General features: G+C 43.6%; 6 protein-coding genes and 1 pseudogene across 11 annotated transcripts in view; 5 read left to right on the top strand and 2 right to left on the bottom strand.

The window, feature by feature from the left end:
* LOC121551111 (serine/arginine-rich splicing factor 2-like) overlaps window positions 1-3,084 on the bottom strand; it is a 3,247-nt gene extending 163 nt beyond the window's left edge. The window contains exons 1-5 of one of the 5 annotated variants that reach the window (XR_005997027.2): window positions 2,450-3,084; window positions 1,814-2,114; window positions 1,154-1,320; window positions 607-670; window positions 1-185 (exon numbers count right to left, since the gene is read on the bottom strand). The exon at window positions 1-185 is cut by the window's left edge and continues 163 nt beyond it. Coding sequence is in view for 2 of the 5 variants with exons in the window: in XM_041863660.2 (XP_041719594.1) it covers window positions 1,829-2,114; window positions 2,450-2,838 (675 nt within the window). In the remaining 3 variants the exon portion in view is untranslated. Of the gene's footprint in view, window positions 671-1,153; window positions 1,321-1,813; window positions 2,115-2,449 lie in introns of all 5 variants that reach the window. The other 4 variants (XR_005997025.2, XR_005997026.2, XM_041863660.2 and 1 more) reach the window with 4 other exon arrangements.
* Window positions 3,085-3,363: 279 nt separating this feature from the next.
* Window positions 3,364-8,911, top strand: LOC121585158 (UNC93-like protein MFSD11). The gene is made up of 14 exons (XM_045217604.1): window positions 3,364-3,531; window positions 3,718-3,892; window positions 4,006-4,061; window positions 4,503-4,610; window positions 4,734-4,813; window positions 4,909-5,005; window positions 5,125-5,183; window positions 5,397-5,538; window positions 5,861-5,901; window positions 6,005-6,070; window positions 6,266-6,391; window positions 6,556-6,730; window positions 7,008-7,143; window positions 7,333-8,911. Exons 2-14 carry the CDS (start codon window positions 3,797-3,799, stop codon window positions 7,492-7,494), a joined length of 1,344 nt encoding a protein of 447 aa, XP_045073539.1. The 5' UTR covers window positions 3,364-3,531; window positions 3,718-3,796; the 3' UTR covers window positions 7,495-8,911.
* A 530-nt stretch (window positions 8,912-9,441) lies between these two features.
* LOC123486322 (uncharacterized protein C16orf96-like) lies at window positions 9,442-15,053 on the top strand. The gene is made up of 5 exons (XM_045217597.1): window positions 9,442-9,863; window positions 14,086-14,190; window positions 14,594-14,674; window positions 14,830-14,943; window positions 15,039-15,053. The coding sequence occupies exons 1-5, from the start codon at window positions 9,477-9,479 to the stop codon at window positions 15,051-15,053; spliced, it is 702 nt and encodes a 233-aa protein (XP_045073532.1). The 5' UTR covers window positions 9,442-9,476.
* On the top strand, window positions 15,050-23,468 carry LOC123486323 (glutamine-rich protein 2-like). Of its 2 annotated transcripts, none has more exons than XM_045217598.1 (12): window positions 15,050-15,513; window positions 15,619-15,704; window positions 16,976-17,098; window positions 17,220-17,294; window positions 17,731-17,895; window positions 18,173-18,291; window positions 18,849-18,914; window positions 19,058-19,159; window positions 19,829-20,003; window positions 20,212-20,323; window positions 21,601-21,720; window positions 21,912-23,468. In XM_045217598.1, exons 1-12 carry the CDS (start codon window positions 15,099-15,101, stop codon window positions 22,088-22,090), a joined length of 1,737 nt encoding a protein of 578 aa, XP_045073533.1. In that variant the 5' UTR covers window positions 15,050-15,098; the 3' UTR covers window positions 22,091-23,468. The 2 variants fall into 2 exon arrangements, with proteins under 2 accessions (XP_045073533.1, XP_045073534.1); XM_045217599.1 differs by lacking the exons at window positions 15,050-15,513; window positions 15,619-15,704 and adding exons at window positions 16,187-16,281; window positions 16,472-16,723.
* A 4,121-nt stretch (window positions 23,469-27,589) lies between these two features.
* LOC121585162 lies at window positions 27,590-41,679 on the bottom strand (annotated as a pseudogene).
* Window positions 41,680-47,876: 6,197 nt separating this feature from the next.
* LOC121585163 (forkhead box protein J1-A) lies at window positions 47,877-53,799 on the top strand. Its single transcript, XM_041901549.2, has 3 exons — window positions 47,877-48,070; window positions 48,909-49,554; window positions 50,486-53,799. Exons 2-3 carry the CDS (start codon window positions 48,964-48,966, stop codon window positions 51,347-51,349), a joined length of 1,455 nt encoding a protein of 484 aa, XP_041757483.1. The 5' UTR covers window positions 47,877-48,070; window positions 48,909-48,963; the 3' UTR covers window positions 51,350-53,799.
* Window positions 53,800-68,460: 14,661 nt separating this feature from the next.
* The window catches only part of LOC121584239 (tRNA-splicing endonuclease subunit Sen54-like), a 6,820-nt gene continuing 5,995 nt past the window's right edge, over window positions 68,461-69,285 (top strand). Inside the window, exons 1-2 of the mRNA XM_041900072.2 lie at window positions 68,461-68,706; window positions 69,100-69,258. Coding sequence (XP_041756006.2) covers window positions 68,651-68,706; window positions 69,100-69,258 — 215 coding nt within the window. The 5' untranslated portion in view covers window positions 68,461-68,650. The remainder of the gene's footprint in view (window positions 68,707-69,099; window positions 69,259-69,285) is intronic.

Raw genomic sequence — 69,285 nt, 5'->3', positions numbered from 1 at the left:
TAAACTTGTGTTGAAAGCAAGACAGGCATTCTACCGATGGTGAATTTGTAGCAGCCATTTAAGTTGGCCACCATCACAGCATTGTAGCCACAGGGGCATTCCCGGAGAACACTGGAAACAGCCAAGCACTGCAACACGCCACCTTAACAGCTAACCAGCAATACTCAACTGCTACACAACTGCGCCTAGTGCACAAAAAATACAGGAGAGAAGATTAGAGTCACAATTAAATTAAAGATAAACCTACATCGCAAAGTTCACTTGCAAGTAAATCTGTGCTTGGTTCTTTCCGTACTTATCCTAAAAGCTTTTGGAAGCCCTATCCATTTAAACTTCTGTAATGGCCTTTCACTAACCCCATATCTCCCTGAACAGTTCTCATGAAACCCAAAATAACAGTTGTAAAAGCTAGGCCAGCAAATCTTCACTATGACAGTTTTAGATACTGAAAATAGCCATGCAGTCCAACTAATTCAAATCCCAGCAGTATTGCCCACCTACCTCAAAAGCACAGTAAGTATTTATTTATTAAAACATTGCACACTGAAAGACAAGTCTGGGCAAACAAAAAAAAAAAACACCTTCCGGTCAAGATACAATAATAACCTTTTACACCAGAAATCATTGTATGGACAGGGTCCGCAGTCTGACGTCCTCATTGGCGTCTCATCTGAAAAAGGTTTGAAAGACAAGCTGTAAGAAACAGGTGTTGGAAAACAAATCGCTACATTTTGTCTTAAACCTCTAGTAATGAAGTGGCGACGACTTGTTAACTTGACCACCCCTCCCTCCAGATAGACGTGGAGACACCTCCAGGCCATTTGCATGGCATAATCAGCTGCCAATGTAATGCCAACTTCATGTGAATAGCACATTTCCCCCATATTAGTAGGTAACTAGTCTACATTTGAAAAAAATTTGCCAAATCAAAAGCTATGCCAATACCCATTTCTGATGGTTGAAATTGTTTGGTTCAAGGAAGGAACCAACGTCAAGAGACGCCCAGGCTTCACAAAATGAGAAATCTTGTCATGAGAAACCAGAGTCAGACAAACCTTGGTTCCCTCCTGAGCACAAGTATTTGCCCCCAAAAGGCCGAGAGCATGACCTGGAGGACAATGCAAGGCTTCTGTCCATTGTCCTGCAGACGTACCTCAACACCACCCCAACACTGACTGCAACCTGCAACCGGCCTGCAACCTGCAACCGGCCTGCTCCATAGCAACCCCCACAGCAGCAGGTGCCCGGACAGCTCACACACCCAGCTCACTAACTGCTCATACTGCCTCAAACTCCTCTTTTGCAAACAGGATTCCGCAGCTTGGAGGAAAGAATTCCAGATTTTTTTTGAACATTTTATTTTGATGGTAAAAAATTATTTTCAAATACCACAGATGTACATGTCAAGAACGGACCTCTACACTGATAACGAACTGGAACATTGGGCAGGACAGAGTAAAATTGTGACAAAGGAATAGTCCCAAAAATCCATCAAATGTGAGTTTAAGGCAACGACCATATGGGACAGTTTTCCATTCTGCTTTGCCATGCCCAGTGTTACAGTAATATGCATAACCATTTTGAGGTGGAAAAAGACAGTGTTAAAGCAGCTCACATTTGGTCAAGACATCCCACAACCAACCCCCTTCTATTCAACCACAGATAACCATTGAAAAGGGAGAGAGTGCAAATCCATCCCACACATGACCCTCCCCATGCTATTCATACAATTTAGTGTAACGCTAGACTTCACCTCAAACAATTTACAAAAAGGTAGTGTTAAGGTGTTCCCATCTCCTTGCCCAACACTTACCATTTTGTCACTCATCTATGGGGTTTCAGCGCCATTCGCCCCAGGTGACTTGGGCTGGCTCTTGGATCTTGACCGTGAGCCTCTTTCTGCAGGGGTGTGGCTCCTGGAACGGGACTTTGACTTAGGGGTCTTGGATTTGGATCTGGAGCGGGACCTGGATGGGGACTTGGCCTTGTCTCTCTTAGGGGAGCGGGACTTGGAGCGAGAGTAGGAACGGGACCTTGATCGGCTGTTGCGGGAACGGCTGCGGGAACGAGATCGGCTTCTGCTCCGGGATCTGCTGCGTCTCCGACGCCTGGGACTGGGGGGAAAACTACAGTAAGTTCGGTGTGTTGAGTTATCGCCCATCTAAAACAGTGGTAAACGTAAGGCCACAACACCCTCAAAACGCTGCTAAATTATCAGGTCAATGAACCATGCATGTAATGGTGGCTGTTTGACGCTACATAATCGATACAAGGGCCATAAGGTAGCGTTACAACATTCAAGTTCCTACACAAACATTATGCGTCATAGCTAACGTTAGCCAAGTAAACGTAAATTTCACTGTAAATAATTACTACATATCTAACAATGAAAAACGACCCAATCGAAGGAGAGCTAGAGCAACTACTTAACCATGTGCTCAGCTCTTACCTCCTACTTCGTCGGCCATCACCCCCGTACCTCCGGGGAGCACCTCCACGCCGACGGTCACCACGCTCTCCACGGTCACCACCACCTCCATGGTGAGAATCTGGGGGACGTCCGTAGCGTGCCATCTGGACTCTCAGCTCGCGCCCGTCCAGCACGGCACCATCCATTGCGTCCATCGCATCCTCTGCATCCCGCTTGTCATGGAATCGCACAAAGGAGAACCCTCTGCTCTCTTTCGTATAACGATCTCGGGGGATGTAAACATCTCCTACCCTACCATACTTTTCGAAGACACGGCGAAGGGTCTCAGGTGAAGTTCGGTACGTCAGATTATCCACTTTAAGAGAAGTCATGCCCTCAACATCGGGCGGGGGCCTACCATAACTCATGTTGCAGATAGCTTAGCTAGCCTAGCTAACAAACACGCAACGGTACTATCAGAAAATGAGGGTGAAAGGTCAACACCCGCGTAAAGTTTTTGATTAAAAGTATCGTACTTAAACACCCTGCTCGCTATATGTCGAGTTTTTCTTAAAAAACTGAAATATAGCTTTCCAAATTTATGACGATTTCCTTAGCACATACCATTTGTTCGCACGAGCTGTTGTACCTTGCTCCTCCTCGTTGAATGAGGTTGATGAGGAACGCTGCTGCGTATTTATTTGGAGGGAAAAGCAACACAAATCTTCAAATTACACATTTTCAATCACAATTCAATACCCCAAAACATATGATATTATATACAAATAACTTGGATGGGACACAAATGGAAAATAATTTCAATTCAGTAATGTTTTCAAATGTTTGACCCGGAAACGAGAGTGACGTCAGACTAGCAAATAAACTCAGTTTCCCAGTGGGCTTTGGGTTATACGGTGGTGCAATGTCAGCTGATTTATCTCACATGACGAACAGTTTCGGTCACTCACTGAGAATTATTCAAAGTCCGTTTTAAACTAGACGGGGGGAAAGTATTGTAGTCTAGTACATTATTGTTGGATTCTTTCTAGGATTTGAGTCCATCTGCTAACTCCACAAGTCGTTATTGGTTTGCTAACTATGTAGCTTGCACAAACAAGTCGGTAAGTTGTTTTCTTCTTAAATGGCTAAACAGACAAAAGCAAGGAAGTACTGTAGTGATTATTTGGTAGCAGATCTAGCTAGATATGTATTGTTTGGACAATAGTTCATATTCATAGCATTGTTTGTATTTCCCAACCTTTCTACAAATTTCTCAACAAGGTTGTTTTGATTCTGTTCTTTTTCAGATGAGCTGTGGGCCCCTTCAGAGGTTTTTTAACTAACCCATTTCGTCAAGTAATATTACAGTGACACCCTGCAGCAAGCATGGGTCCAGAGGGAAAGACACTCTTGAACATCATAATCCTGGGTTTTGGATTTATGTTCATGTTCACTGCTTTCCAAACATGCGGCAATATAGAGGTATGGTTGAACTGACAAATGATACATAGAAATTCTAACCACACAACTGTAGGGAACCTACAGGGGAAATTGATATTGATGGTGTCATTTGTTTATGTCTCGTGCTTTTTCAGCAAACTGTGATCAAGAGTTTCAACAGCACTGAATTCCATGGGAGTGGATACACAAGGTAATTCATTGTGATGCTGAAATACTGTGACTTTGTCCTATGATAAACATTAGAACTGTTGGAAGATCGTAATCCTGTCTCTCTCTCAAATAGGTCTCCAAAGGTAAGTAATTGAATCTGCCCAGTTTAGACAACAAAGTTGACTTTCAGTTCTCTACAATATCCCAGTTTGCCGAGGTATTACGTAAATAACATGCATATGACTGTGCTGTTGTAGGGCCTCGTTTGTGATTTCATTGCTGCTGTTGGCCTTTATGGACATCTTAATGACACCACCCGTGGCAGGCAAACACCTGGCTTTTAAAAAATTCAAACACATCCTTAGTGACTTAGAATAAAATGCCTGCAGTTGTAGCCATGTTGCTAACATTTCCTATGAATAGCGGTATTACATTGGCGCAATATCATCTAATTCGTTTTTACACATGTCTTTACATGTAGCATGGCCATCATCTATGGAGTTTTCTCTGCATCCAACCTGATTGCTCCCTCAGTAGTGGCTGTTATAGGACCCCAATTGTCCATGTTCTTTAGTGGATTAGTATACAGGTGAGCACACTCTTTTGACCTTTCTTTAAATCAACCCACTGTAGCCTATACCTGTTTATAGAACTGTTTCTTTACCAATTCTCTCTGAGATGTTAAAGCTGTTCAATGTTTTGTTTCCATCAGTGGATACATTGCCATGTTCATCCACCCCTTCACTTGGAGCTTCTACACAGCCTCTGTAGTAGTTGGAATAGCAGCTGCAAGTAAGAAGACTATGTGCTATTCTTACTTGAGAATTAGACTCGTATCTCTATCACCACATAACCCTCTTTCTTTTCTCTTTCCATCTGTGGCCTAGTATTGTGGACAGCTCAGGGGAACCTACTCACCATCAACTCTACAGATGCCACCATTGGCAGGAACAGTGGTATTTTCTGGGCCTTGCTACAGTTCAGGTACTTCTTCTTATCAGCATAACTGTATTGATTGCAGCACTGTTTAGCATAGCTTTTTACACCCTAGTACTGAATCCATGGTGTTGCACTGCCTAACATGTATTTATCTCATTTTGCAGCTTATTCTTTGGAAACATGTATATTTATTTTGCCTGGCATGGCCATGTTCACATATCAGGTATGTCATCAGTTTTGGTTAACTTTTTACTATAACGATGTAAATATGTTTTGAACGTATTCTACCTAGATTCATGAGTCTTTTCCCCTTTCCTTTTTATAGTATCTAGCATTCCCTAAGTTCCCTTGACATAATGAGGAAATCTCATTTTGGCCATAAGTTACTGACACATGCTGGTTGTGTGTGTGTGTGTGTGTGTGTGTGTGTGTCTAGACAAGGATCGCCAGACAGTGTTCATCTCTCTCACGGTCATCAGCCTGGTGGGCAGCTTCCTGTTCTTCCTGATCCAGAAGCCAGAGCCTGAGGCCACACCCTCCGAGGCGTCTGAGTCCACAGAGAGCGCCTCTATCGTTGTGTGAGTGCAGTCTGCAGACAGGCTGGGCTGGAAAACATGGTCTAGGTCTAATGTTAGAGTAAACTAGCACAAGAAAGATTGTCCTTATCTACCCTTTTATTGACCAGAATCACACATGTTGTCATGCATACATACACACATCAAATATTGATATACTAATAGATATGCCATACAAATGGTGTTTGTGCATTCTGTACCTGCCGTTGTATGTAAGGTACAGCGTATTCCTCCATAGGCCTGGGTTGAATCTGGATAATTCTGTATTTCTCTATGTTTGAATAGGCTGTACTTAAGTTTATTTATGGATTTCTCTTCCTTGCAGAGCGACTCCAGGTCTCGGTTCCCAGGCTCTGGACGCTTTCAGTGAGTCAGAGTTAATTGGTTGCAACTTACTTCAATCTGTCTTATCAGCAATATCCACAAAGGCCCAGAGCTCAGCTGACTGATATGTGCCCTCTTCTTACAGAGAAAGCGTTGCAGTTGTCTGTCACTAAAGAGATGCTACTGCTAAGTATCTCCATAGCATACACAGGTGAGCAAATTAATTCAAATTCCTTCAGCAAAAAGCTGGTTTGGGCTATTTCCAATATGAGGAAACTTCTTTCAGTGGATGCTAGTATACAATTATAAAAATATAAACGGATGCATATTCAATTGACATTGAGTATGTTTGAATGCGTAACCATAGATTCTATGTGTGTAACTCTTGCTCCGTCTCCACCTTCAGGCCTAGAGCTGACATTTTACAGCGGGGTATACGGGACATGTATAGGAGCCATGACACGATTTGGGGACGATGCCAAGAGTCTGATCGGGCTCTCTGGCATTTTCATTGGCCTGGGAGAGATCCTAGGTGAGTATGTTACCACTGTTGATTCTAAGTAGTTTTTTATCTTCAATGCTGTTTCGCATCACATGATACACGTGAGGTTAGGAAAGCAGATAAAACTGGGTTGCCAGGAAGGGACTGATGAGGAAGTCAATGCCTCTGTTTTTGCTGTGCCTCTGTGTGTCCAGGAGGGGGCGTGTTTGGGATGCTGAACAAGTGCAACCGGTTTGGGAGGAACCCGGTGGTGCTGCTGGGGCTGATCACTCACTTCGTGGCCTTTTACCTGATCTTCCTAAACATCGCCAGTGATGCCCCTATTGCACCAGAGGAGGGCACACACCTGCAGGCATACATCACCCCCAGGTACACAGCAGGGCTTACTCAGATGGCCCATTTAACAATCACCATAGATTACTATTACAACAATTATACTGTACTTTGCATAAGGATACAGTAGGTCAGGACATGAGCATTATGTTAAGTGTAGCAGTAGTGCATAATTGCATTTTAACTCTGATATCAGGTTACTGCAGATTGTGTAAGGTTCCATGTCTGTATTAACCTGGGATGTTGTCTGTTCAGTGTTGAGGTGGCGTTGCCTTATTTGCTTAACCTGTTGTGTTCTGATGTGTGTCCACAGTGTTGAGGTGGCTCTGCTGTGCAGCTTCCTGCTGGGCCTGGGGGACAGCTGCTTCAACACCCAGCTGCTGAGCATTGTGGGATTCATGTTCCGGGAGGACAGCGCTCCTGCCTTCGCTGTTTTCAAGTTTGTCCAGGTACATTGATATCTGTTAGGCCTACACACACGGTATGGTTTGCTAACTATGGTGGTGATGTATTACTCGGAATGATTTGAAGAAATTTAACATTGAGTTATTTGCATGATATATCCCTCGATTCCCCATACTTGCTATCCACTGTTGTTGTATTACAGTGGTGTAACTTGGTGCTCTTGTCCTCCACAGTCCATCGCAGCAGCCCTGGCCTTCTTCTACAGTAACTATCTCCTGCTGCACTGGCAGCTGCTCATCATGGTTGTGGTGGGCTTCCTGGGCACGCTATCCTTCTTCGTGGCTGAGTGGATGGTGGTCTCCAGCAGACGTGACACTGACTATGACAGCATATGACAACCTATGGGAGGAGGGGGCCACGGTGAGAGGAACTATTCACACCTGGACAGGTCATCTGGGGAAGAGTCAGTGTAACACCTTCCTATCAACCCAGCTATCCTTTGGAATCCTTCAACTGATATTTTGACTGGCCCACCTCCGCCCCAATAAGCAGAGACTGTTTTAGCATAGTCATTCACAGCTCTATTGATTTTTGCCTTTCAAGTGTATGAGACAATTTAATACTGTATGTTTTACTCTACTTGGAGTGAATCAGTTGTGCACAGAGGAGCCTTTATGTTCACGTTCAATGTCATTCACTGTGCTTGTGTCTTTATGTAGATGTTCAGCTGGTTGGTTTCAATGTGCAGTAGTCATTGACATTTTATAAAACTAAGGTTTAGCTAGAGACTGCTATTCCTACCAAAGTTTCCAGGCTCAACATGAATCTTACTATTGTACTTACATTTGATAGAAGAAAACGTAGTACAGTTGAGTCTTGATAAGCGTACATCGGATATGTACAAACTCTGTTTACATGCAGTACAGTTGACCAGTTCCAATTCAAATATACACTTTTCACTTCTGCATGCTCAGGTTTAGTATACACATTTAGAACACTCCCAAGCCATTGCATTTATCAGGACTCCACTGCATCTAGATTTCTTGTAAGATGGCATTTGTCATAAAGGGAGAAATTATCAAGACACATATACACTAGCTTATTGCAATTTTAATTATTTTGTTATAGTGAAATCCATACCAAATTGTTGAACAATGCTGTAAATGTTATTTCTTTGTCAATATTTGCATCACGCTTTCAGAGTATCTGTAGTATTCCATAGGTTTAGTCAAAAGTGGGATCCAAAAGGCCATACATAGTGTCTTGAGGATGATGGCATAGCCATGGTAAATATGGCTGTTGGATGAATGGTGAATCATAAAATGTAGACCAGAATTTTAATGTCTAAACTGCACTAGGTTATATTGCTCTGTTAAATGTCACATTGAAGAACTCTGAGCTTATGAGTTTATGAGGCTATGGTTTTATTTAGAACTCACATTGAAACATCAAGCATTTTTTCTTTTACATTTTCATCATGCAATTTCGATTGAGGTCATAAACTGTTTACAATGTTTGTGCTCTTTGCCAAAAATGTATAGTCTAACTCATTAATCATGGCATTCATTGTGTGGATTGCTGAATGTAGAGTTCAGTTGTTCGGTGGAGCATGAAAACTGAGTTTGAAGATTGTTCAGCGCCAGAGCTATTGGATGTGAGGCAATCAATAGGATTTTGAGGGAATGAACTACAACGTGTTATGCATTATGAACCAGGTTTCTACTTGAATGTAGTTGCATTTAGAAAAACACTAGGATATGTACGATTATTTTATGAATTTATTATTATGATTAAATTGTAATTTTTAGCCTTTTTTAGTGTCTGTATGCTCCTTTTTGCATACCTGGGGTGAGAACAGGTGATGCTTTGCATACATTCTCAACAACACAACCCTTGTCCTACCTGATGACGATTCGATGCCTGCCTTGTTGCTCAGCAACCAGAGACGCTGTGAGTCAAAATATGGGATGCGATTATTGTGTAACGGAAGGAGGCTACTGTCAGTGTTACGTCCAATAAGGTTCTAGGGTAGGCGTGAGAGATTAGAACCAAATTAAAACAATGTTTAAAGCAAGGTACAAATGGCATTGGAATAAGAAACAACCGAGATTGAGTAGCCACGAGGAGGTGTTGAAAAGTAACTATGTAGGGAAGATTTAATTCTAATTTACAGACACTTTTTTTATTTGGTGCAGACGAAACAAAGTATTTTTTTCTATAATTTTTACATCTATATTGTTTGTGTTCGATCCTGTCGTTTTTTGATCTTATTTAATTGAATCATTCTGGCGTTTATATATTGGAAGAAACTATATCTTTCATATCCCTCGTAAATATTTTTTTAAAACATTGAAACCCAAAAGTAGTGTGAGCCAAAATGTCAGCTGACATTAGTTTTTTCGATTTGGTGAACCTGTCGATCGGGACACCTGATGTTGGAGCTGTCAACTTCAATGCGTTGCATACCCTCCTCCACGCTATCCTGGGACACCTGAAATTTCAAAATATGACCACCGGCTGGAGAGAGGAGGATGCTCCGCCACAGCAGCCCCATGGGCCGCCTCTGACCAAGTCCTCTAGCCCGTACCATCACATGGAGGACAAACTGCGGCAGATAGAGAGACAGATGGCCGCGTTGGAGAAGCTTCCTAGCGGTACAGATCTGCTGAGCCGCACTGCCTCAACCACAACACCGGTCAACGACATGTGGCAGTTGATGCAGCTCCGCCGCAAGGCTCAGGCAAGTGAGGACGGCGTGTCCAAGGTGAGACAGGCTCTTCCTCAAAATGTATTTATTAATATCGCTGAGTTATAATTTTATTTTAAATTGAAATAATGTCATACGAGGACAGGTGAAACTTGAACGCTGCTGCTGTGGCAGTGCTCCCTCCCTTGATCAACTGTCAAACTTTGTTGAAACTTTGATTTGCCTGTGATGCACAATTTTGCTTGTCATAAGATAGGCCCCAAATCATTTAGGGGAATCTGCCCCAAAACATAATTTTGTGGTCATAGAAAAATGGCCATAACAGTCAAGAAATAGGATTACATTACAGTTCCACTAGACTACACATCCATCTTGTGACAGATGTTTGAGTCTGGACTGAGGTTTATTTATTGACCCATATTTTAGCAGGTAAATTGACTGAGAACATATTATCTTACAGCAATGACCTGGGAAAGAGTTACAGTGGGGAGGAGAGGGGGCGAATTAGCCAATTGGAAGCTAGGGATGATTAGGTGGCCATGATGGTATGAGGGCCAGATTGGGAATTTAGCCACAACACCGGGGTTAACACCCCTACTCATATGATAAGTGCCATGGGATCTTTAGTGACCACAGAGTCAAGACACTGAAAGACAGCATCCTATGCAGGGCAATGTCCCCTTCACTGCCCTGGAGCATTGGGATCTCCTTAGACCAGCGGGAAGAGTACCCCCTACTGGCCTTCCAGCAGCATTCTGTCTCCCATCCAGGTACCGACCAGGACCAACTACTTAGTTTCAGAGGCAAGCCAGCAGTGGAATGCAGGGTGGTATGCTGCTAGCAAGTGATTCAGCCCCTCTCATCTGTATTAAGTCCTTGAGTGCTTGCTCATCAGAGCCCTGTCCCGCAGCTGGGGGCCTGTCTGTGTGGTGAATGGTGAGCATTTCAGAGCACTCAGCACTGGATAAGGATATTGATGACAGAGCACAGTACAATAGGTGATGGGCACCGCACTTTCTTCTCAAATGACCTTGCTGTGTCTCTGTTCCAGTTTCCAAAGGAAAGGCCACTCCCCAAAGATAAGCACCACTCTTGTGGTCCCTGTGTATGCTGTGTAACAAAATGGAATAGCTGAGTAGTGCAGATCACTCTGAGCATGTGAACACCAGCGGAGGCTGCTGAGAGGAGCTATAGGAGGACGGCTCATTGTAATGGCTGGAATGGAATTAATGGAACGGAGTCAAACATGGTTTCCATGTGTTTGAAACCATTCCACCTATTCCACTCCAGCCATTACCATAAGCCGTCCTCCCCAATTAAGGTACCACCAACCTCCTGTGGTGTACACTATTTAGAATCAGTGTCGGTCCAGTACTTCATACCACACTCTGAACTGTGTCTCAGCTGTTATCTGAAATGTCTGAGTTTGAAATATGGACACTGATAGAGACATGACAGTCTGTGTTGATAAAGCAAGTAGGAAGATCGAAAGATTGCACAGGACTTAGCTATCTTCACTGATGTTGCCCAGACCTGCCCAGTTATCCCCCCCTCTCTCTCTCAGGTAGATAAGGTGTAATTGGTCTCCTGCAGAGAAATTACTGTAGTTGTCAGAGGAAGAATAACACTCAGGTGATATGAGGGAGAGACAGCCAGTGGGTCCAGGCGAAGGTGCCTCTTTGAAAATCCTTGGAATCATTCATGTCTGCTGTGGGTCAATAACAGTATCCACTGGCCCTGTCTGTCCCTGTCTGGCCTTGTCTGGACCTGTCTGGCCCTCGCTGGCCCTGATTGGTCTTCTCTGGCCCTGTCTGCCATATCCCTGAAGACCCCCACTAAGACACAATGTCCGTCAGTTTCTGTCTCACAACTCATAGCAGCATATTGTATTTGCCACATACCTTAGCCAGGGTCACTCACTTCTTAACCCATGACGGAGATTGTCAGGGGATTGTTGTGGTTGATAAAGGTGTGCTCCGCTGTGATCCCACAGGGTACATGTCCTGGCTCTGAGAGGGCAGCGAAAAGTCTGCCTGAGTGGTGCTCTGTGTTCACAGTGGCGTGGAAGGATTCCAGGCCACCGGCCATCTTAGTCAGAGCCAGTTAATGGCTGACTAAAGAGTAACAGGGAGGTAGAGCGGATGGCTTTCTTCCCAATCGCAAATAACTTCCTTATTGTTGGGACAGTAAAAGTCAGTGTACTTATATTATGTTAGTTACTCATTTCCTACCCCTTTTACTAGAGTTTTGCTTGTTGTCAGAAGGGGCTTGTATTTATGTTGTCCTGTCCGTTACCATTGGCAACAGACTTGTGGGTGATGCAGACCCAGATGTTGTGGCAGAAACAGGAAGGAGGTTGGGCACTCTATCCAAGCAACATCCTCACAGACAAACAGACAAGAGGACTAGGGACATTGTGTCTAAAGGAAGATAAGGTTGGGGATGTCCCCTGGTTAGGGAGCCCAGCTCCTTTGAGGGAATAGGACCATGCATACATTTTTCCCACTGTTGGTGATGTAGGCTATTATAATAATTTCCTGTATACTCAATATATCAGCCTCACGAGGAGCTTTTGAACTGTCATTGGAATCTCATAGGAAATTAACCATACCCTGGACCCACTCATCAAAATGTGACGAATACAGACGAATCTCTGTTTGTCATTAGGGGTTGGGTTGGTTGCCGGGTTAGAATATTCTAGTGTATGTCCTGCTACAAGATTTGATCATGTTTAGCCTAATCTCATGTCTCTGAGATACTTGAGGCGATCGTTGAAAAGGTGGTCTCCTCCAGAAATATATCTTCCACGTTTACAGCTGACTTAACAACCTGTTAGTTATTCAGCCAACTGGTTGACGGCCTGTGCAGCTCAGTGGGGTCACTGTGCATAATTTCATGTCTGGGTGCATTTGACAAAACCCACAGGAACTCTGGTCAATACGTTCAAAGCCACCTGTTTCAACTTTGCTTAGTAAACACAACATATTTCTAATTTGCAACACCCAACACCCAGAGTAAATGTGTGGGTGTACTCTGTCATCAAGGCTTCAGCTGTGTTAAAGAGAAGGGGTGGTTCCATATGAGCAGGGGTTATGTACTCTGAAAAACATGGATTATCTGGAGACAGACAGGTCCTACCGCTGCTATGTAACAGCTTGTGTGTCTCATCTAATGCATATGGACGATGGTGTCCTAGGAACCTCCCTTGGGGTGAAAGGTCAACTGGATGGAGCCATGGAGAGGAGTTTTGGGATCCCTCCTAAATGAAGGGGTTTAGGATCTTCCTACTGATCTTCAAAGGAAGTAGCCAGTATGAAAATGTATGCACTCACTAACTGTAAGTTGCTCTGGATAAGAGCGTCTGCTAAATGACTAAAATGTAAAAAAAAAGACCAGATAATCTTGTTTCTCATGGTCTGAGAGTCCTTTAGGTGCCTTTTGGCAAACTCCAAGTGGGCTTTTACTGAGGAGTGGCTTCCGTCTGGCCACTGCACCTTAAAGGCCTGATTGGTGGAGTGCTGCATAGATGGTTGTCTTTCTGGAAGGTTTCACCTATCTCCACAGAGGAACTCTGGAGCTCTGTCAGAGTGACCATCGGATTCTTGGTCACCTCCCTAACCAAGGCCCTTCTCCCCCGATTGTTCAGTTTGGCCGGGCGGCCAGCTCTAGGAAGATTCTTGGTGGTTCCAAACTTCTTCCATTTAAGAATGATGGAGGCCACTGTGTTCTTGGGGACCTTCAATGCTGCAGATATTTTTTGGTACCCTTCCCCAGATCTGTGCCTCGACACAATCCTGTCTCGGAGCTCTACGGTCAATTCCTTCGACCTCATGACTTGGTTTTTGCTCTGACATGCAGTGTCAACTGTGGGACCTTATATAGACAGGTGTGTGAATTTACCACAGGTGGACTCCAATCAAGTTGTAGAAACATCTCATGAAACACACTCTCAAGAAATCATCTCAAGGATGATACATTTCTGTTTTAATTTTTGCTTTGTCATTATGGGGTATTGTGTGTAGATTGATGAGGAAAAATATTATTTCATACATTTTAGAATAAGGCTGTAACGCAACAAAATGTGGAAAAAGTCAAGGGGTCTGAATACTTTCCGAATGAACTGTATATAGAGTGTGCGACTCTCTTTATTTTTATAGCCTACGATTCAGTCATCATAACAGAAACTGACAAAATATAATGATTGTGTTAAATGATCTGACCAGTAATGTGAGGTTCTTTGAGCTTTGAGTCTTTCAAACATACTCTGTTGTGTTTCCAGTCTATGTCGCTGATCCAGGATCTGCTGAAGGAGATCCAGGACCTGAAGGAGTCCAGAGACGACCTGAAGAAAGCGGTCAAGAGCCTCCAGAACCAACTCGACCAGGTCAGACACACATCCACACTGGCAAACCCTCATAGTGAGGAGGGATTGCAGGTAGACAACATCTGGCAACCTTGCTCATCTCCCTCATTAACCTACAGTAGGGGATACACCCAGTGCTCATCACTAGGGAATCCTTCTCCATCTCACCACCCCACACAGTGGTGAAATATAGCGTCATGTAGAGCCCGATCCACCCTGGCCCTGGTCCCCTCCCTCCCTCCATCACTCTCTGTAGGGGACATGGAGTCATACAGAGGGCAACATCATCAAAGAGCCACAGCTTATCTCTGGCAACCTGGCCTGTCACTCACCCCAACAATAGAGCGAGGATGATAGGGATCATCCTACATATCTGTTTCCATCTGGTAGCATGACGTTGCTCTGGGCGTTCTTTGTATTCCAGCTGAACATGAGTGAGCTGGTTGACAGAATCAACAAAGTGGAGCAGTACTGCCACCGACTGGACAACCTGGACTCTGCCACCGTGAGTTGGAACTGAGGAGGCTACTTTCCGAGCTCAGAAACTATATACTACATTGCTAAGAGGAGCCAAACAATAGTATAGTACTGTTGTAGCTAACTCTAGTAAATAGAGGTAAATCAGGACTTCCCCTCTTTCTTGTCTTCTCTCTATCACAGAAAGAGCTGCAGGACAGAGTTGGACGTTACCCAGACCCAGACGAGCTCATCCAGTGTGTGACCTGGGACATCTTGCAGACCACCTTGGTTAGCAAGCAACATAATCTGCAAAAGGCATGTCTTATGTCTTGCTCAAAAGAGCGAGAGTCCTTTATCAAGCAATCATATACAAGACCGAGGAATAGACATGAGCTTTGTGTTGATGGTAGCTATTTCTCCAATAGGAAATCAGGGACTCAGTCCCTGTCGCTGGCCCCACTTCAGTGGTCATGACCACCATCACTCCTTTCAGCGCCTCTGCTAATGCCAACACTGGAGCTGCTACCTTCACTCCTAGCACTGTCACTGCCAGCCAGCATGGAGGAGCACTGCCCCAGCAGTCCCTCTCTGATGGAGCTGCTGCCTTCACTCCTGGCACTGGCACTGGCACTGTCACTGCCAGCCAGCATGGGGGGGTGCTTCCCCAGCAGTCCCACTCTGATGGAGCTCTGATGGTGCGCAGCAAACCCCTGTCTCGTGTGGCCAGCGGGGCAGAGCGTTACCCAGAGACAGTGGAGGCCCTGAGGAATGTGGGCAGGCTCAGGGAGAGACACAACACCCTGGAGACCAGAGTAGAGCTGCTGGAAGCAGGCAAGGCCGACCAGGCCCAGCTCCAGCACCTCCGGGAGCTCCTCACTGACATGGGTAAAATAGCAATGTGGAGATTGGATAGTGTATGGCTATTCTATGTTTTCTTTTACTGAATGATGTATTTTGTGGGGGATGACCATTTTTTTCCTGAATGTGTAGGTGACAGGGATGTGCCCGAAAACCTGATTGATCAACTGAATCATCTGAGAGTTCTGGTAGACAGCCTGGTGGGTGACAGAGCCAAGGTGAGGGAGGAAGATGTACACACACACACACACACACACACACACACACACACACACACACACACACACACACACACACACACACACTTGTTGATGGCCCCATGTCCCTGTTGTAGCTGGGAGAACTGGAGCAGCTGATTCTGAACATAGGGACAGTTCAGGACTCAGAGGGAGGCTCAGAAATGGCCAAAGGGTCAGACAGTGAGGACTCATCTAACTCTGCTCAGCAAGGACAGCTCAGACTGCAGATATTATACCTCAGGTAAACAACAACACAGGAGCACACAGGAAGGCTAAATATAATTATATATAGTTTTTTATGGATACTACATTTGATATAGTTTGGTAGTCTAAGTAATTTGTAAGTAGTTTGAAGTTTTATGGAAAGTTGAGATGTGATAGTTTTCCATTGTAAGAGAGGTGGTGGCCTGCTCCTCATGGCCTGGTGCTCCTGTTCCACCACTCTGTATTCAGGAAAGCAGTGCAGAAAGTGGAGGAGGTGCTACTGCTGAAAAGTGAGAACACCTCAGCCAAGGCTGAGCAGAAGACCAAGAAAGACAGACAGCTACAGGATCAGGTTAGACAGACAGACAGACAGACATATTTCAGAGCATATAGACATTTGAATACACTGACAGGTCTAAACACCAGAGTACTCTGTAAAACCTTCAACTGTAGAATATAGCTGAAACAGCACCATCCATAATGTAGTAGCTAGCGACCCTTCGTGGCTCCAACATGGCCCTCACACAGCCCTCTCACCCCAGATGGACAACCTGCGAGGCATGCTTGAGGACATGATGGCGTCCTCCTCCTCGCTGCTCTCCCAGAGCCTCCAGCAGGGGCCAGAGCAGGGCCAGGGCAGCGGTCAGGCAGGCGGGCAGCAGGGCTCCACGTGCCCCTCCTGCTCTGTAGACGTGAGCAGGAAGGTCAGCCAGCTGTTCCAACGCTATGAGAATCTGCAGGGCCTGGTTAGCAGCTTCATGAATCAGCAGGGAGGAGGCAGACCTAGAGCAGAGGTACTATAGGCAGGGCCAGGACAGAGGAGGAAACAGAATAGGAAAGGGTTAAATAATGGGTCTGTTATGTTGAACCCTGTGGGAAGGATACGTTTTGAGATGATATGTAAGCGATGCTCTATCAGGGCAGCAGTGTGTTCAGAGAGGTGTTAAGGGAAAGGAGTGTGTCAGTGTCAGCGCGCTCCATGGCACTGGGGCCATGGCTGTGTATTACAGATGAAGAACCATGTCTCTCTGTGTTGTTTCTGCCAGAGCTCGGAGCTGATGAATGACGTTCAGGGAGCCATCCTGCAGCTGCAGGCTGAGTGTGAGAAGCTCCACGGCACAGCCAACCACCTGATTGAGGAGCAGAGCCAGAAACAGGTCCACATCGACGTGAGTCTGGGAGGGAGGGCCGCAGCACAGGGAGGCCCATAGGGGAATAGGAGCGGCTCCATGCTGTTCTTCTGTTCCAATCCACAGAAAGATGATTCTCAATAATGTCTTTCTTTCACAGCATCTGTACAAGTCCATGGAAGAACTGGATGAGAAGAAAGCTGACAAAGATCTTGTGGAGATGGAGATTGAAATCGTGAGTCTCTTACCACAACATAGTTTAGCTTTCCTTCAGTGTCTTATACTCAACTCAGGTGAACTCTCGCAAGTCGTCACATGTTTATGTTAGTCTAGACAAGCTTCCACAAGACCATTCAAGACCATAGGGGTACCTGCAAATCCCAACATGCTCAAGTTCACCTGTACAAGCCCATGCAAAACCATACCAAGGCCATACACAAGTTCATACACGTATGTATTAATACCTACAAGCTCATACAGGTTTCACCTAACCCTTACAAGCCCATGCAGATTTCACCTAACCCTTACAAGCCCATACAGGTTTCACCTAACCCTTACAAGCCCATACAGGTTTCACCTAACCCTTACAAGCCCATACAGGTTTCACCTAACCCTTACAAGCCCACACTAGTACTGCCATTGCCCTGACTGCATCTCCTCTCTCCCTGTAGAAAGCAGACAAGCGTGCCCTGGAGACCAAGGTGAGCCGCATGCAGTTTGATTCCATGACAGAGGAGCTCAACACCATGTTCCAGGAGCTGCTCAGCAAGATCACCGGCCAGGAGCAGGACTGGCACAAAATCATTGACAAAATCTCCACCGAGATGGAGTGCAAGGTGGGACTGAGCTGGAAGTTACCCTGCTACATGGATGTTTATATAATAAGCCTACATGTCCATTGATACACGCCATGCTCTGCTGTTATTACTATGCTATCACCATTTCATATATCTCACGAGTCTGTATGTCACAAGTTTTTAAGTGTTTTACGAACGTGTTTATAGTGACAGATAGCATTGTTTGGTAAAGTCTTATGGAATGTCTGTCTGGAGTGTCTGGTGGTAGTGTATGTCTCTGGGATCCCTGTAGTAAATCTGTTATCTCTCTGTGTAGCTGGACCGGATTGAGCTGGATCCTGTGAAGAAGCAGCTAGAGGACCGCTGGAAGAGCATCCATAAGCAGCTGCAGGCCCAGCCTGCCCCGAAGGAGGATGACGCTGCAGGCATCAGGAGGTAAGTCACTGGTCACAGCCAGGCCCAGGAGGGATGATGGCTGGATAGGTCCAGGTTCCTCTATGGAGTTATACATGATCATGCCTTCATTGTCTTCCCGTGTTTAACGTTCATTTTATCTCTGTCTATATTCTATATTTTATCTCTGTCTATATTCTATATTTTATCTCTGTCTATATGTCTATATTCTATTTTTATACTGTTGTTTACTCACTGTGTATGTATATACTGTATTCTGGACATAACTCATCCGTATATACCTACTATTGTACATACCATTTTCCTTCCAAATGATATACTGTCTATACACACCACGTATTTATATTCTGGATTCTGACACGTGCTCACTCTGATATATCTACTCTGGATTGTTTCTTGGACTCCTTCTGTCATTTCTTGATTTCTTGATTATTTGTGTATTTGTATTGTATTTGCAAGACATTCTACTGCACTATTGGAGCTAGAAACATCAGCATTTCGCTGCACCTGCTATAACAGCTGTGTATGCGACCAATAAACTTTGGTTTTGATTTTTCTTTGTTATGTCCCTTTCATAGACAACTTGTGGCAAGGTTCCACTGCATCTCCTGCGACCGCCCGGTCGATATGCTTACCCCAGGACCGTAAGGGAATGATAATAATGTCCTATTTTTATACAGTACAAATAGACATTGTGGAAACATTGTGGAAATTGAAATAATAGGATTGTGGTGCTGCTCTTTCACCTATCTTTCTTTTTTCTCTCGATCTCTCTACTTGACAACAGGCACTTGGTCACCGTGCCCTCCACTCCTGGCCTACCCTCCCACAAGTCCAACCGACCGTACACCATCTATGAGCTTGAGCAGGTTCGCCAGCACTGCAGAAGGTGAGAGCAGACAGTCATACTACTATACATCTCAGTCAAACATCACAACTGAAACTCTTACTTGGCCCCATCTTAACCAGCAGGGGGTGCCAGAGTCCCAATATAACTTTATCTTACCTCCAAAGACCGAACACCCACACTAGATCTGTCAGGAGTGTTCCATAGTTACAAGTGTCTGACATTAGCCAGCTCTCCCTCCATCTCAGCCTGAGGCCAGGGACCAACCACGGCCACTTTGAGATGGCCAGCTCCGAAAGGGCCATGATGCAGGTGCAGCGGATCCACACCATGATGTGTAGGCAGATAGAGAGAGTGCAGCCAACTAGCTGGCCCAGAGCGAACCTACAGCCAGGGAGCCCTAAGGGAGATCGGGCCCTCCCGCTATCCACACATCCTGAGCCCGCTGCAGAGGACCAGCCAGAGTCTGCCCAAGCAGTGAGTCAGTCTGTCAGGCCAGGGGCAGGCAGGGAAGCAGGGAGCACATGCATGGAAACAGGGGAAGGGCCAAAAAGTTGTCCATATTGCTTTGTTATGGTTTAGAGAAGGGTCAGGGAATCAAGGTGCCCCAATGTAACTACAAATTATAAATACTGTACTGTCAGTTCTGTTACAAACCTCTAGAAGTGTTTATCTTCCGACCTTCAACCTCCACTCCTGTGTCCATCCTAGCGAGCGCATCCCTGAGATGGCGGACTATAGTTACCTGGCCATGTCCCGGAGCTGTGGAGGCAGCCACACCGTGACCTACCCCAACCGCCGCTACACCCGCCTGCAGCACATCAGCCACTTCATCCAGGCTGAGGAGGAGACACCGCCCATCTCCAGATCCACACTGCGCATTCAGGTGAGTGAGACCAACCTCACTTACTGTGGGTTACTGTACTGACAGACAACTAAACCACTGCCAGCCCATAGGAATACACCTGGTCAATCACATGTTTGTTTAGCCATTTATACAAGTCATCATGTTGATGTACAGAGTATATTTGAGGTGTATTTGACTGTTGTTAGGTTAGCAAATTTTTGACCTTGTCCTTGTGCCTATTGGTCAGCCGGAGGAGGTGGACATCCTGGGATTGGACGGACACATCTACAAGGGCCGCCTGAAAACCAGATCGGTCAAGACTGTGGATGCCAGACTACCCACCATCTTTCCTAAAGACGGTACAGGGTTCCGTGGACTGGGATTATATTCAGCTCTACTCTACAGTACTGTGTATTTTTAGAGTGGAATTACATGTATTGAAAAGGAAATGGAATCTGGACAATTGTGAACAAAAGCTAGAGTAATTAATTCATGTTACTCAATTCAAGCAACTGCAGCGCAGTAAAACTATTCCCACCGGTCTATATATTTTTTTTATGCTATCGCTCCAAAAAGTGACCTAATGTTGAGTGTGACATGTCTGCATGCTGTGGGCAGCTGTCATGGTCCGGGGCTGGAAGAGGGGTGATGTCCAGACTCCAGTTCTGACAGCCCATATGGACTCCTCATGGACAGTGAAACTTCCGAGGATTCACTGTCACCCCTGGGCCCAGTTACACAATGCATCTTAAGATGATGATCACACTGCGCCGTCTGTCCAGGCCCCAACTACCCTTGGCCTATTTCCTCTCTCTCGGTCCCTGGACAATGTGTCCAGAGTTGGGCTCGCAGTGCAGGGATAAAGAGTAAAGTGGAGTGTGGGGAGGAAAAGTGAGGAGGGACATCATGGGGAAGTGGGAGGTGGAAGGTCAGGAGAGAAGGTGGGGAGGAGGCTGAAAAGTGGGGGTGGGTTGAGAAAGAAAGTGGGCTTTTGTTTGGGAATGAGAATTTGAGGAGGGATACAGTACGGTGTTAGAGGTGTGTGATGAAGGATTAGGAACGAAGGTGTGGAGGAGGACGAGGAGATTTAGGGAAGGAGAGAGGAGCTTAGTTTATGGGAGGGAGTATTTTAGGAGGGTTTAAATAGTAGTGTGGTGTTCCTCCCGGGGTTAAGGAAGTGAGTTAGCAATAAGAATGGGCTGCACTGGGGTTGGGGGAGGGGCTCTGGTTGGCATAGTGGTCCACACTGGAAATAACCCAATGTTACTATGTTATAGAAGAGCAGGCCTGGTCTCTGTAACGGACTGTAAATATAACTGGACCTGGGGTAACGCTGCTTGCATTACATCGTTTCTATCTTAACCTTTTCATCTGTTCATACAAATCAAGCCCTGTAGGAAGAAAGAGGGAATTGTGCTGTCCTGTTTTATGCCTGTGATTTGGTGTTGTGATTCCCAGTAATTTATGAGACCATTGAATGAGTCGAAATAGTATTGAAAGAGTATTTTGGTCAAGACTTGGAAGAAGGGCTTATGTGGTGTATGGGTGTGTATGTACAGTACGGCTATGGGTGTGGTGGGGTCCTGTCATTCCCATGTCAAGGCGCGATGTGACATTGTTGTTTTGATGACTGCAGGCATGTGCAAGACCAAAGACAAGGTCATGCGCTCCCAGTTCCAGAAGTCTGGTTGCACAGAGTCGGGCTGTGTGACCCCTGTGCGTCCCCAGAGTGCCAAGACCCAGCGCAGCCACTCAGGTAGGTCACACCAGCATCATTACCCATTTACAACATAAAAACCAATTTCACTAACTGGAATAGTGAATACTCACATGGAAATAGCATTCTGCTTTGCTATTGCTGCTGTGCAGCTGTTAAGGTTGATTGTAGCAGACACCTGACCCCTGACCTTTCCCCCTTGCCCCCCTTCCTCCCTTTATCTCCCCCAGCCTCAGGCAGCTCTGTGCGGGACCGGCCCATGTCCTCTTTGGGCTGCCTGTCCCAGGCTACCCTTCCCCAGAGCTCGTCCCATGCTGACACCACCAGCGAGCTGCAGCAGGAGCAGCATGGTCTGGAGCTTCACGTAGACCTGAGCCAGTCGGAGGAAGAGCCCGTCACCACCCTGTAGGGGGCGATGGAGAGCCCCTTACATCCTTTTTCTACCTTATTTTAATAAACATTTTACAGCAGCAGCAGGAGGGTATCCTGGTCTCCATTTTGTAATGGAGCATACAGACCTTGTGAAAATCCAGTCTGATATTAGTCTGTTAGGTTATTTATGGATTGGAAGAACACAATTCTGGGACATATGAACACTGTTTCCATGCAACAAAATAGCTATGAGTATTCTGCAAGAATAAAAACATTTCTAAAGTGTAGCTTTACAGGTCAGATACCTTAGGTGTGGCTACATTACGATTTTGGTTTATGATGCCTGATTTTCAATGACATTCATAGAGAAACTTTCAGACCGGTGACCTCAAATACCAGACTTTGTTTGGATGCAGAAGAATACCGCCATGGAGCAATTCATTTGACATATAGGGTCTTATAGAGCGGTATCATTAAGGGCTTGAAATGTCTTCCCTCTCACAGACCCAATTTCTGTAACATTTAACTCATTGTATTAGTGTCTCAAGTTGTTCCATCACATGTTAAGAGGAAAGACTTTCATGTGTGCTGTCATTACCACAAAAATGTAATGCTGTCGTGGAGTTATAACAATGGTAGCCAGCCACCTGCATCTATTGGGGAAGCAAAGCAGCCAGGGTCGTAAAACCGGCCCAGATGGCATTCCCTTCAAATGTCACCATGCCTATGTCCAGTTACAGGAGTCTCCTGGTGTCTGTGTGTTTTAAATAAGGGGGTTAGCTATGTGTGCCTCACTCTGTGGCATAGCGTAGTATTTTTAACCATGGCACAGCATTGGGTATCATAGCATACTTTTAGCGTAGCGCCATGTCAGCACTCTACTGCAGTTGTCTGGGCCGGGGCGTTGCATGGGGGGAGGTGCACATTTCAAAAAGCCTGTGTGAATGCAGGGCAGGATATGAATTAATAAACTTGAAAGGACAAACTGTACTGTCAAAGTGGAGCGGGGTGACAGTTTCCTAGAAGCAGGGGCTCTGCTTACACAAATGAGACAATTTAGTGTCAATGAGAAATATGATGTATATTTATCTCTATCCATGCAATATATACTCAGTTTATTAGGTACACCCATCTTGTACCAGGTCAGACCCCCCTTTGCCTTCAGAACAGCCTGAATTCATCTTGCATGGAAACGTTGCTCAATTGGTATCAAGGGACCTAACTTTGCCAGGAACACACCATTACATCACCACCACCAGCCTGTACCATTGACAGTAGGCAGGATGGGGCCATGGACTCATGCTGCTTAAGCCAAATCCTGCCTCTGCCATCAGCATGATGCAACAGGAACCGGGATTCGTCGGACCAGGCAACGTTTTTCCACTTCTCAATTGTCCAGTCTTGGTGATCGCGTGCCCACTGGAGCTGCTTCCTCTTGTTTTTAGCTGATAGGAGTAGAACCTGGTGTGGTCGTCTGCTGCAATAGCCCATCCGTGACAAGTTGTGCGTTCTGAGATGCGGTTCTGCACACAACTGTTGTACTGCGCCGTTATTTGCCTGTTTGTGGCCCGCTTGCACGATTCTTGCCATTCTTCTTGCCATTCTTCTTCGACCTCTCATCAACGAGCTGTTTTCGCCCCCAAGACTGCTGCTGACTGGATGTTTTTTTGTTTGTCGCACCATTTTCTGTAAACCCTAGACACTGTCGTGTGTGAAAAGCCCAGGAGGCCAGCCGTTTCTGAGATACTGGAACCGGCGCGCCTAGGACCGACGATCGTACCACGCTCAAAATCGCTTAGCTTACTCGTTTTGCCCATTCTAATGTTAATTTGCCTGTCTGCCTGCTTTATATAGCAAGCCACCGCCATCTGACTCGTGAATGAGTACCTAATAAACTGGCCACTGAGGCTAAGTGATCCCTTTTATAGAATGTTGATGTTTTCAGGAGTAATGATGCTACTGAAAAGTATTTCAGGAAAGTATTTAAGACAGGCAGTTAATCTGAATGTAAGATTTCCATTGGTAGATGTATCTTTGTTTTCAAAGATAAATGGGCCTTCATGGAAAATGTGATGTCATGTATGTGTCATTATATATGATATCCACACAACTGTTATGTGAACATATGTTGACTCCTCATTGACTGTCTGCAATGAATGTTACTTGTAACTAAATATATCTGAACTGTTTTACACGACTCCACCATCACATACATGAAATTCGACTGTGAAGGCACATTTTGTGAGCCATGCTGTTATGACACATGTCAGTTTCACACACTTAACACGTTAACTGGGCTGGATACACAGTTCTAACCACATCCTTCCTCAATGAACTGCAACTCTGTGTGTTTATCGTCTCTCTTATATAGGCCTACTTGTTCCTTTGTACTATAGAGGCACTACTTATAAGGATATATAGATTACTATAGTATTATGCAATGTCATCATTACTGAGGGGGTTCCCTTACAGAAAATATCTCAAAGAGCAAAGTTACTACTGTGATGTGTTCTAATTTGTATGTTGCCTTAGCAACCATATTTAATAAAAACACAAAAATAATTATTAGCAAAAAAAAGACCCCAGAACAACTCCAACAGTTAGCAGATCATACCTTATTTTATTAAACATATAAATACACATTTCAACAGGGGAAAGAAACAAAGTACAGGAGAGAAATATCTATATAAAAGAGGCGGATTAGAGAGCTGTAAATGAGGGTCCATGAGAAGTTCTTATGTGTTACTGAAGTGCACTGCCAATTGGTTGGTGTTTGACTTGTTTTAGGATTTCCATCAGGCATTCTGCACATCTTGTATGGGTGAACATGAGGTTAGAACATTTCATAACACCCAGTTTGTACAGATATCATGGGGGACCAATCTGTCGTTGGTCAACGGTCTACTGTTGACCGAGACTTATGAGAGCCTTATAAAAATATGTTGATAAATTCCAAAGCTGTAGCAGGAGAATGGAGTCCGGGTCACATCACCACAGGAACCATACTCACCCAACACTACTGGGTCTGGGTGTGTTAGTTACCACAACAGTACTGAGGAGGAGGAGCCAGTCATCCACACAGCAGGAAACACTCATTATGGGGCCAACCTCCACTCCCACCTTGTTAAAACACAGAACTGGAAAATCACCAACCAAAATTCATGCAGTTGACAACAAACGTACCCCCTTACTAGAACACATGAGTTAATGAATGAGGTGGTGTTATGAACACCCCAAGAGGAACCACAGTTGAGTTTCTAATATCCATCTGAAAAGATCCATGGATTTAGAACCAGAACAGACTACATGGCAGCACAGTGGAGCAGTGTCCCTTCTGTCTGGTAACATTGACAAGGGTCCATATTGGCCAGGTGGCATCTGTCCAACGTTACATGACTGTCCATGTTGTACATTATCAAATCATCCACACAAGGTCACAGCTTGACAAATGTGATTTTACATATATTCAGCCAGAGGGAAAAAAGAACATGTGAATATGATTGTGATTGTCTGAGTGAAGACGTGGCAGGCATAATATAAAACATCATTTAGTGAGGGCATGAATGAATGTGACATTATTTCAGATAAAGTACCCTCTGTATACAACTGCAACCTGCTCAGACCTCCCTTTCCCCTCTTTATTGTGATAATTATAATATGAGAACGATTGTGAAAATGGCTACCTTTCCATCTGTCATCATTGATAGATTTGCAAATGTTCTGACGTGGGCTGTTGTATGAAGAGCTCACCTATAAGTAATACTCTGGGTTATGAGGCATCAAGGTCATTGTTCATCATTACACTGTCTCTCATAATATGTAAACATTGCCTGAACAATCATTTAGTAAATATTTGCAACCCGTGCTAAATTCATAATTCTATAGTTGACACTCATTTCATCATCAGTCAATCAAGTAATTGCACTATTCTAACGGAGGGAATTACACACGTTTTGAGCACTAGGAGAGATTCTGCTAATCTGACCCATTGAACATGACTGTTTCTGCAGGGAATACATAAGGCCTCTCCTCTCCCATTAAACCAGAGGTAGGAGAAGTTGATCTTCTGCTAGAGGTTGTGTAGAAAAATCACTGTAGGCCTCTACCCCGCCATAGAAACCTGAAGAAATAGCCTACTGGTGGCTCACACACATCTATGTTTGTCAAAACATTTGCAAACCAGATTAACTTGAGTGTTGACAGCATAACTGAGATCTCAATCTCGTCCCCAGCCAGGTTACGGAGTTCGACGTTTTTGCACTTTGTTTCTGCTGAGCCTTTATTTACAATGGAGTTCAGAAGATGTTTCCATAATTGCCACTAAAAATCAGTTTGCATTAATCAAAATTAAGTTGATTCACGCCTCCTTGTTAAAATGGGGTGGATGTGGAAAGTCGCAACACCAAACAAAAAGATTTTCTTGCAGAGCCTCCGAGCAATACCTTTTAGACATCAAACCTGACATTATTTATCCCTGGTAACAACGTCAATTTCCTTTGACATCCACAGGTAGAAAATGTTCCCAAAAACAACGATATAAATGCATCAGCCTTTTAACTGGCTTCAATCTTCCTCAAATTATTGCAGACTTTGCTGTATCTCAACACAAACTGAATTACAGTATTAACGTGTCTTTACACGTCTCCTTAAAACACCTCTGACATGAAGGTCAGTCTTCAGACACACTTTAACCCCCAAACCTTAGAGTCCACACATACTGAAGAACCCACTTCTCAGACACAAGAGCAAGTAGTGGAGCCACTGAGTCAAGTTTCACTAAGCTACATAGTACTTACAAAATAGACATTTTAAAAAGGGATACATGGCTACATGAAACTTGACAAAATGGCTACAGTGTTTGTCCATGATCTGTACTATACAGATCCCCATACCATAAACAATATTGAAAACATATTTTTTCAGGGCCATGAGGTCAGCCAAGAACACAAAACCATAAACCACCATATGTGTTGCAGTCCCATTTTGTTTTTGTCTGCTGGTTATTGCGAAATCTGGTCACATCGCTGGAGCGTTATTGAACCCCAAGGGAGAGAAGAGTTTCTAAAAACAGCCAATGACCAAGCACTTTAGCAGATCACATGGCTCCTATCCTAAGTAAGTGCTCTGCTGGGTCCAGGGCTTGACTTGCACTGATGAAGAAAACTGTATTTCCCAGAGTCGTTTTGGGGGGGTTCAGAGACTCCACCCCCTTCGTTATTCCACTTCCTCATATTGTTATTAGTGGTTCTCCCCCGGTTCTTCCCAGGCTTTGATGAGTTACGATGAAGAGAGAGAGGAGAGGAAATGGACGTCCTCCAAAGGAGACATTGTTCATCGTCATTTTAGAAAAACAGAAAGGAAGGAAAACAACAGTACCGTGTCTTTTCCCCTTGGCCCTCAATACCCTTTAATCCTGACACACCACCTCTTTACCCACCCAAACCCCCTAGTAGATTCATTAGGCTACACATAGCCCCACCCCATCCTCCCTCCCTCCCCAGCCCTGCTCCCTCCCTCCCAAACTCTGGGTAGAGTCTCATCTCTGGCCATGCAGGGCCGATACAACAGGGGGTCTGCTGGGCGCTGCCGGGCTGGGACACAGGGGGCCACATGGGGGTCTGGTGCATGTGGTGGTGGTGTGCTGGTAGTGGTGCATGTGGTGGCCTGTGGGCGAGGGGAGGGGGCAGCCAGACGGGCTGGTGGTTGGGGGTGATGAGGCCCAGAAGGATCCAAAGCCAGCTGTGGAGGAGGTGGGGGAGCAGGCCATGGACACCTGGGTGGGACCTCCGCCGCCGGAGCTCCCCGAGCAGTCTGACGCCCTCAGCTTGGAGAACATGGTGATGGTGTCGGGGAAGTTAGGAGGTGTGGCTGGGGTGTTCCTTGGAGTGCACATCTGGAAAACAGAAGACGATGAGTGACTTACATTGAGTTGAATGCAAACACTTCATTAACACATTCCGTCCCAATTATGAATTTGGTCCCTATGGGGTGCTTCCATTGCTGCTGCCTGCTGTGAACTGTATGTACCAATAGAAGGCATGATTGGTGAGTTCATAAATCACATAGCCTAGACTAGTTAGTTACTGTTGTGGGAGGCAGTTCACTTGTAGCCTTGGGAATTGTGTGCAGTACAACTGCTTATCATTTGTGAATACAAGGTTTCTAAACCCTGCAGCCACCTACATCCATTCACTGTGTTAAACATGGCAGCTACACACACTGTGCAGTTACAGAACATGTCAGATGTCCCCACAGAGGCCATCAATTACTTTATAATTTGTAATTTAGACTGAGTGTGGTGTGGTGCCTCAGGATAGAAACACCCCCACCACCAACAGGGATCAGGTAGCAGGCTAGCAGCCATAAAAGGAGAGAGGACCTCTTAGCATTGCAGCAAGTCAGGGTGAGGGCTGTTTTATTCATAACACACAGCCATGGCCCCGCTGACATGAGGGTCACGCACACACACTAAATGTGCCTTTAATAGTATGAAAGAGGTGTCTAAAGTTGAAAAGGTAAATGTATTAGGTCAACAAACCAGATTAGACCCTGGGGCAGGCATGTTCATAGCTAGCTAATATACTACACACTTTGAAAGTGAAGGGAGCAGACAGTACTGTAGTATACAGTATAGTATTGAGTGTATCGTGAGGGAGTGAGGCACAGTATCAGTGTTGATGTAAGGTGACAGGTCTGTCAGAGTGAGCAGCAGCTGCTCCAGTTAGGAGACAGTTTTCTGTGTGTCTGATGATATTATCACATTGAAAACTGCCACTCCTGCAAGACCCATGATGGTGGTCCCTACAGGGAGTTTCCTGTTTTTCTTGGGAGAAACGTGACCGAGTACTGCTTTAAGCTGTGAATTATTCAACTTGTTTGTAAAGGAGTAAAGGAGATATTAAAATATAACTTATCTAGCCAAGTGATCAAATGTAGCGGAAAAAAGTAATAAAGTCAACTGAGAAGCACTGGTCTGACAAGTTGCTTAGGGACTGTCCAGGTGCATGGCTTGCTAACTATAAGGCTTTGGTCCCAGTGAAGCAGTGAGTAGGTGACAGAACAAAAAATGGGACGTGCTGGGCTGGTGTTTAGCTACAAAGTGTGCTGTGCTGGGAGGGTGGGGCAAGGGTCCTAGTCTAGCAGGTTTCCTGCCGAGAGGGAGGCAGGTCTCCGACTGGACCCCATCTGCCGCCCATATGACCCCCACCGTTACACAATACACATACACACAAGGGAGTTTGAACACTACGTACTATCAAGTTACAACTGTTGCGATATCATCCTTAATGTTTACAATAGTGGTACAGCTACAGGAGTAGTAGTAGTGGTAGTAGTAGCGGTAGTAGTAGTGGTAGTAGTGGTGATAATAGTAGTGGTAGTAGTAGTAGTAGTAGTGGTGATAATAGTAGTAGTAGTAGTAGTAGTAGTGGTGATAATAGTAGTGGTAGTAGTGGTGGTGATAATAGTAGTGGTAGTAGTAGTAGTGGTGGTAGTAGTAGTGGTGATAATAGTAGTGGTAGTGGTGGTAGTAGTAGTAGTGGTGATAATAGTAGTGATGGTGATAATAGTAGTGGTAGTGGTAGTAGTGGTGATAATAATAGTAGTGGTAGTAGTGGTGGTGGTGGTAGTAGTAGTGGTGATAATAGTAGTGGTGGTGATATGTAGTGGTTAGTAGTGGTAGTGGTGGTAGTAGTAGTAGTGATAATAGTAGTGGTAGTAGTAGTAGTAGTAGTGATAATAGTAGTGGTGGTGGTAGTGGTAGTAGTTTGACTAGTTTACAGGAAGGTCCTCGTAAAGGAGTAATGCATTATATTTGGTCAGGCTGTGGGCTCAAACCAGAACTTCTCCTACAGTATTTATGGTCTTGTTTTGTCATCAGAAGGCGCAGGGTAGAGCTTGTACAGCCACACAGCAACACACTCCATGTACCTCACAAACAGTCACATCCCTCATGGGCTCACACACCAGAGAGGAAACAGGTGAGATGACATACAGTGTATTCGGAACGTTTTCAGACCCCTTCTCCACATTTTGTTACGTTACAGCCTTATTCTAAAATTGATTAAATAAATAACAATCCTCATCAATCTACACACAATACCCCATAATGACAAAGCAAAAACAGGTTTTTATTTAATAAACTGAAAAATGACATTTACATAAGTATTCAGACCCTTTACTCAGTAAGTGAGTGTGGAAGAGGTGAACAAATTATTGTTGTCTATTAACAATGACAAGCCACAGGGGTCTGACAACTTGGATGGAAAATTACTGAGGATAATAGCGGACGATATTGCCACTCCTATTTGCCATATTTTCAATTTAAGCCTACTAGAATGTGTGTGCCCCTAGGCTTGGATGGAAACAAAAGTAATTCCGCTACCTAAGAATAGTAAAGCCCCCTTTACTGACTCAAACAGCCGACCAATTAGCCTGTTACCAACCCTTAGTAAACTATTGGAAAAAATTGTGTTTGACCAGATACAATGCTATTTTACTGTAAACAAATTGACAAAACTTTCAGCATGCTTATAGAGAAGGACATTCAACAAGCACAGCACTTACACAAATGACTGATGATTGGCTGAGAGAAATTGATGATAAAAAGATTGTGGGGGCTGTTTTGTTAGACTTCAGTGCGGCTTTTGACATTATCGATCATAGTCTGCTGCTGGAAAAACGTATGTGTTATGGCTTTACACACCCCCTGCTATAATGTGGATAAAGAGTTACTTGTCTAACAGAACACAGAGGGTGTTCTTTAATAGGAAGCCTCTCAAATATAATCCTGGTAGAATCAGGGAATTCCCCAGAGCAAGCTGTCTAGGCCCCTTGCTTTTTTCCATCTTTACTAACGACATGCCACTGGCTTTGAGTAAAGCCAGTGTGTCTATGTATGCGGATGACTCAACACTATAGATGTCAGCTACTACAGCAACTGAAATAACTGCAACACTTAACAAAGAGTTGCAGTTAGTTTCAGAATGGGTGGCAAGGAATAAGTTAGTTCTGAATATTTCCAAAACTAAAAGCATTGTATTTGGGTTCAATCATTCACTAAACCCTAAACCTCAACTACATCTCGTAATGAATAATGTGGAAATTGAGCAAATTGAGGTGACTAAACTGCTTGGAGTAACCCTGGACTGTAGACTGTCATGGTCAAAGCATATTGATACAACAGTAGCTAAGATGGGGAGAAGTACGTCCATAATTATGCGCTGCTCTGCCTTCTTAGCAACACTATCAACAAGGCAGGTCCTCCAGGCCCTAGTTTTGTCGCACTTAGACTACTGTTCAGTAGTGTGGTCAGGTGCCACAAAGAGGGACTTGGGAAAATTGCAGTTGGCTCAGAACAGGGCAGCACGGCTGGCCCTTAAATGTACACAGAGAGCTAACATTAATGACATGCATGTCACTCTCTCCTGGCTCAGAGTGGAAGAGAGATTGACTTCATCATTGCTTGTTTTTGTAAGAGGTGTCGACAAGCTGAATGTACCGAGCTGTCTGTTTGGAATACTGGCACACAGCTCGGACACCCATGCATACCCCACAAGACATGCCACCAGAGGTCTCTTTACAGTCCCCAAGTCCAGAACAGACTATGGGAGGCGCATAGTACTACATAGAGCCATGGCTACATGGAACTCTATTCCACATCAGGTAACTGATGCAAGCAGTAGATTCAGATTTTTAAAAACAGGTAAAAATACACCTTATGGAACAGCGGGGACTGTGAAGCAACACAAACATAAACACATGCATACAAACACACAATAACATACGCACTATACACACATGTACACATGGATTTTGTGTTATAGATATGTGGTAGTAGAGTAGAGGCCATACACTTAATATGTTATGAAATCTGTTATGAAATTATTGTAATGTTTTTAAAATGTATAACTGCCTTAATTTTGCTGGACCCCAGGAAGAGTAGCTGCTGCCTTGGCAGCAGCTAATGGGGATCAATAATAAAATACAAATACAAATACTTTGTTGAAGCACCTTTGGCAGCGATTACAGCCTCGAGTCTTCTTGGGTATGACGCTACAAACTTGGCACACCTGTATTTGGGGAGTTTCTCCTATTCTTCTCTGCAGATCCTCTCAAGCTCTGTCAGGTAGTATGGGTTGCGTCACTGCACAGCCATTTTCAGATCTCTCCAGAGATGTTCGATCGGGTTCAAGTTCGGGTTCTGGCTGGGCCACTCAAGGACATTCAGAGACTAGTCCCGAAGCCACTCCTGCGTTGTCTGGACTGTGTGCTTAGGGTCATTGTCCTGTTGGAAGGTGAACCATCCCCCCAGTCTGGAGCAGGTTTTCATCAAGGATCTCTCTGTACTTTGCTCCGTTCATCTTTTCCTCGATCCTGACTAGTCTCCCAGACCCAACCACTGAAAATCATCCCCACAGCAGGATGCTGCCACCATCATGCTTCACCATAGGGATGGTGCCAGGTTTCCTCCAGACGTGATGCTTGGCCTTCAGGCCAAAGTGTTCAATCTTGGTTTCATCAGACCAGAGAATCTTGTTTCTCATGGTCTGAGAGTCTTTAGGTGCCTTTTGGCAAACTCCAAGCGGGCTGTCATGTGACTTTTACTGAGGAGTGGCTTCCGTCTGGCCACGCTACCATAAAGGCCTGATTGGTGGAGTGCTGCAGAGATGGTTGTCCTTCTGGAAGGTTCTCCCATCACAGAGGAACTCTAGAGCCCTGTCAGAGTGACCATCGGGTTCTTGGTCACCTCCTGACCAAGGCCCTTCTCCCCCGATTGCTCAGTTTGGCCGGGCGGCCAGCTCTAGGAAGAGTCTTGGTGGTTCTACATTTTTTGGTACCCTTCCCCAGATCTGTGCCTCGACACAATCATGTCTCAGAGCTCTACAGACAATTCCTTCGAACTTATGGCTTGGTTTTTGCTCTGACATGCACTTTCCAAATCATGTCCAATCAATTGAATTTACAAAAAGTGGACTCTAATCAAGTTGTAGAAACATCTCAGGGATGATCAATGGAAACAGGATGCACCTCAGCTCAATTTCGAGTCTCATTGCAAAGGGTCTGAATACTTATGTAAATAAGGTATTTCTAAAAACCTGTTTTCGCTTTGACATTATAGTATTGTGTGTAGAGCATGGTGTGTCTCCTGAGTGGCGCAGTGGTCTAGCTGTGCCACTAGAGATCCTGGTTCGAATCCAGGCTCTGTCGTAGCCGGCCGTGACCGGGAGACCCATGGGGCGGCGCGCAATTGGCCCAGCGTCGTCCAGGGTAGGGGAGGGAATGGCCGGCAGGGATGTAGCTCAGTTGATAGAGCATGGTGTTTGCAACGCCAGGGTTGTGGGTTCGATTCCCACAGGGGGTATAAAAAAATAAAAATAAAAAATAATGTAAGTCGCTCTGGATAAGAGCGTCTGCTAAATGACGTAAATGTAAATGTAAATGTAGATTGATGAGGAAAATGTTTTATTGAATGCATTTTAGAACAAGGCTGTAACGTAACAAAATGACACGTGTCATGCACTACTACTTCCACTACTACCACCACAGAGTGTATTACCCTCTTTCCATACATTACTGATGTACAGAGGACACATCAGTCAGAAAAGAAACAGTCATTCAACTGGTTGTGGCTTCTCTTCACCAGATTGAGTACAGATTAAATTGATATAGGAATGTCATCCTCTAGGACACCAAACTTATTATGACTTGTTTTCTCAGGTCAAGGCCTAATTTAAAGAACCCCAGCCCCATGTTTACAACAAGCAATGCAACCCTTGATGTCAAGTGGTTGTGGAAATTTGACCCGTCTGTGTAGGTTTAAGGCTATGAGAGTCCTTTATTTACCTTTGTTCTCAGTATATAGTCAATAGCATTTGATTGAGGGCAGTGTCCATTCTTGTTGCTACATTGAGCTCTTTCTTCCCCACGCCCACTGTTCCCCTGTGGCTCCCCCAGGCCCCAAGGAGACTGCAGGGCAGCCTAGAGAGAGAGAGGGGGACTAACCAATACATGGCAATGGCTTGCAGCTGCTGTTAACTGCCTCTCCACAATCACTCTCTCTTTCTCTCTACCCTTTAACAGCCCTTCCTCCTCCTCCTCTCTAGCAGATAGCTCGCTTACATCCCTCTTCCTCACAACATGCACATGCTCGCCTCAAACACAAACACACTTGTACACACTTGCGCACTCACTCGCGCACACACACAAACACCCTCCAGCTGTATGATGTAATGGCTGTACCGAAAATAATAACAAACCCTGCCCCCCCCCCACTCACACACTTCCTCTCTCTCTCTCTCTCTCAAGCTAGAACATGCTCCTCCCACCTGAGAGGAAGGGAAAGAATGGAGAGAAAACAAAAACACTGTTCCAGCAGCAGCAGAGCAGAAGCAGACAGACAGATGTTAAGGGGATGGCTGGGTTCAGTCTGCATGCCAACACTGCATGCTCACTGCACAGCCTCCATGTGGGAAACATTGTTACATTTCCAACTCACTGCTCCAGGGCTTTAACTGGTCAGTTGAAGCAGAAATGGTGTCATGCACGGACCACATGATCACGATAGCCGTCAGGGAATAGCATTGCGTAAATTGGCTCGGGCCAAGGACAGGGGCTAGCCTTGTGCCATTGCTTTCATCGCAATGAAATTAGCTATTGGGAACTAGCTACTTCGCTGTGCCTGACGTAGGGAATTGGCACAACAATGCGTATTTTCATGCAATACATGTTGAAGGAAAAGGTTTCAAAATATTGTGTAAGGTTTAAGAATTCATGATATGAAACGTGTGTTGCACTAAAAAGCATGGTGCCAGTCCATGTGGCAGTATCTCTTAAGTAAGCTTACCCTAAAAGGCTTGGGCTGTGTGGAAAACCACTAAGCACTATTGAGTAGTACAGCAGGATGTAGACTATACTACTCAGAAGAGATAACTCCATTGATGTCACTCTGCCAGACGGGGCTGTACTACTATGTCCATGGCTCTAGTCCTGTCCTGTCTGCATCTGTCCCTCTGTCTGTCTGACTGAAGAGGAGGAGCAGACTGGCCTGGCCACTGACACTGCAGCCATGCTGTAAATTAGCGCCCTGAACACACTGACAGAATGTAATACATGCCTTAAGCCCTTTTTTCTTTTTTTAGGGGGAACAAAATGCACTTACCATCTGGTGGTGGTGACTAGGGATGTTGGCCTCCTGGAAAAAGGAGCTTAAGGCGGTCTGTAGAGGGAGAGAGAGAGACAGAAAGCGGGGGAGAGAGGAAATTGTGTGTGAGAACATTGTGAGCACTTGAACTGCCGTTTGCGGTAGGGATGGGCATTTGACCTTTGACTGTTCAAGTACTGGCATGATTGTTTTCTGAATACTCTGGGAAAAAAGGAAAGAAAAGCTACTTTTAGAACAGAAGGCCCGCACTGGAAAAAAATGTGCGCATTTATCTATGCCAACAGTGCGCAACAATGCCTAATTTATCATAACCATTAAAGATAACGAATTCTAATTGCTAAATTGCCTCATATATACACTGACTGTACAAAACATTAAGAACACCTTTCTAATATTGAGTTAAGCCCCCCCCCACTATTGAGCGTGAAAAAACCCAGCAGCGTTGCAGTTCTTGACACAAACCGGTGCGCATGGCACCTACTACCATACCCCGTTCAAAGGCACTTCAATCTTTTGTCTTGCCCATTCACCCTCTGAATGTCACACATACACAATCCATGTCTCAATTGTCTCCAGGCTTAAAAATCCTTCTTTAACCTGTCCCCTCCCCTTCATCATCTACACTGACTGAAGATGATTTAACAAGTGACATTAAGGGATAATAGCTTTCACCTGGATTCACCTGGTCAGACTGTCATGGAAAGAGCAGGTGTTCATAATATTTTGTACACTCAGCGTATATTCAGTCAATTAAAAAACAAGTGTCATTTAAGATTAATTTACTTAAACTAATATCAACTGGTTATATTATATAATGGAAGACGATCTTCAAAAAGGTAGTAACCTCAGCAGTGTGGCACTTTCTTGTAGAAGCCTATAGCTGTGCAATGGCATAGCCTTGTTTTGTTAATTTAGCAGACAAGACTCTCTTATTTCCCAAGACCTTATCACAGTCAAGACACATCTACGTTATCATAGCGGTTAAGAGCGTTGGGCCAGTAACCGAAAGGTTGCTGCTTCGAATCCCACAGCAGACTAGGTGAAAAAAATCTGTCCACATCAAGGCACTTAACCCTAATTGCTCCTGTAAATCGCTCTGGGTAATAGCATCTGCTAAATGACTAATATGTACAAATGTAATAACAGAATAAAATAGAACAGAATAGTGCGAAGTGACGTACATCTGATAATTTGAAAAGGGTTACAAACCAAAATCTTTATTTTATTTTTGATATACAGACGTTCAACGTAGTTTATTCTGCCTGTTCTTTGGAATAACAATTCCACATTGAACACTGCACGGGGATGAATTACGGCCATGACATCTGTTTGGTGAGTAGGCCTAGGCTTAATGATTCTGAAGAAAATACTCTCGGTCTTATCAAAATAATGTTTTCGCATATTTTCTGAGTAGAACCTATATGTTTACGGGGGGTTATATATATAGCATAGGCTAACCAATTCTAAATGGCACTAGCAGTTCGCAAAGTGGGGTCGTCACTAGTTACCACAGCCACAAGGGCATAAACCCTGCCTGTTCCTACAATGTATCTTCTTAAAATCTCATTTTAAACCTTTAACCCTAACCCTAACCACACAACTAACCTTAAATTAAGACCAAAAAGCACATTTTTGTTTTCATTAATTGTTACGTATAGCCAATTTTGACTTTGTGGTTGTGGTAACTAGTGACAACGGCTATGTAGCATAAACGGAAAATGACGCATCTATTCCAAAATTGCAGCTCATTGTTGGAACACATATTTCCCTACTTCAGTCAACCAGTCCATTTTGAATTTGTGATAAAACTGACGTCATTTGGAAAGGAATGTAGCTTGTGTATCCCATCAGTTAGATACGTTTTTATAGGCATTTATTCATGTAGGCCTAACAGGAGCTTGTGTGTGCACTCAGCACGCGTGTGTAGAGGGAGCGGTCAAACGCAATTGAGTGAGTGAAACAAGGAAAAATGAGAAAAAATCTTTTTTGTGTTCCGCAAATGCACATGTACAAATTGAACATTAGAGTCAAAGCAAAATATCATTGTCTCCTATAATTTTTCCTCGACCAAATAGTTTTACAGTATAAAAAAAACCAAATAATCTCTGGTTAAAGATCAATGAGTACTCATGCCCATCCCTAGTTTGCGGACAACAAAACAGTAGTAACACATTTCACCTTCCTATCCGCTCACACTGGAGAGCATGAACCCCCATCCCCCTCTGCTAGCATCAGCCTATTGGTCAGTTGGTACGAGTAGATCACATGATTCTGGGGTTAAAACTATTATCCTCCACTGTCTAAAACAAGGTTTGTAAACCACGCGGAGAGAGAGGCAGCGACAGACAGGCTAACTGATCAGTGAGAATGTAGACGCTACACAGGCTTGTTTAAAACCATAATTAGCATGGAAAAGAAGATAACTAGTAGCCTAGTACTTTACTTAAAACTAGTGTTTACAACTCAGTGACATGTAAACAGTTTAGGCTATATAAACTACAGTGAATAGGGTATGTGTTATATTTACATTTACGTCATTTAGCAGACGCTCTTATCCAGAGCGATTTACAGTTAGTGAATACTTTTTTTAAATATATATATACTGGCCCCCCGTGGGAAACGAACCCACAACCCTGGCGTTGCAAACGCCATGCTCTATCAACTGAGCTACATCCCTGCCGGCCATTCCCTCCCCTACCATGGACAACGCTGGGCCAATTGTGCGCCGCCCATGAGTCTCCCGGTCGTGGCCGGCTGCGACAGAGCCTGGATTCGAACCAGGATCTCTAGTGGCACAGTTAGCACTGCGATGCAGTGCCTTAGACCACTGCGCCACTCAGGAGTCAATTCGACGATATTCTCAGGGACAATTCACATAGGCCTTGCTCTGACGGGCTATGAAGAAACACTCAATGTAAACAAGTAGGCCTACTTTCAGTTGCTGCCCTTGAACACAAACAAGGAAGTCCATAGGCTACTTCTATTGTTTCACTCTGTTGTGAATACAAAGGCTAGCCTGGTAAGGACACCATGGTCCGGAAACAAAAATACACACTGATACCAAAACATATCCTTAGTAGTTTATCAGATTTTATTGCAAGATACCTGTTTTATGATTCAAGTTGTCTGACTGGCCCATGATTCATGTTCTTTTTAAGAGGTGGAAAATTTACAAATGCTGTGCCATTCCTTGGTATACAAATCGCCTCTAATGTGAATGTGTCTTAGTAACCGGATTAAAAGAACTGCATGCAGCCTACTATTAGAATGACAGCATGTCTAGCTAAACCTTAGTCCCTTGCCTAGCCTCCATTTCCCTTCACTAGAGTCTCTCTTTGCGAACACTTCAATGAATGTGTGGTTTCCCCTCCCGGCTGAAGCCGGCCCCCTCCCCTCACACACCAAGCTCTGTGGTTGTTTGACAACAGCAGCAGCAGTGCAGGAATGTCTGCTGCTCAACGTGACACACATATCAACATGAATGTGCTGCACTGCCATTGTCTACCAGGCTACTGGGATCACACTGTTCTTTGTCTATTTATGTGTGTGTCTGTGTTCATCCAAGACCATCAACAACGGTGCCGTTTCACACACAAATAATGTAGGTTACAAACACACAGTGCAACACCATATCTAAGAGCATCGGCATAAAGGTTTCAGTACTACTCATGGGCTTTAAGTGAGAGCATCCATTACCTTACGTAGCAGTGAACCTACCAATGGAGCAGAGAAGAGACATGACAGTGTTGCTTATGTAACGTGACTGACAGAACACTGCAATGAAGCCCAGCACTAGGCCTATATAAAAGCAGAAGAATTGAACAGGCGTCTAAATGAGGGCACAGCAAACAATAACAAAAACATATCTAAAAAACAGCCTGAAATAGAAATAGGCTAAATAAAAATAGGTGAACACAAAAAGAATACTTATGGTGATATGGAAGAGCACAGAAGAAAGAAGTGCATTAATAATGGTGTAGTAACAGGGCTAATGAGGCTGAGTGGGGGCTGTGCCCTGAGGGAGTGACAGAGTACAGAACATGCCCATGGACACAACGACACAGCCTGCCCTGCAGCAAGGAGCCATGAGCAGCCCAGTGAGAAACCAGGACACTGCTGTGAGAGGGACATTATACTGACATCATAGAAAGATGCCTAGCCACAAAGGCATTCAATTAACTAATAAAGGCTAACATTTTGAGATAAATACACTTATTGAAGTGGATTTAACAAGTTACATTAATAAGGGATCATAGCTTTCACTAGGCCAGTCTGTCATGGAAAGAGCAGGTGTTCCTAATGTTTTGTACACTCAGTGTATACAATACAATATACATACATATTTTGTGAGATGCATTATTACACATGCCACGTTCCTAACCATTCCTATTCCTCTAATCGTCAACAACTGTTTTCACCTCTGCTCCTGTTCAGATGACAATAATGAGAAGCCTTGTGTCTGACAGTCTCTGACCCTCCACTCCTTAGCCAACAGCACCTGGGGGAGCTCAGCCCAGCCATAGGCAACTAGCCCCTTGACCTTGAGCTGGACAGGTTGCCCAGAGGAGGCTAAGTGGTCTCTGCAATGCATCCGCTCCAATCAAGCTGCAGGCTGACTCTGCTCTCAGATGCTCGGGAGGAGCTGAGCAGCCTCCTCAGCCACTTCGAACCACCTGGCCCAGCAGTGCACTTCTGCTGGCCCGTACGCACTAACAAAAGCTTGGTCATTAGACAGAGAGGAGGTGTGTTTGGGAAACCATCTGGAAGCAGAGGCCTGATGCCTCAGATCTTCTCAGCATCTCTCTGTTGTCCATACTTAGGGCCCTGTTGAATATTTCAAACCAGTGGCCAGCTGAGCTCTTCAAACAGGAGTGGATATAGCCTACTTTTTTGCATACTTTTCATTATACATTACTCTAGGGTATGAAAATGTATGCACTCACTAACTGTAAGTCGCTCTGGATAAGAGCGTCTGCTAAATGACTAAAATGTAAAATGTGTGCTTCATCATAGACTGGATTTTTCTTTCATATCATGTAGTGAATTATTTATTTACAAAACGGTACGTTACTATTATGTTCATTCAAATGACAATTCCACCTTGCTGCTCTGGGTGAAGCCATGATTGAAAAGGGTCAAGCTGTGTGTCAGCTTAGAAGAAACGCCTGTTCATACAGTGTGCATCTCTGAGCCAGGACTAGGAGTACTGGATATGAACAACTGGAAGGATAATGCATCGTAATCTGCCTAAAGATAGATATCCCCTATCAATACTCCTGGACAAAAGTACGGTCAATCCAGGAGGTCCGCTGTGTCCCCTTTCCCTAACCTTGTTCAACAAGCAATCATAAACACAATGTTCTTTAAAATGTGTGTTTATTGGTGCACTACTCTTATGCAGCCAGATATGGAAACTTATAACTAGTAGAAGCTTGTTCCAAAATTGTGAGTGTGTATTGACTGGTCATAAGTCTTACCGGTTGTGACTGAGGCATGAATTGCTGTGTGTGCTAGCTATGTAATATACATGCTATTACACTAAATAGCCTACACATTTTCAGTGCAGTGACAATCTTCAAAAAACAAAAGGCAACGTTTGAGACATCTTTTACTTACTACAACAATGGGGTCTGGACCGGAAGTGCCTCTGCCCTCGCGTGTTTGGTGGTGTCAAGTCAAAAATGTAAACAAAGTTAACGGTATGGATTCAAAAACCTCAACCAGGTATTTTATTTCTGGACACTCAACTATTCAGAGATAATTGATGGAACTCGCTCTAACGTTACCTTATCTAGCTAATTCACTCTCTGGATAGCTAGTTTGCTACCAAAAGCCGATTGCATTCTTATTGTAGCTAGCTAGCTAAATTAGACGTTCGAAATTGCTGATGTTCATATGGCATTGAAAGAAATCAGATCACACTACTATCAACTGCAACCATGGCTAGTTAGATAATAAAAAGTAATATTGAATAGAATCAAAATGAAAAACCTAGCATAAAATAACCAATGTAACCAATACAGCTGTCAAAACAATAACGTTAGCAGCAACAATTTCCCAGCTAGTTAATGTTAACTGGTGGGAAAACAGTCAAAACGAAAAATCGACGACAATGGATTACTCAACAGAAATTCGATGGCAAACACCGCATTTCCTAACGTTAGACCAGGTCTTCCGGATTATCCAGGGTAAAAGCATGGTCGTATGACTGGGGTTAGATACATGGTTTTAAAGAAAAATCGCCATTCACTAATTTCGGAGAACTTCTCTTTCTTTGCCTTTGTTAGCTAGCTAAAGTAGCTAGTTAGCTGCATCACCATGAAACCAGCACACAAATAAACATACACATCACATACCTCGAATTGCCAGTGAGCCGCTTGAAGAAGCTGCTTCGCTTGATCAGCAGCACAACCAGCAGTCAAAACAAACTGGTTGATCATCACTTGATGCCTGAGTTCGTCCATATTCACCTACTTCACCGCTTTTCACCCCACCTCTGTTATTTTATCGTTGAAACCTGGGAAAACAAAGCCTTGTATTTTCTTTCAAAATTTCGAAATCAATCGCTCAAACCGGACCCTTCTTCCCACACTCTACCCTCGCCTTCCAGTAACAACAAATAAGTTCATGTCATCACCAACAACAAAGCCAAGCACCACAGCTGATTGGATAACTAAGTCAGCAAGAGTGTACGGGCTGGTACCCCATTGGCTATCACGCGAGCCAGCAAGCCGTTGGAGTGACGTAATTGCATAGTACACATCTTCATGGATTGGATACCAGCGGATGAGTAAATCACACCTATTGGCTTATTTCTATAAGAAGGTATATGAGGTTCGTTCAATAATTGGTCAATTTAGGGATAACGTATTGAAAAGGTCCAGGATTGGTATTTCTATTGTAAATATTTACAGCAACGTTATGATGATTGTCTTTGTGCCAGACCAAACAGTCAGAGACATGTTGTACTGGTTACAATATAGGCATGTTTCAAATTCTGTACATTTGATCACAATAACAGTAGTCGATAATATAATAGCTTATGGACGGTGAGCATAGCCTACTATTAATACTTTCTTTTTCCAAACAGAAAATAAATCGATAATAATAAATGTGCTGTGCTGCCGGTGAATCTCTGAATAGCCGATACTAAACAAAAGATGGCTTTTATGAGACAGCATATACAGAAGAAAATTGTATTAATCTCTGACTGCGTTGGTGCCCAAACACGTTCTGTGTGTTATATCTCTTAGTACTATGCACTAGGCAGTGGGATGTCAAGCTCCCTCGCTGCAAGACTGAATAATTCAGCTGAGGTGTAGGTATACAGTATATTATAGGTGAAAGCGTGACAGAGAAGGCTATCTATTATGTATTGTAGGTGGGTGTTACCTGGATAATGTGAATGTGATGGTGTCTATTAATAATGGATTGAAGACTACACACACAACTATTCAAACAGTCAATTATGACAATATGTTAATTTATAGTGTTCAAAATCTATCATCTGAAATCGGCTATAAATAGTGGTCCCCATAGGTTCCCAGTGGATCTCAAATCCCAACTTTCCTCTATTCTTTCTGTCTTTTTTTCCTGCATAGTAACATAGTACTCCATAGTTTGCTTTAATCGGTTGTCTGTGTATTTTGAATAGGCTCACAAATGACATGCATTTTGTCCCGTTTATTTTGAGACTGATGAGTAGATTCACTCTACTAATTCTTGAAGATGTTTTCATTCCAAATAAAAACACGGAAACGTGTTTTCTTTCACATGGATAGATAGCTCTGGGAATAGTGACCTCATGTTCCAGAATGGTCTATGATTTAGTTTCAGCATTATTGAACTATTCAAGGAAATAATTTATTAGATTTTTGTTGATCAGTTATGAGCATCTTTTGGGTGTTTATCATGATGAATTTCAACAAATGACTTATTCTGTTAATTCTGCACCACACTGAGAGGGGGTTATTTTAATAGGCAATTTACTTCAGCAAATAAATCATTACACTAGAAGGTCATGGGACTTTTTTTGTTAAAACTTGAAACAAACATACAGAAGATAAGGACATAAGGAAAAAAAAATAAATAAAAAAAAATAAGGACAATGCTGCCATTTTGACATTACACAACCAGAAAGTGAAAGTCACTCTGTTGTTTCCTTTTCATTGAAACAATGTCACACTGTGACCATCAAGCCCACAAGGTTACCCATGTTTTATATTTTTTGGGATAATAATTTGAACCATAAACAACACATTTCCTCTCTAAATGGACAGGAAATAACATTTATCCACACAAAATAGCTCAATACTTGACCCTTTGCTTTAAAGGGTCAGACCAAAGAATCTGAAGCTCATGTGAGAGGTTAGTCAGTTCAAACTACTGAAAAGTAGGCTACTACTGAATGGCAACCTTATCTGTTCTTATACTGTGTTATTTTGTCCCCTTAAAGCTTATCTGGACAAATGCCCTTGCTTTAATGGGTGATGTATTCTGTATGACTGTATTACTCACGCTGCAGGGAGACATAACCTAACCTGTTATTGTCTCATGCAGATCACCATCTGCCTTCAGATACCAGGACCCTAGGCTCTCCCAAAATACAGAGTAAAGGGGGTGGAGCCATATGTTCATTGGTCAATGATTAACATGATCTTGACAGAGTGGACTTTGTTTACAGAGATACTCAGGATGTCTTGCTTGTTTTCTTGCCCACATGATGAACTCCATCTTGGTTCCCCCCCACCACCCTGAGTCTGTGACTCACGAGTCAGTCACCATCTTCCTTTTATGTCTCTGTCAGAGCTGTGAATGCTGGTTCAGTGTGTAAGTAGCACACAGCTATGGTTTCCTGGAAAAGCCCCTTCACTATAGCTTTGGGGCCCACTGGAAACACTGAATAAACTCTGTGTATAACAGGCAGGGGCTTTGATGAATATATATATATACAGTGTGTTCGGAAAGTATTCAGACCCCTTGACTTTTTCCACATTTTGTTATGTTACAGCCTTATTCTAAAATTGATTAAATCGTTTTTTCCCCTCATCAATCTAATTTATAAAAAATGAAAATATATCACATTTACATAAGTATTCAGACCCTTTACTCAGTACTTTGTTGAAGCACCTTTGGCAGCGATTACAGCACTGAGTCTTCTTGGGTATGACGCTACAAGCTTGGCACACCTGTATTTGGGGAGTTTCTGCCATTCTTCTCTGATGATCCTCTCAAGCTCCGTCAGGTTGGATGAGGAGCGTTGCTGCACAGCTATTTTCAGGTCTCTCCAGAGATGCTAGATCGGGTTCAAGTCTGGGCTCTGGCTGGGCCACTCAAGGACATTCAGAGACTTGTCCCGAAGCCACTCCTGCGTTGTCTTGGCTGTGTACTTTGGGTCATTGTCCTGTTGGAAGGTGAACCTTCGCCCCAGTCTGAGGTCCTGTGCACTCTGGAGCAGGTTTTCATCAAGGATCTCTCTGTACTTTGCTCCGTTCATCTTTGATCCTGACTAGTCTCCTAGTCCCTGCCGCTGAAAAACATCCCCACAGCATGATGCTGCCACCACCATGCTTCACCATAGGGATGGTGCCAGGTTTCTTCCAGACGTGATGCTTGGCATTCAGGCCAAAGAGTTCAATCTTGGTATCATCAGACCAGAGAATCTTGTTTCTCATGGTCTGAGAGTCTTTAGGTGCATTTTGGCAAACTCCAAGCGGGCTGCCTTTTACTGAGGAGTGGCTTCCATCTGGCCACTACCATAAAGGCCTGATTAGTGGAGTGCTGCAGAGATGGTTGTCCTTCTGGAAGGTTCTCCCATCTCCACAGAGGAACTCTAGAGCTTTGTCAGAGTGACCATCGGGTTCTTGGTCACCTCCCTGACCAAGGCCCTTCTCCCCCGATTGCTCAGTTTGGCCGGGCGGCCAGCTCTAGGAAGAGTCTTGGAGGTTCCAAACTTCTTCCATTTAAGAATGATGGAGGCCACTGTGTTCTTGGGGACCTTCAATGCTGCAGACATTTTTTGGTACCCTTCCCCAGTTCTGTGCCTCGACACAATCCTGTCTCGGAGCTCTACGGTCAATTCCTTCGACCTTATGGCTTGGTTTCTGCTCTGACATGCACTGTCAACTGTGGGACCTTATATAGACAGGTGTGTGCCTTTCCAAATCATGTCCAATCAATTGAATTTACCAAAGGTGGACTCCAATCAAGTTGTTGAAACATCTCAAGGATGATCAATGGAAACAGGATGCACCTGAGCTCAATTTCTTGTCTCATAGCAAAGGGTCTGAATACTTATGTAAATAAGGAATTTCTGTTGTTTATGTTTAATACATTAGCAAACATTTCTAAAGACCTGTTTTCGTTTTGTCATTATGGGGTATTGTGTGTAGATTGCTGAGGATTTTTATGTATTTAATCCATTTTAGAATAAGACTGTAACATAATAAAATGTGGAAAAAGTCAAGGGGTCTGAATACTTTCCGAAGGCACTGTATTTTATGTATATATATATATATATTTTTTTTTTTTGTTTGTTTGTTTTTGTTTAGAATACTTTTCTTTCAGAACACAAATTATTACACTACACAAATAAATATTTTGAGTATTTAAAGAAAGTACATCAAACTATTTAATAAATATGATATTTTATATTTGTTCAAAAATGTTACATTCTAGACATCTCTATTGGGCTGTTGTTCTCCTTGGAGAACAGAGCTACACTGTCATTTTCTATGATCTAGCGCCCTCTCCTGTCAATTGAAACTCATTGTCACAAACCCTAACACGTTTGCCTGAGTAAAGTTTGAGGAGAGAAGTTTATTTTGTGATGTGATGCAAGTCATTCTTATACAGGGGGATTAAACATTCAATATCCCAGATGTTGATCATGTTTGAGTAATGAAAATGTAAAACACCGATATCATGAAGTCTAAAACCTGTATACATTTAAAAAATGTGTGGCCTATGCATATTTATTTGTGTGTCTATGTCCTTAGGTGCTGTTTACTAAACTCATATGCATCAGGTTTAGTTTCCCAATAATTCACTTTTTGTTACAGTTTATCTTGTTTGAGTTGATGATTGATGATAGCAATAAAGACTGAAGTTGTGCTGATGTTTGTTGGGTATTCCCCAGCTGTGTCCAGCTGTAACTCTGCCAAGTCCATTGGTGTCTAATCTCTGTCCCTTTCCTATTTCCCAGACAGACCTCAGATCTCATCTCCCTGTCAGCATTACTGTGCTTGGCTGCTCTCTGTCTGACCTCTGAATTCTCCTCAAGGTGGGCAGAGGAGGAGGGCCGGGGGCTGGTTCAAAGTCTGACATGAACAATCAGGTCTGGTCAGAACACCAGCCCTACAGTGCCCAACAATGGGCTGTGGATTTCGCGGTTGAGCGGCAAAAAGGGCCGACTGGTACTAAGGGGAAAGTACTCAGGGAACTGGCCCTGTTCCTATCCTCCATTACTCTCTCACTCTCTCTCTCTCACACTCTCTCATTCTCACTCTCTCTCTCTTTGTCAGACTGGAGTGATCTCGCTGATTGGTCTGTTGTTTTTTCCTTGTCTGCCCTCGCCAAACTTGGTAGAGAGTGCTAGGTACACGAGAGAGCTTTACCCTTGGTGTAGGCTACATGTATGGTAAAATGTCTAATCTGTGATTGATTAATTTCTGTTGTAATTTTTACCATATGCTGGCAACAAGTTATGATGATGGAGGATTATACAATAGTAACTGGTTATGATTGAAGGAATCAGCGCCACAACAATAGGGTCTTGGAACTTGGATGTACCCTTTGGACATCCAGGAGGGTGTCTGTGAAGGAATGTACTTTTGTTAATAAGACAGAAAAGGAAAAAAAGATAAACAAAAAGGTTTGGCCCCATGGACGCTCTATTAGTGTGGCTGAGTGGTTTCCTGAGACTCTTGACAAAAGCAACTCTAAAGCAATAAAAAGGCTTCCTCATCTCTTGAGTTCTGTCCCCACTCCAGAGCTGGATGTCTGCTTTTTTGTTTATATATTTTTTTTGACAACTGCCACTCAGAACTGGGTCAAACACTCCAAAATGTATTCTCTTCAATGCCAATGCCACTCAGATTTTACTCTCTGCTACTCATTGCCATTCTCTGCAAAGTTTAGGATGAACAATTCATGTACAATTGTTTTGGACAAAAAAAATGATTTTTTATTTCCAGAGGTCACTTCCAAAAGTTGTCGCAAAGCCCCATTGTCTGCAAGGTATTGGGTTAGATACCCTACTCAAATGAATATAAATATATTGTATTATTATACCAACTCGATCTGCTTGAACTTTTAGATAATAAATGCAATTGTCTATTTATGCTGCATGTCAAAACAGTTCGATTCAACACATTTAGTCAATTTCCATTTTCCATTTCAACTCATCTGATGGGATAAAGATCAAGCTGATTTGTAAAATAAATAATACTATCAGTCCTTCCAACTCCCTTTTGGGACACTAGACTGGATTTACTTGCGTGACGAACAAACCTGAGTGAGAGTGATTAAAAATGAAGCACTATAGCAACAACCAAGCCAATAGAAGAACGGGAAGCTGTTTACAAGGGGTGTACCGTTTCTATGGTTGCCGGACAAACCTCCTGCACCAGGTATTAAACTGCCCCCGGAGAGATCCTTTAGCCGCTGCCACCATTATAAAGACCTACTTTTGAGACGTTGAATTGAACAAGCGCGCATCAGAGCGCCAAAGACATCTTGAGGAATTTTTCATACATTTTCAACAGGTGCAAACCCTCAAGGCTAAAGTGTGATTAATAATTTTTCAGTTGGCAAATTGGATTGCAAGGTATTTTCTCAGCATTATATCAGATCAAGGTAAGTTTGTCATGTTTTTGTACATATATATATAAAAAAAGTTTTTAACAGGTGGTTACACTTGAAACTTAAAACATATTAGAATGAAGTAGGCTATCATTAAATTGTAGCAAATTGTTATTGCTATCTTGTTATAAAAATAACAAGTTGTTCATTGTAACTATTGTAAGGTTTTGTTTTAAAGTTAAATTACTAGCTAGCTATAAGCATCTTCATATTTAAAAAATAATAATTGAAACACTTAAATAATCTGCATTTTAAGCTCAACTCAAATGTTATCTGATTTGGCACAATTCGTTAATTTGTCTAGTGTCAATAGCCTACTCTATTTGATCACGTTTTGATTAGTTTATCATAAATTCACTCGACATATATGAGTTTATAACAGGACTTAGTCTCAGACTTTTTGTGAAGAGTCCCGTTGTATGGCTATAGGCTATTATGAGTAGCTAGGTAGGCTAGACTGCGCTCCTATCACTTTTCACAAAAGTTCTATGACCTCCAGACAGTCAACATCGGAATGAGTGAGAATAAACATTGCAGGTCTTTCGCACATAATTTCATTAATGACAGTCGTTATTTTGGGATTACATTCAATGCACTCCTTTTGTTAAACAGTTTCTAATCAAATATCAACATTTGAAAGATCTCAACTACATGCAGCTATTGTTCCTACAATTTGTTTCCCTACAAGTCACTGAATAGAACGTGCCTTTACCACAGAGAGAAACTATTTCAATTTACACCCTGACATGCCTCAAAGGGCTCTGTTTTCAAATAGGGCTATCATTGTCCTTTTCAGCTTTGTTCAAGTCGGGTGTATATTTCTCCTTGTCAGGCTGTTGTCTGGTGGTGTAGGGGGAAGAGTGAGGCATCTGAGTGGAGGGAGGACCATGCTGTCTCTAAGCTGTGCAGACCCCTGGCCCGAGGGCTCGGTGGGGCTGGAGGAGGAAGTGGTGACTGCCGCTGCTCATTCTGAGGAGCTGGACCTGGAAGACAGCTCAGCCTCAGCGGGCTGCAGCAGCACTGGGGGCTCTGTCAACCTGGATGACAGCCTGACCAGCCTGCAGTGGCTGCAGGAGTTCTCTATCCTCAATGCCAATGGGACCCAACAGGCTCCCCTCTCCACCCACCACCAGCCTCACTTCTTTGGCCATCAGCAGCTGGGCTCCGAGGCCCCCGCTTCCCCTCTGGCTGGTGACCCTGCATCCATAGGGATGCCCCTCACCCCAGGCAAGCCCACAGCAGCAGCCTATTGTAGGGTGCAGTCCCTGTCAGCCCTCCCTGGCCTGGTGGCCCATGGCCACTGCCCCGATGAGGTGGACTACAAGACAAACCCTCATATCAAACCACCTTACTCCTACGCCACACTCATCTGTATGGCCATGCAGGCCAGCAAGAAGACCAAGATCACCCTCTCCTGCATCTACAAGTGGATCACTGACAACTTCTGCTACTTCCGCCATGCTGACCCCACCTGGCAGGTAAATGTTGCTAACACACACCACACACATGTGAAAATTGCTCTAATAGGATGCTTCAGACTAGGCCCTGTGAGAGGCTCTCAGTCACGTTTGTATACCTGACTATGTCTCGAGCAGCCAGATAGAGGGCTCTGTGTGTTTTGGAGTGGGGCCAAGCTGCAGCTGGGCACAGAGTTTTTCTTTAACAGGAACGAGTAAGAGCACTTATTTTCCCAAGGTCTATATATATTGAGAGGTCAGGGCCATCTGCCACACTCTGAAGAAGCATTAGTAGCTATGGTTTATGGGAATTAAGAGCTCTCATGGTACAAAGATGGCAGCAAATACTCCCGTAACGTACAAAGATTGTAGCAAATACTGCCTTGCTAGCAGGCATCTTGCTTTAGAAGACTTCATCCCCCCACAACACACATTTTAGTGTGTGTGTTTTTAAACCCATTACATTCTTTTTCAGAAATAGCTCCCAGGTTTTCTGCTTGAGCAATGAGAGGCAATGGGGGAGTATGGGGAGGGGCAGCATAGCATCAAAAGTGCAGATTCCCCATCAAAGGGAAGGAATTTTCTGGAAAAAGTTTAATTTGCTGGATAAATGATTAATTTAGTCGTTAGCCGTACTCCCCAGTTCCAGAAGTTATACTCATTTCCTGAGCATTCTGTTATTGTAAGCCAGTGCATGGGGCAGATAATATTTAACAAAGGTCAGCAGGTCACTCCTCTATTTAGACTAGCGGGGGGGGCAGTGTTGAGCCCCTGGTAAGGCTGAATGCAAGGGTACACAATGCATTCATGGTTTTCACACATCTGCACTTCCTGCTTCAAGGCAGTGAAAATTGCAATACATTTAAAAGACAATTCACAAGCTTCTATTTGATGGAGCAGGGCTGAATGTGTAATGCCATATCAACCCTGTCCCCCTCATGCGCTATTTCAGAACTCCATCCGGCACAACCTGTCTCTGAACAAATGTTTCATCAAGGTTCCGCGGCAGAAGGACGAGCCAGGGAAGGGGGGCTTCTGGAAGATCGATCCCCAGTACGCAGAGCGCCTCCTCAACGGGGCCTATAAGAAGAGGCGGATGCCCCCTGTCCAGATCAACCCTGCCCTGCAGAACAGGCTTAGGGCCAACCCCCAGCCCCTGCCCAGGGGCCTCTGTAACCCCACAGGCAGCCAGAGTGGGCTATGTGTCAATCCAGAGGCACAACAGCTCCTCAGAGAGTTTGAAGAGGCCACTGGGGCTGACCAGAACTGGGACCCCTGTCTGGCCGAAGGCACCATGCTGGGGGCCTGGCCCATGGGAAAGGGAGGCCCTGGACACAAGAGGAAACACCAGCTGGGCTCCAGGACTGCCATGGTCAAAGTCCCCCGGCGCTCCAGCTCTCCTTTGCTGTCTGTGGAGGAGCATAGGGAACTGGGCTCCCTGAAGGGGAACTTTGACTGGGACGCCCTCTTGGATTCTGCGCTGAGCGGGGAGCTGAGTCTGGACGTAGGGGGTCCACTGAGCCCCATCCCTCAGGAGGAGGACCTGATGGTGCGGGGGACCCACATCTGCCCCCTGGAGGCCCCCGCGGGGACAGCAGAGAGCAGCCACGTGATGGCGGAGACCCAGAGGAGCAGCGGAGCAGACTTTGAGGAGACGTTCCTGGCCACAGCGTTCCTGCAGAGCCCCTGGCCAGAGGAAGAGGAGCAGGGATCTACCAACTTCCTGTGCAGCTCCACAGTCAACCTGGAGCAGCTCTTTGACCTGGGAGACTCCCTCGGAGGGGACCTCAGCAGTAAGATAGAGTGTCTTCTCTAAAGACATGTTCTCCAATTCTTTGGCCTCCAAGACTCTTTGACTATACTGTGATGATGACTACTAGATTATTGTTTAAAAAGAGAGGCACCACATGAACTAAATTGACCTTTTTACACAATAATGAACCTTCAGCATCAATGGTCCACACGTTTTTAAGATTTCTAGATGATGTTTATTGACATTGGTCCAATAATGGAGGACTTTATTAATGCCTACAGAGCAAAAATGCCACAATGAACTGCAGCATTCCAAATGATTACTGGACAAAAACTATATCAAACCTATTGTTGGGACCATGACCTTGGATAATAGACATTATCGATAAGACTTCACTCACAAAGAGAAACAAAATATTCCTGTTTGAGGACAGGAAAACCACCAATATGTCTTTGTTTACATTCTGAAAATATATGTGGTATTGAATGGATTGCAGGTTGACATGGATAGAGGAATTGTCCTCCATGCACAAGGCGAGCAACAGAACATTGGAATCGACATTTTAGAAATGTACATTTATTTTGTATTAGATGAAATTACAAAGTAAGACTTTACAGTGGCTGTACTCTTTGAAAGTTATGGACAGTTTCGAGATGCAAGGCCAATAGCTAATGATGAGATGAGCTGTTGTATCTGACAGTGATGCAACGTTTTAGCTGCTTAAGAATAGGTGGTTTAGCATGCTGAATATTTCATAAAGGTTTAGAAGATGAATCCACCTCACAGGGAATACTCCTATTTGTTGTGAAGATCTCTTATTATTGTTTAGGAATTAAAATGATCACAACGCCGTTGCATACTAAAATCCCAGAGAAGGTCATGGAATGTATGCATCAGACTTCAGGAATTTGGGTCCTGTACTGAATTTTCTACTGAAAAGCTGAATGATGGGACTTTCAACGATCTGTGGATGCATTTGGATGAAATTCAGAAACTAGTGTATTTAATGTCAATATACAATATCTGTAACTGAAGTGAAAGGAGTACTATGATGATCAATGAAGATATATTTGCCAAATAACTACTAATTAGAAGAGTTTTTAGACTTAAAAGAGTTTTATGTGTGGGGTTTTCTATAATGACTACTTTCTGAATGCATTCTTTGAATAATGACCTTTTCACTAGACAGTTACAGTTGGATTTTAACTAAATGTATGCAGAACAATTAAAAACAGGTTGTTTTTAGGAAGCTTAGGATTGTCATATTATCAGCAGAGCGTGTACATTTATATTTAATTATAATTAATTCAACAAATTTCAGTGAGTTAACCAATCACAGAGAGCAGTAGAGGACAGATCTGGATGTCGTAAAGACAAGTTCATTCCAATGCAGAATAGCTCAAGGCAAGCTTCTCCTTTGCAAAGGTTTCGGTGGCTTGTCAATGAATACCCGACCTTCAGGTTAGATGTGCAAAGAACAACACTTGGGACCAGAAGACTGGCAGTGTTAGAGGCTGGGTTTTCACCAAGGAAAGCTGATGGAGGCCTAATTGGTCAACGGAAGAAAACGATCCAGAAATTATGACATAAACAAGCAGGAATGACATTAACACATGTTGAGTTATGAGATACTCTCTTGTTTTGTTTCAAGTCTACCTTTACCAGGAAATTACTTTGTCTTTCCTCTGGTCTTACTAAACCAAATCACACTGTTTCAAGACCTGAGTGAGTCTTAAAGGTCAACTTATGGCACGAAACACTGTTAAATTCCACCCCTTTCTCAATTTTCAAACAGAAATGGGGTGTGCCTTTGGTGGTTCGTCGATGTGTCATTCTGGTCATGCACGCCGCTACCAAGCTAAGATAGCCACTTTAGCTAGCCAGTAACTCCTCCAGTGTGTTGACGTCATTTCACAGGATTTGTTTTTGAAAGAAGCTGTAGAGATCAGTAAGAAATGGCCCTTCTGTAGCCAAATATCTTATGCATACATTTTGATTGTGTTTTTAAGCATGAAATGACCTAGTATGATGGTGCATTGATCAGTTATACAGTTTAAAGCCGCTATTTTTGTGTTTTTTCCCAAAGTTGACCTTTAACATGTATATTTAAATGAACTAATAGTTTTAATCTTGCAGAATACCTACTCCTGGTTTATTAGTTTTGTAAATGCACCATGAAGTGTGAAAGTGCAATCAATGATACTTGGTCTATTTTACATTACATTGAAGGGTAGTAATGCAGTTTACTTAGTCAGACCCAGTTCATGGTTTATTGTGTATTACGGTACGGATACATTCTGATGGAAGGAAACTCCTCCTGTAAAAGTGAATTAACTACTACAATATGTTGTCAGTTGTGTATTAGCTCTTCCAAAACACTTGTCATCCAAGTTGACCCTATTGGCATCATACCTCAAGATTTGTTTTCTTATGGAGATATGCATTCATGTTTGTATTCATACTGTGTTTATTTTTCTGTTTTTCATTGGAATAAATAAACCTTCAAACTTTAATGAGTTTATATGAGTTTTTGTACATCTGGGTGCGGTGCTTTTGAAGATTTCTATCTGTCTTTCCATCTTTCTCTCTCTCTTTCTCTGTCTCTATTTTCTTTCTGTACATTCCTGATTCCACCCCATTAGTGTATTCTGTGTGTGTGTGTGTGTGTGTGTGATTTACGCTTGCCTTTTCCTGCTCATCTCTTTTCAGGGGGTGACTATGCTCAGGCAGTGGATTGGGGTCTTTCTCTGGCCTTTGTCTGTGCTCAGTCAGACACTTGTCCCCCCCAGGGCTCTGCTCTGTGCTCCTCTCACTGGGTCAGTGTGGGGTGTAACAGGAACAAGTGTCCCACGCCTCCATATATCACTACCCTGTCTGTTCTGGACCACACCGTCTCTCTCTACTACCAAGGATTAGCTAGGTAACACGTTCAGGGAACTATATGAATATTTCACTGTGGCGTTTTCAAATGAAGCCCAGTGTATAGCTAGCGTGTCATGGTGTCAAAGACCGGGACTGTCTTTACGACACAAATGCCTCATGAGGTAATCATGAAAAAGTTGGAGCACACAGGTGAGAAATCCTATACCTCTGTATGGTGGACTGGACACCCAACCCTCCACGGGAATGGCACGGTTCTCCATCTCCATCCATGGTGCTCTCTGCTTGGGAAAGGAGAGCTGACAGTCTGAGTTAGCCTTCTCCCCCAGCCTAGCTCCACAGAGACCCCCTGGACAGCAGCTATTACATGGTGCAGGGTCCAGGTGGAGTGCAGGGTTCATAATTATAATGTGGCAGGCTGGTTAGATGAGAGGCTGTTGGTAACATGATGCAGCCATTCTTTCCCAGCCCTGCTGATGGCTGCAGGTAAGGAGAGCTCCCTGGTGAAACGCTAACCCTCCCCACCGCTCGCTCGCTTGTCCCAACCCAGGAACGCTCCAAACTGAAAGTGCAAATAGGCAACAACAGCAACAACAGAAAAATGTGAATACCCAGTTATACATTATTCTGTCAAGGGACAGCAAAGTCAGACTTATCTTAGAGGTGTAAAGAGATAAATGTGCAGAGCTTCCATTTGTTTTATGTGATAAGCAAAAATGTAGTGAAAAACAAGTAGGAAAGGGAGAAGTAAAAAATACAAAATAAACATTCAGCTAGGTTAACAAGAGGCCCTGACCCAGGAGGTCACAAACCGAAGAACATATCAGCCACTAGAACGAGGGCACCAGGGTGTTGCCTTCACAATGTATTTCTCCTCGTTGCCCCACAACTCCATTGGTATTCAACCAGGCTGTGTACTGCAAAGGAGGGAGCGAGCCGCCGATGGCTTGGGCAGCTCTACTCGTGAGTTCAGCTTATCCATCGGCTACAGAAAAGAGGGAAAAAGGAAAAGTGTTAAGAAGAGAGAGAGGGGGAATACATCTTTTTTATCACACGGCCAATGAAAGGCTGGTCTCCAGGGTAACTGCTGGTGCCATTGTTATGTAGACTTGGGGGAGAATGGGAGATGGTATGTTACTGGTCCCTGCAAGGCCCGGGGAGGGGTTGATTAGGGTTGTGGACGGATGGCGTGGAAAGAGAGGGAGGTGGACAGCCCGCTCAGATTTATTATAGTGACGGTGTAAGTCTTTGTAAAAGTGCACTTACCTTACCAAAGTGAACCTCTACTCACACCCCCCTTCTGGGTGGGGAGGGGGTAGATTCACAGGGTCTGCATTAAAACACTGCACTGTCTTGTTCGTTTTCCCCCTTTTATACCCTGCCAGGGTATACTATGTATTGGAATAAGCCTCTTATGTTGTTCAGTCAAGTGAATGCCCTAGATAGTGCTCTGAATGGCCAATCATATGGGTAAAATAGATGCACTGTGCCATACACAGCCCTGACAAGATAAGTGGATCACTACAGACCACTTTATTTTGTACCGTATGTTGCTAGTTTGTCATCTCTGTTGAGTGGGTGTGTGGAGGCGGAAGTAAAAATGTGCCTTATCACATTTTCACTATAGTGCATGAAAAATCAACAAGGTTACCACACACCATAAAACCCATCAGAGAAGCCCTTAAGTTTTATGGTGTGCTTTTGTGTTGATTTTACTATGCTCTGAAAAAACCTCTAGATACATATGTTTTAGTACAGGTTCACTGCTGTGAAATGATACAAAATACTGGTAAAAGAAGAATATGTCAAAGGTCAAATAGAATCAAAGTCAATATTAGGCTGATGCCATATGTGTTTGATATGTGGAGGTCAGGTGAAAGCTGTGGACCATTGTCAGACGGATGTGTGGTGGTGGGTGTATATTTGGTGTGACTGTGTGTGTGTGTGCGTGTGTGTGTGTGTTCTCCGCTGCTGCAGCAGTGTGGGCCGTTGTCTCTTTGTCAGTGAGACACAGGCAGAGGGGTAATCTGACATCCATCAGCAGCTTAGTGAGCAATATACACAGTGTGTAACCACAGGGAAACAATACCCAGGGAAACAGTGGGAGGGCCCAGCATTCATTACACAAGGCTGGGGACGATCTTTTGTAGGTGCTGAAGAAGACAGAATGAGACAGCAAATGATCGCAGTGACATTTCTGGGGTTTTGCAGTAAACTTGAACTTTTTCCCCTATGGCTGAGAGAGGATGTTCCTAAGGGAGTTGTTATCTTCCATGGAGGTTACTATTAGAGAGATGGAAAACCAACCAGTCAGTTTAAGGGTGCCATGCTTTGCTGTTAGGAAGAGGGAACCAGACGGATGTACTAAAATGAATAGGGGGGAAATAATATGTGGGTTCAAAGTGTATTTGTATTTATTATGGATCCCCATTAGTAGTTGCCAAGGCAGCAGCTACTCTTCTTGGGGTCCAGCAAAATTAAGACAGTTACATACTGTACAATTTTCAAAACATTACATTACATTTCACAACAGATTTCACAACATATCAAGTGTGTGCCCTCAGGCCACTACCACATATCTACTACACAAAATCCATGTGTACGTGTGTATAGTACATATGTTATCGTGTGTGTCTGTGTCTGCGTCTCTTCACAGTCCTCGCTGTTCCATAAGGTGTATTTTTTATCTGTTTTTTCAATCTGATTTGACTGCTTGCATGAGTTACTTGATGTGGAATAGAGTTCCATGTAGTCATGGCTCTATGTAGTACTGTGCGCCTCCCATAGTCTGTTCTGGGGACTGTGAAGAGACCTCCGGTGGCATGTCTTGTGGGGTATGCATGGGTGAGCTGTGTGCCAGTCGTTTAAACAGACAGCTTGGTGCATTCGACATGTCAATACTTCTCACAAATACAAGGAGTGATGAAGTCAATCGCTCATCTACTTTGAGCCAGGAAAGATTGACATGCGCCCTCCATGTACATTTAAGGGCCAGCCGTGCTGCCCTGTTCTGGGCCAATTGTAATTTTCCTAAGTCCCTCTTTGCGGCACCTGACCACAAGACTGGACAGTCGTCCAGGTGCAACAAAACTATGACAGTTTATAATCCAGGGTTACCCCAAGCAGTTTATTCTCCTCAACTTGCTCAACTTCCACATTATTCATTACAATATTTAGTTGAGGTTTAGGGTTTAGTGAATGATTTGTCCCAAATACAATGCTTTTAGTTTTTGAACTATTTAGGACTAACTTATTTCTTGCCACCCATTCTGAAACTGTCTGCAGCTCTTTGTTAAGTGTTGCAGTGATTTCACTTGCTGTGGTAGCTGACATGTATAGTGTTGAGTCATCAGCATACATAGACACATAGGCTTTACTCAGAGCCAGTGGCAGGTCATTAGTAAAGATTGAATAAAGTAATGGGCCTAGACAGCTGCCTTGGGGAATGCCTGACTCTACCTGGATAATGTTGGAGAGGCTTTCATTAAAGAACACCCTTTGTGTTCTGTTAGCCAGGTAACTCTCGATCCACAATATAGCAGGGGATGTAAAGCCTTAACACATACATTTTTCCAGCAGCAGATTATGATCGATAATGTCAAAAGCTGCACTGAAGTCTAACAAAACAGCTCCCACAATGTTTTTATCATCAATTTCTCTAAGCTAAGTCATTTGTGTAAGTGCCGTACATGTTGAATGCCCTTCCCTATAAGTGTGCTGAAAATCTGTTGTTAACTTGTTTACTGTGAAATAGCATTGTATCTGGTCAAACACAATATTTTCCAAAAGTTTATTAAAGTTGGTAACAGGCTGATTGGTCAGCTGTTTGAGCCAGTAAAGGGTGCTTTGCTATTCTTGGGTAGCGGAATGACTTTTGCTTCCCTCCAGGCCTGAGGGCACACACTTTCCTGTAGGCTTAGATTGAAGAGATGGCAAATAGGTGTGGCAATATCGTCCACTATCATCCTCAGTAATTTTCCATCCAAGTTTTCAGACCCAAGTGGCTTGTCATTGTTGATAGACAACAATACTTTTTCCACCTCTTCCACACTCACTTTCCAGAATTCAAAATTACAATGCTTGTCTTTCATAATTTTGTCAGTTATGCATGGATGTGCAGGTTCAGAATTTGTTGTTGGCATGTCATGGCTAAGTTTGCTAATCTTCCCAATGAAAAAATCATTAAAATAGTTGGCAATATCAGTGGGTTCTGTTATGAATGAGCCATCTGATTCAATGAATGATGGAGCCAAGTTTGCCTTTTTGCCTAAAATGTCATTTAAGGTGCTCCAAAGCTTTTAACTATCATTCTTTATATCATTTATATTTGTTTCATAGTACAGTTTCTTCTTCTTTTTGTTCAGTTTAGTCACATGATTTCTCAATTTACAGTACATTTGCCAATCGGCTGTGCAGCCAGACTTATTTGCCATTCCTTTTGCCTCATTCCTCTCAACCATAACATTTTTCAATTCCTCATCAATCCACAGGTATTTAACAGCTTGTATAGTCATGGGTGCCTGCTTATTAGTAACTGGAATAAGCAATTTCAAAAATGTGTCAAGTGCAGCGTCTAGTTTACCGCAGTTTACCGATCACTGCACCTGTACACAGCCCATCTGTAATTAGCCCATCCAACTACCTCATCCCCATATTGTTATTTATTTTGCTAATTTGCACCCCAGTATCTTTATTTGCATATCATCTCTTGCACATCTATCATTCCAGTGTTAATACGAAATTGTAACTATTTTGCACTATGGCCTATTTATTGCCTTACCTCCATAATTTACAACATTCGCACACACTGTATATATATTTTCTGTTGTATTATTGACTTTATGTTTTGTTTACCCCATATGTAACTCTGTGTTGTTGTTTTTATCGCACTGCTTTGCTTTATCTTGGCCAGGTCACAGTTGTAAATGAGAACTTGTTCTCAACTGGCTTACCTGGTTAAATAAAGGTTAAATAAAGAAATTAAATAGTTGCTCCTCATTAAACAACACAGACCAGAAAATATTCTTTACATTTTCAACATAGGAATTACTACAAAACGTATTGTACGACCTCTTATACACTATATTAAGGCCAAACTTTTGAACTCTGGTTTTCCTAGATACTATAAAGTGTATAAATGAATAATGTAAATAAATACATTAAACGATTGCAATTAAAGTTCAGCATTATGGTTAGCTGTACTAATCGTTTTAGAAATGTGCACCTGTCAAGAAGTGTTCCCTACTCAGACGTAAGTGTTATGTGTCATGGTTCCTGTGTTTCCTAATTAGCATGTATGTTACGCCCACCCGGTAACAACCAGCAAGGTGAGTCACTCCAGAGAGAGAACAATAGTCCCAGAGATCTAGTCCCTCTGAAGCCGCTGAAAGCAGAATCAGTCTCAGTTTACACCTGTCTTCAACATCTCACATCATCGTTCCCCCAGTTTACACCTGTCTTCAACATCTCACATCATCGTTCCCCCAGTTTACACCTGTCTTCAACATCTCACATCATCGTTCCCCCAGTTTACACCTGTCTTCAACATCTCACATCATCGTTCCCCCAGTTTACACCTGTCTTCAACATCTCACATCATCGTTCCCCCAGTTTACACCTGTCTTCAACATCTCACATCATCGTTCCCCAGTTTACACCTGTCTTCAACATCTCACATCATCGTTCCCCCAGTTTACACCTGTCTTCAACATCTCACATCATCGTTCCCCCAGTTTACACCTGTCTTCAACATCTCACATCATCGTTCCCCCAGTTTACACCTGTCTTCAACATCTCACATCATCGTTCCCCCAGTTTACACCTGTCTTCAACATCTCACATCATCGTTCCCCCAGTTTACACCTGTCTTCAACATCTCACATCATCGTTCCCCCAGTTTACACCTGTCTTCAACATCTCACATCATCGTTCCCCCTTAGCAAGGAAGAAATGCAGCTGATCATGACATGATGTGGCAAAAATATACAGTATGATGTTGGAGGAATTCATGAATTGGTTGTAGCAGTGGAAGCTGGAGTGTGGGCCCTCTATGCATTTCCCAGCAAGCCTTGCGGCAGTGATAAACTAAAGCACCCTGTTGGCCCTGAGCAGGTGACGCAGGGAGACAGCGAAGCCATTGTGCAGACAGACAATACAACAGCAGCGATGCACACCTTGGCCACATACCTCTGGAGGAAGTGACCAGGTCACCTGACACCTGATCGTGCCGTACCCTAGAGAGAGCTCCTCAGACTGTCCCTCCCTTGGGGGGTGGAGGGGAGGGACTTTTACTGAGAGGAACAAAAAACAAACATAAACAAGGACCATGGCAGCTGGGGGCAGGCTGAGCCGTATGCGTTCCTGGCAGCCGTGGCCCGACCTTGGCCGGGCAAGCCCAGACCTGCCTCTCAATGCTGGGAGGGAGAGGCACCAAGCCGCTTGCAGGACTTGGCCTGACTCAATGAGAAAATAAAATAACACTCATACAAGAGCATAGTAAGCTCTTTCCACCTCACTCCCTTTTTTATTGATTCCTTTATTTCTTTATTTCTCAACACTCATCGGATTCCAGCAAACGGCTTGGCTGCTGCCCCCCTTTGCTTTTTACTACAGAGGATACTTTCTCTTTTCTCTTATTCCACTCTTACTCGCTCCTTTCCAGACTTTAATTTGATTTCTTTATTTCTTTGTTTTTCACAGTGGAGACGAGGCTTTGAAACGTTGCTGTTTTACATATCTTAGGAGCTCCCCTCAATAGGTGAGCTGCCGTGGCGACAAAAGCCACAAAAGCCCCCCAGGCCTGGTCCAAGCGTAGGACCCCCTCACTGCTTGGCTCAGCCAGAACTTTTTCTCAGTACCCCTCCACGGCTCTGTCTCTCCATTCATTGGTGTTGCCTCTCACCCCCAGCAAAGAGCCCGGCGGTTTGCAGCGGGTGCATCCACTAAATGACTTGATCGGAGGAGACGTGGGATGGAGTGAAACAGAGACCTCCCTGGCCATTTTCCACACCACATCACAGCCCCCAGTATGAATCTCTCTCTCTCTCTCTCTCTCTCTCTAATGTATTACCTTTTATTGTGGCATAAACACAACCAATCATGATGTTTTCATCTGATTGTCAAACATCACTTCAAAGGGCTCCTTTACTAGGCGACCCACACACGTTCATCCACTCCCAACATATTTCCAGCCTCCAAACAGTGGTGAATGGAAAGAGATATCTGTTACACAAAACACCACAAAGTGTAATGACATTTTGCCGATTGTCATTAGGCCAGAATTTATGCATCCACTGCTGTCCGCGCGCGTTTCCGTGTCGGCCATTCATCTCTGCCTTGGCAAAATTCTAACCACATCGCATTTTGGAGCGTATGCTATAGCACCCGTGTTGAAGTCCATTCGCTCATTTTTCATGCCTCTGACATGCGGTAGCCTAATGATAAATAATGGTGTGATAGCCTACAGTTTTCTTGACATTTTGTTTCAATTATTGTGATAGGCTCGGACTGTACCGCCTTACTTTCACCCCTGTCTCCCTCTCTCTCTTTCTCTCTTCTCATCTCTGCTATCAGTCATTTGCAGTGTGGGGTGTTAATGAGACTAGGTTGATTTGTGTGTGACGATGGGAATGCTTTATTACCTTACCGGTCAGAGCCTTTAAAAAAACATGTCAGGATTTCACATTCTTTTTTGTGCAGAATTATAGGATGTGTACTGTTCAAAACAGGTCAGAGGATACAAAATGAAGCATAACATAGGTCTCTGTTTACTTTTAACTGCTGCTTTAAGGTCCTTAGTCAGTTGACAAACAGTGGTTGGCTTGATGTGTCAGCTGTGTAAAGGAGTTGATCAAACATTCAAACTGTGTGTGTGTGTTTGCATGTGTGTGTGTCAGAATGCGGTTGCTCCACCTGACTGGCTGCGGTAGATCGGATCAGGGCAGCCACCTCTTGCTGCTGTCTTTACAGCTTGGCAATGGGAGGGGCCAGGGTGTTTGCGTGGGTGATCTTTAGCCCCCTGTCAGGGATCAGACAAACACTTATTAACTGAGAGGAATGCAAACAAGAGAAAGCTAGAGCTGGGACACAAGACAGGACAGGGATGGAGGAGTAGGAGGGGTGCCCCCGTCTTATAACTCCCCACGCAGGGATTTATCCAGAACATTCTAGAACAATGGAGCTCCACTGGGGGAGTAGGTCCTAGAACACTGTGACCTTCTATGTTACAGAATAAAACATATTACACAGCATGTTGCTCTTACATAGTTTTAGTAAGTTACATTTGTACTATTTTCTGTTATTCAGGTTAAAAGCATCTAATAACTGAATTCATGTTTCAAATGTTATCAAATCAAATACATTTTTATTTGCCACATGCACCGAATACAACAGGTGAACTTACAGTGAACAATACTTACAGTGAAATGCTTACTTACAAGCTATTAACCAACAATGCAGTTTTAAGAAAACAATAGATAAAAAATAAAAATAAAAAATAATTAAAGAGCAGCAGTAAAATAAATGCAAATAGTCTGGGTAGCCATGATTAGCTGTTCTTGAGTCTTATGGCTTGAGGGTAGAAGCTGTTAAGAAGCCTTTTGGACCTAGACTTGGCTCTCTGGTACCGCTTGCCGTGCGGAAATCCTGCAGCGCCCGCAAGGTCCCCCTGCTCAAGAAAGCAAGAGGAGTGGAACAAAATGCTCAAGAGGAGTGGAACAAAATCCCTCCTGAGATGTGTGCAAACCTGGTGGCCAACTACAAGAAACATCTGACCTCTGTGATTGCCAATAAGGGTTTTGCCACCAAGTACTAAGTCATGTTTTACAGAGGGGTCAAATACTTATTTTCCTCATTAAACTGCAAATCAATTTATAACATTTTTGACATGAGTTTTTCTGGATTTTTTTGTTGTTATTCTGTCTCTCACTGTTCAAATAAACCTACTATTAAAATTATAGACTGATCATGTCTTTGTCAGTGGGCAAACGTACAAAATCAGCAGGGGATCAAATACTTTTTCCCCCTCACTGTAGTTATCCGGAACAGCTGATGCTCTCATGCATGCTTCAGTGTTGCTTGCCTCGAAGCGAGCATAGAAGTGATTTAGCTCGTCTGGTAGGCTTGTGTCACTGGGCAGCTCGCGGCTGTGCTTCCCTTTGTAGTCTGTAATAGTTTGCAAGCCCTGCCACATCCGACGAGGGTTGGAGCCAGTGTAGTACGATTCAATCTTAGTCCTGTATTGACTCTTTGCCTGTTTGATGGTTCGTCTGAGGGCATACGGGATTTCTTATAAGCGTCCGGGTTAGAGTCCCGCTCCTTGAAAGCGGCAGCTCTACCCTTTAGCTCAGTGCGGATGTTGCCTGTAATCCATGGCTTCTGGTTGGGGTATGTACAGTTGAAGTCAGAAGTTTACATACACTTAGGTTGGAGTCATTAAAACACGTTTTTCAACCACTCCACAAATCCTTGTTAACAAACTATAGTTTTGGCAAGTCTACTTTGTGCATGACACAAGTAATTTTTCCAACAATTGTTTAAAGACAAAATTGTTTATAATTCACTGTTTCACAATTTCAGTGGGTCAGAAGTTTACATACACTAAGTTGACTGTGCCTTTAAACAGCTTGGAAAATTCCAGAAAATTATGTCATGGCTTTAGAAGCTTCTGATAGGCTAATTGACATCATTTCAGTCAATTGAAGGTGTACCTGTGGATGTATTTCAAGGCCTACCTTCAAACTCAGTGCCTCTTTGCTTGACATCATGGGCAATGCTACCAAATAATAATTCAGTGTATGTAAACTTCTGACCCACTGGGAATGTGATGAAAGAAATAAAAGCTGAAATAAATCATTATCTCTAATATTATTCGGACATTTCACATTCTTAAAATAAAGTAGTGATCCTAACTGACCTAAGACAGGGAATTTTTACTAGGATTAAATGTTAGGAATTGTGAAAAACTGAGTTTAAATGTATTTGGCTAAGGTGTATGTAAACTTCCGACTTCAACTTTACGTACGGTCACTGTGGGGACGACGTCAGATGTACTTATTGATGAAGCCAGTGACTGATGTGGTGTACTCCTTAATGCCATCGGAAGAATCATATTCCAGTCACCCGACATAGCTTCATTTATAAGGCCACAAAGGTACTATTCTCTTGTTGCAAGGTACAATGTAGACAGGTGTGAGAGGTGTGAGGGAGCATTGCCACCTGTTTTGTCTCTACATACCTGTAGTCACCATGTTATAACTTGTGAAAGTGGCTTGGGACTAGTGGAGGGAGGAAGGGCCATGGATCGTCCCCTTGTCACACTGAGAGGGTGCCAATGAAAGTGCACTGAGACTGAAGGCAAATGACAACAGATTTAACAGATTAGTGCCGGAGGACCCACAGCACTTGGATGAGACTGAGCGTGATGCTGAGGATGTGAGGTGTTAGACCCTCTCTGTGGTGTGCCTTTGTTTGCTAATGGTTTAGGGCTAGGCAGTCAGGTTTACCACTGCCCTCAAGATCTGTTTGCAAATAATCCTGATTGCTGGATATGTGTAGCCTATAAATAGACATACTGAACCTTTTCTTTAGTTTGAATGTGAACGTATGTTTTGGTGGACGGTAGTGGGGTGGGTACATTTGGTTTAGTATTTCATTGCAGGGGGCTGGATTATTTCCTACATTCTACTCGTTACATCTCCACAATTTTATTTGACTGGTAACCCAAGTAAATGTAATTTAAAAGGCCCAATGTACCATACCATATTAAATACTGGATGTTGACTTTGTGTAAATTCCTCTGTCTGTATTCTGTCTGTACATTTGCCTATTTTATTTTACCTTTATTTAACTAGGCAAGTCAGTTAAGAACAAATTCTTATTTACAATGACGGCCCACACCGGCCAAACCCGGACGACGCTGGGCCAATTGTGCGCCGCACTATGGGACTCCCAATCACGGCCGGTTGTGATACAGCCTGGAATCGAACCAGGGGGTCTGTAGTGACGCCTCAAGCACTGAGCACTCAAGCACTGAGATGCAGTGCCTTAGACCGCTGCGCCACTCGGGAGCTACTGCTGGCAGCACCACTTCACTAAGTCAAATTCTGGGGATGGGTAAATGGACTTGGTGAATATAAATGATTCTGATTCTAAAGAATTGAAATCTTCAATCTAATCTTCTACTTCTCTATACTGGGCGCTATAACTGTGTGAGCAATAAGGATGACCTTTTAGTGTGACCTCTCTGGCAGTCAGCCCCTCAGTGTAACAGTTACTGGGGTCCTTAGGGTGTGTTTTGCAAGTCAACAATCCAAAGAAAGCAGGAATACCCTGCTCTGGCTGATTGAGAATGCAAAGGCCCAATTCAGTGCATTAAATAACAGATTAAAGAGTCAGGCCGACTGAAAGGCCACAGCGCAACCCCAGACCAGGGAATTAAGGAAACATGAATAAGATGAATAAGATGTGGAGACTCACACACAAAGGCACTGTGTCACTCACACAAGAGACAGGAATGTTGATGTCACGTCTCGCACGGGAATACGTCAAGGTGTAAAACATGCTATGCCACGGTTGACTGAAACGTTTTATTACTTATTATTATTGTTTGAAATACTGTGCGTATGTCCACAAATATCTATACATGTAGCTCATTATTGAGGATTTTTTATTTTACTCCAGACTACAGATGTGATAGCAGCACTATGGAGCTTTAATAATCTGATAAATATTGTTATATCAGAAGTCTTTCCGCATGGGTGGCCTAGTTAGGCAAGAAGACACAGCATTGTCAGCTCTGGTAGTGGTCACCATGGAGATGGGCTAGACTTGGGGAGCTATCCGGCTTACTGGAAACGTGGTTCATTGTTGACTTTCAGGGAAGGGGAGGGGGCCTGCTTGTGGGGTGAGGGGTGGGAGGGGAGGGGAGCATGGTCTCTTACTTCCTGGTAGTATGGACGTTTACTCAGTGGGGCATTCTCTCATTGTCCATGCATCTAAATGCATCTCTCTCAATGACTCGTGGCCAGGCCTGTCAAAGGGCAAGTTGCAAGGAGGTTGCACATACAGTACCAGTCAAAAGTTTGGACACACCTACTCATTCAAGGACTTTTCTTAATTTTTTACTATTTTCTACATTGTAGAGTAATAGTGAAGACATTAAAACTATGAAATAACACATATGGAATCATGTAGTAAGCAAAAAACTGTAAACAAATCAAAACAAATTTTATATTTGAGATTCTTCAAATAGCCACCCTTTGCCTTGATGACAGCTTTGCACACTCTTGGCATTCTCTCAACCAGCTTCACCTGGAATGTTTTTCCAACAGTCTTGAAGGAGTCCAGCTTTTCCTTCACTCTGCGGTCCGACTCAACCCGAACAAAATCAATTGGGTTGAGGTCAGGGGATTGTGGAGGCCAGGTCATCTGATGCAGCACTCCATCACTCTCCTTCTTGGTAAAATAGCCCTTACACAGCCTGGAGGTGTGTTGGGTCATTGTCCTGTTGAAAAACAAATGATAGTCCCACTAAGCCCAAACCAGATGGGATGGCGTATCACTGCAGAATGCTGTGGTAGCCATACTAGTTAAGTGTGTTTTGAATTAAAAATAAATCACAGGCGGTGTCACCAGCAAAGCACCCCCACACCATAACACCTCCTCCTCCATGCTTTACGGTGGGAAATACATATGCAGAGATCATCCGTTCACCCATACCGCGTCTCACAATGCCACGGCGGTTGGACCCAAAAATCTCAAATTTGGCTCCAGACCAAAGGACACATTTCCACCGGTCTAATGTCCATTGCTTGTGTTTCTTGGCCCAAGCAAGTCTCTACTGCTTATTGGTGTCCTTTAGTAGTGGTTTCTTTGCCGCAAGTTGACCATGAAGGCCTGAATCACACACTCTCCTCTGAACAGTTGATGTTGAGATGTGTCTGTTACTTGAACTCTGTGAAGCATTTATTTGGGCTGCAATTTCTGAGGCTGGTAACTCTAATGAACTTCTCTGCAGCAGAGGTAACTCTGGGTCTTCCATTCCTGTGGCGGTCCTCATGAGAGCCAGTTTCATCAAAGCGCTTGATGGTTTTTGTGACTGCACTTGAAGAAACGTTAAAAGTTATTGAACTGTTCCGTATTGACTGACCTTCATGTCTTAAAGTAATGATGGACTGTTGTTTCTCTTTGCTTATTTGAGCTGTTCTTGCCATAATATGGACTTGGTCTTTTACCAAATAGGGATATTTTTTACATTTTACTTTTCTTTTTTTGTCATTTAGCAGACGCTCTTATCCAGAGCAACTTACAGGAACAATTAGGGTTAAGTGCCTTGCTCAAGGGCACATCGACAGATTTTTCACCTAGTCAGCTCTGGGATTAGAACCAGCGACCTTTCGGTTACTGGCACAACGCTCTTAACCACTAAGCTACCTGATATCTTCTGTATACCACTCCTACCTTGTCACAACACAACTGATTGGCTCAAATTCCACAAATTAACTTTTAAGAAGGCACACCTGTTAATTGAAATGAATTCCAGGTGACTACCTCATGAAGCTGGTTAAGACAATGCCAAGAGTGTGCAAAGCTGTCATCAAGGCAAAGGGTGGCTATTTGAAGAATCTCAAATATAAAATATATTTTGATTTGTTTAACACTGTTTTGGTTACTATATGATTCCATATGTGTTATTTCATAGTTTTGATGTCTTCACTATTATTCTACAATGTAAAAAATAGTAAAAATAAAGAAAAACCCTTGAATGAGTAGGTGTGTCCAAACTTTTGATTGGTAGTGTATAATACATGCACCCTTCCAAGAGCCCTTTCATTCACAACATTGGTAAACTATTTACATTGAAAGTGAGAAAATAAAAATATGATATGATAAAAATGCAAAGAAGGCATTTATCAATATTAGTAAAAATAAGGTTATCACATATGAATGACATTCCAGTGATACTATGGAGCAATAAGATTGTGTTTAACACTTGACTATTTAGAGAATTGCAACACATTCTTAGCCAGGTGATATCATTTTTTTTATAGTCATGCTTTGTTTAACAACTAAGCTGCAGGTCTGGGAGACTGTTTTCCTTGTGGCCTCATCACAGCAGATAAAAAGCCTTATTCATTAGCATCAGTGGCATTCCTGAAATAAAAATGTAAAATGTTGTGCTTTGCTGTCCTCTTGTGAACTTTATGAGAACTTCTCTCAAAACTGTATAGAGAGGTGCACTAGGACCCAGTCGTCACTAGTTAACACAGCCACAATGTCATAATTATAGCTAAACCCCCGTCTATTTCTACAATTTAGATTCTTCAAATCAGATTTGAAACCTAACCCTAACTTGAAATTAAGACCCAAAAACGAATGTTTGTTTGGAAAAAAAAATACGATACAGACAATTTTGACTTTGTGGCTGTCTTATCTAGTTGAAACCCTAGGACCCAGGATGACTTGACGGCAGTCTACCTATCAAACATGGCTGAGCAAAACAAAACATCAGCTGAAGTCGAATTCGGCAATGAATTACTAAGGTAAGTGTACAGTTTGAACGCCTTGTTTTTGAATAGTCACTGGGTGAATAGTTTTTACATAATCGTTTTTGTTAAATAAGCTAGCTAATTTCGTACAGTTTTGTTGTGAAATTCGAACTGTTTACTTATACACGTGTTAGCAGCTAGCTAGCTAGCTAACCCTCATAGACGTTAACTGCTACGGACAACGCTAGCTATGGAATATGTGGTCGCCCTATCTGTCAGCGGTCGAATATTTTAATGGATGTCTAACCGAATTAACTAAATGGAAGAGCGGCATTTTTTGGGTGGTGATTTCTTACCATATATAGTGAGTAAGATATGTAGCCAATGCTGACACCAATTGTAGACAGTCAGTCCCTGCAACTTATTGTGCTTCTGATTCAATCACAGCCCATCTGAGCTTTTCGAAGCCCGCACGCGCAGCCACAAGATCCCGGTGCGCGGGCAGAAGGATTTCATTCCCACTGGGTCGGATCGCCAAAGGAATAGGCTTCAGCAGAGTTTGGACGAGCACTGGAATCTAGTATCTGAGGATCGAGTGGAGAGGCTGTGAGTAATGGATGGATGGAGGAACCA

This window comes from Coregonus clupeaformis, unplaced genomic scaffold (genome assembly GCF_020615455.1).
Source record: "Coregonus clupeaformis isolate EN_2021a unplaced genomic scaffold, ASM2061545v1 scaf1138, whole genome shotgun sequence".
Classification (NCBI taxonomy): Eukaryota; Metazoa; Chordata; class Actinopteri; order Salmoniformes; family Salmonidae; genus Coregonus; species Coregonus clupeaformis.
This window is presented reverse-complemented; position numbering and strand designations above follow the sequence as displayed.

Excerpts from the sequence above, each read along its gene's own strand:
- LOC121585158 (XM_045217604.1), top strand. The coding sequence starts at position 3,797 with ATGGGTCCAGAGGGAAAGACACTCTTGAACATCATAATCCTGGGTTTT. Across the intron at positions 6,392-6,555 it reads TGGCCTGGGAGAGATCCTAG|GAGGGGGCGTGTTTGGGATG; the intron begins GTGAGTATGTTA and ends CTGTGTGTCCAG. Across the intron at positions 7,144-7,332 it reads CTGTTTTCAAGTTTGTCCAG|TCCATCGCAGCAGCCCTGGC; the intron begins GTACATTGATAT and ends TGTCCTCCACAG.
- LOC123486322 (XM_045217597.1), top strand. The coding sequence starts at position 9,477 with ATGTCAGCTGACATTAGTTTTTTCGATTTGGTGAACCTGTCGATCGGG. Across the intron at positions 9,864-14,085 it reads GTGAGGACGGCGTGTCCAAG|TCTATGTCGCTGATCCAGGA; the intron begins GTGAGACAGGCT and ends TTGTGTTTCCAG. Across the intron at positions 14,675-14,829 it reads ACAACCTGGACTCTGCCACC|AAAGAGCTGCAGGACAGAGT; the intron begins GTGAGTTGGAAC and ends TCTCTATCACAG.
- LOC123486323 (XM_045217598.1), top strand. The coding sequence starts at position 15,099 with ATGACCACCATCACTCCTTTCAGCGCCTCTGCTAATGCCAACACTGGA. Across the intron at positions 17,295-17,730 it reads TGGAGATGGAGATTGAAATC|AAAGCAGACAAGCGTGCCCT; the intron begins GTGAGTCTCTTA and ends CTCTCCCTGTAG. Across the intron at positions 20,004-20,211 it reads GATCCACACTGCGCATTCAG|CCGGAGGAGGTGGACATCCT; the intron begins GTGAGTGAGACC and ends CCTATTGGTCAG.
- LOC121585163 (XM_041901549.2), top strand. The coding sequence starts at position 48,964 with ATGCTGTCTCTAAGCTGTGCAGACCCCTGGCCCGAGGGCTCGGTGGGG. Across the intron at positions 49,555-50,485 it reads ATGCTGACCCCACCTGGCAG|AACTCCATCCGGCACAACCT; the intron begins GTAAATGTTGCT and ends GCGCTATTTCAG.